At 36.7% G+C, this 58,348-nt stretch overlaps 1 protein-coding gene across 1 annotated transcript; it reads left to right on the top strand.

The window, feature by feature from the left end:
• Nucleotides 1-9,579: 9,579 nt before the first annotated feature.
• On the top strand, nucleotides 9,580-48,037 carry UBE3C (ubiquitin protein ligase E3C). Its single transcript, XM_009874295.1, has 19 exons — nucleotides 9,580-9,624; nucleotides 9,875-9,928; nucleotides 12,418-12,492; nucleotides 13,130-13,276; nucleotides 13,979-14,094; nucleotides 14,967-15,124; nucleotides 17,272-17,425; nucleotides 18,205-18,425; nucleotides 18,687-18,841; nucleotides 22,681-22,868; nucleotides 30,060-30,146; nucleotides 30,836-30,993; nucleotides 31,524-31,756; nucleotides 36,165-36,269; nucleotides 37,393-37,480; nucleotides 41,110-41,207; nucleotides 44,354-44,486; nucleotides 47,417-47,664; nucleotides 47,969-48,037. The coding sequence occupies exons 1-19, from the start codon at nucleotides 9,580-9,582 to the stop codon at nucleotides 48,035-48,037; spliced, it is 2,532 nt and encodes an 843-aa protein (XP_009872597.1).
• Nucleotides 48,038-58,348: the final 10,311 nt, after the last annotated feature.

Below are 58,348 nucleotides of genomic sequence, written 5' to 3'. Positions count from 1 at the left end.
CCGGCGGTATCGTGCTTTGCACTGCTGGGCCTTCAGAAATGGGAGCTGCTATGACTAAGGTTTAGTAGAGGGTAAAAATCCCCCCCTCCTGGTGATGTGTTTATCTCTGATCTCCTTGGCTCTGTGTTTTTCTTTCTATTTTTTTTTTTTTTTAAAATCAGGCCACACACCCCTCCCAGGCTTGTGGTGTAGTAAGAATTGTGGGAAGCGAGGAAATGTCTCCTGAGCTCGTCCCCCCGGCGAGCGATCTGGGGGCAGCTCCCCGAGCAGTTGGGCTCTGGGGGAGGGAGACCTCTTGGCATTTCCCTCCGAAGGGAAAGTCTTGCGAGAGCCCTCCCCGCTGCAGGTTTTTGTGTTGGTTTTTTTTTTTGGTGGGGGGGAACAGCCTTAACACAACTGGAGATCAGTGCAAATCGCTGGGGGAGGCTTCATCCACGTGAGCGAGGGTTGCCGGGTCACAGGTTTAGCTTTTCAGTCAATTTGTCGTGTGCAGGCTAAGTAGCAGTTAATTGTCTGCTGTACTAGACTATTGAATCTCCTTGTACTTACGGATGGGAAGGAAGCGAAATGGTTTATTTAGATCTTGCTGATTGGACAGGGTAGTCAAATGTTTAGTCAAGCACTGAAGGGCATAGAACTACCGAAGAACAAGAGAAAGGACAGAGTGTTTCTAAAAGCAGTCCAATTTCGAAGGGTCACTTAAATCACTGCTAAAATATTGCTTCACCGTGTTGTCTTTGGACAGGATTGTGTGGGAGGCTAACGAGTGTTTTCATTAGTATTTTTAAATAGAGGTAAACATAAGCCTTAAGTTTTTGTTATTGTGCACTGTAAGCAAGTCTGCTTCTCTGAAACTCTTTAGGTTTGACAGTACAGTTAGGAAACTAGAGTTAAAATACCACACTGTGTGATACTAAGTTTGCATTTTGGTGTATTGTCTTATATAATATTTAAAGTGCATCTGTAACAGATCTGTATTTTCATTGTGCATCTTTCCATCTGTACCATCTTCTGTTTATCTTAAGACAATTCTGTTCATTAGACTACATACAGTGGCATTACGTGAGTTCAAAACACCATAAATATTCACCAGCTGAAGTAGGAATTGGCAGAACATGCCCTGGTCCTCAGCTGTACACTTTGCAACTTTTGACACTGACTGGCTAATAGTGTTACTTGCAAAACCTGTTTCCTTCTACAAATGTAAAAAACTGTTATATCTTCTTGTACACCTATTGATTTCTTCATGAAAATTCAGCAGAATTCTAGTGGATTTAATGATACGGGACAAATTATTAATGTCCTACAGGTGAAAATTTCCAAGAGCAAATATTAAAAGGAGAAGGAAGTGGAAATTCAAATTGATGCGTAACATTCGCTCTGTCCTGTTCAGAGGTTGTATTTCATGATCAAGTTGATGCTGACTGGTGCACATATTCCATGATTTCACATCGGTACACTGAAGTGCTTGTGCTGCATCACTGCGAATCAGTTGCAGCTTTGGACATCACATGTAGAATGTCCTTGAAATAGCTGCTTGTATTCAGACACTATGTGCAGTACTAAGAAAGGATTTATTTAAATAGTACTAAGAATTACTTCTAAAAATGCAGTTTCTCTGAACTTTTAAGTAAACATACTATGACAGAGATTGGTGTGGCAAGTGTTTACATGGGTTCAATGAGTGTCTTATTGTCTTGCGCCACAGGCCTCTTGTGATTGTGTTTCTCATGCCTACAGGCTTCAGTTTTACAGGAAGCTGAATTGTAAAAGTGTTTCCTTTCAGCTTTTTGTGCACATGGTAGAATAAATACTGTTCTGTGGCAAACTGCCTCCCAAATGTGTATAATTTTAGGAAGATACAGTTCCACCTCTGTGATGCCCTGTTGGCAGGATGCTTAGTACTGCCTGTTTGGATTCCTTTGGTGGAATAAAGCACGACGCAGAAATACTGGCTGCTTAATGCTAAGAATAACTTTCTACCATTGGGGATGTTTCCCAAGTTTTGCATCTGTACAGCTACATTACTAAAACCTTCCCAGTACAAAAACATGGACTCCAGTCTGAGGCGATGATCAGTGCTAAAGATACCAGCAGAGTCTTCCTGATGTGGGTACAACTACACCAAAATAAATAATCAGCAAAACTGACTGTTAAAAGTATGGTTTCGCTCATGCAACTGCAGCTGCAGACAGTGGTTGTGTTGGTCACGGGCCATGCGTGCTGGTGCCCTGTCTGACGGCGTCACGTGTGCCTCCAGTGCTTCCTTAGGGCTTGGCTTCGGTAGGTCCTGCCAGCACAGGCATAATGGTAGAAATATAGTTGGGGGCTTTTGACACTGAGACAGTTAAGAGAGGTACTGAATCTAGCATGCTTTCTCACCACTAACTTTGATGGCATTTTTGGATCGTAAAGCAGGGAGCGTCAGTTTGGTTTTACACTGTCTGCATCCTGTTTTCACGTGTGTTATGATGGTCGGAACTGTGGATGCTGTAGAGAGGCGCTTCAACCAACCTCTTGCCAAAGAAGTAGTCTGTAAATGTCACTTATTTTTGTTAAAGTCCTGGGCTGCAAAAATTAGTGTTCTCAAAATGATTATACCTGTGACTGATCCTTTCAGAATATTATTGTAGTATTTTAATATTGCATTGTACATAAGTGTAAAATTATTGTCAGTGTTATGACTCTTCCCTCCATATCTACTTCCAAAAATCTGCTGATTCATTTTTACTATTTGCATGAGTTGTATGTGTGTTTGAGCATGTAGGGAATGTGCTTTATTTACAGTGTGATAAATTACTTTTTGTAATAAATTTTTTTTGTGGGGTTTTTATGTTTTGAATTTTTGGGGTTGCTTATTGTAACCCTGAAAACATGATCCCCTGCTTTATGATGCTCTTCAAAAGATATTTTCAGATTTAGTTTTTTAACTGTAGATAGAAAAACATATATTTTATTTTTTTTTTTACTTTTGAGGTAAAATTAGCCTCCAGAAATGAATGCTGTTGTTGGAGTTCAATATAGAAACATCTTGAATTACTTGTGGGCTTTTTGTATAGGACAGTACTTGTTGTCTAAAAGGCTGTCAGCAAAATTTCTGTGGCGTTTCAGGCAGGAAAAAAGAGGTGTGCTTGAAGAGTAGGTTCGATTCAAATTGAACTAACCCAGCTGAACTGTGGAGTGGACTGAAACAGATGGTCCTTCAGTGGGTGGTTCCCACTCCATCTTTTGTGTCCCGTGTAGTGAACATATTTCTTCAAGGTGGAGTGTCACCGTGCCTTCTGCTGGCAGCTGGCAGGTTTCACGAATTTTTGTCATGAAGTTTTGACTCTTAGTGGCATAGTGTGGAACCTGTTTAACCACCTCAGGTTGGTTTGGTGCAGCCAGGCCTAGTGTTGCTTTATTAATTTTATCAGTGCTAACAAGAATACGAGGTGCCAGTCGTTTAGTACAAGGGGATCCCCATGCCTGTGCTGAGGTATACAAGGGGCTCTGTAACTCTGCATTATTTGTTTAGTCTGTGAAATGTATTAATGGCATCTTGTAAGCCTTTAACAGGAAAAATAGTTAAAAAGACATTAAGTCACATTTTCAGTATCACCTGAGATATCTGAAAAGTGCTTCTATAAATCCCAAGACTGTTTAAAATAGAGTATTTTAAAATTCTAATACAGTATGAGTTTTTTTTTTAAAAAATCTTCCTTTTCAGGAATTTGTAATATAAATGAGTTTACACTGTTATGAAAGTGAAACCAGCTTCATTGAGCTTGTGGGTGGTTTTTTTGTGGCAGACATGGAAAATGATTAATGAACAAAAAGGGATGACTATATTTAAGAAGTGCCTGTAATTTCTTTTGGTAGGGATAGTTTCAATAATCAAAGATCTTAAATTTACAAAGTTTGTTTATATTTTTAGTAGCTGCTGGTACGCTTTCTTAATAGCATTACATTAAGTATTAGATCCGTGTATATTTTTTGCCACACTGTCAGCTGAAGAACTCCAGAAGCATCTTGTTTACTCTCTGTTGTCTGTATTCTATGCATGAAGTAACTTCTGGTGCAATAAAATTGATGTAAGATTGCTGGTTTTATGGAGAGATCTACACAGGTTTAGATTGCTTATGGGGATAGATGTCTACAGGATTTAAGCAACAATGAGACAGATTTAAAAAATAGTTTTGTTTTTGTCTTATTGATCGAGTTACTAATAATTTCAGGAAGGAAGAATTACTGCTTTATTTTAACTTACTTGAACCTACATCAAGTCACATTGGAAAATGAATGATGCTAGGGATATATAGTACAGGATTTCTAGATTACATTACAAATTTGCAATTCATTTTTGAATAGTGGGAAAGAATTGTGCTGCTTTGCTCCATAAGACTTTTGTTCCATGAGACACATGGCATAGATCCTTATGCAAGTACATACCTGGTTCTGAGTCAGAACATTGAAATGTCAAAGCTTAAGTCTTGAAATATTCTTTGAATTTCAGATCTGTCGTGTGGAAATATTACGAGACCATCATCTTGTTAAATAATGACTGTCTATCAGTAGGAAACTATATAATTAGTGCATACTAGATTCTTGTGGATTTTTTTCCTCTGGATGACATTTAAAATTCTCCTGATTTGAAAGGAGGCTACAAATGATGGAGTTGTAGATAGCTGTCAGCAGTGATTACACTGTTATTTTCAGTTATGTGCTATTTTCTCAAATTCAAAACGAAAATTTCTACTTTTATAGATTTTTTTTTTTCCTGCTTATTTCTGGGAAAATGACAAGTCACTCAACTGCAGTGATGCATACAATATATGTCTTAAAAATCATAATAGAAACAAACTGAGAATAGACTTAAAAGTAGCTTGTTTGCATTTTGTTTGGCCTCTAGAGCCACCAGTCAAGTCCTGGTTCCACTCTGCTTTGTAACTACTGTGATAAAAGTGGTTCCAGATACCTACATCCTACAGGAAAAACTGAGCTAAAATAATGGGATGTTTTTTATCAGGCACTGTGACATTGATTTCAGTGAGGCCATTTTTTTTTTTTTTCTGAGCAAATGCTTCTTGCTGGACATATTTTAAGTACTTTAAAATACGTGCTTCTGGAAGATGGTCTTCTCTACATGTAAACTTAATCATGATGTAAATAGTCAGAGATATGAAGAGTTGCAAACTGGTTTAAAGCAGAATTTTTCAAGCTGCTGAACATGTTTTACTCGGGCTGGCTGAGCTGTGGGTCCAATGGAAAATAAATTGTTGAGATTCAGTTCAAGACATAATGAGCCTTTAAAAAAAGCTAATATCTTTTAATATTCAGAAAAAAACAGCTGGAGTTTATTTTGTTTAAAATAATGTTGGGAATTAGAAACATTATTGAGAGCCATTTTGGAGGGGTCTCCCAATGTCCACCATTGTTATCTACAAGTAAATGCTACAAAATCTGCCATTTATTTGTTGGACTTATTAAATACTTGTGTTGAAAATAATTTTATTCTATAAATTGCTTAGGCAGCTTAATTTGCCTTGTGAGTGGTTACTGATTTTTGTGTGATTCAGGCTAAATTCAGCTGAAAAGTCATATTCCTCATTTCAATGAAAGAAAAAAGGTGCAAGTTCCTGGATTTTGTAGATAAAAACCATACAAGATTTTGTAATTGTCCCCAAAGGTTAAAAGGTCAAGTGTCTATTTGTTTTTCCATGAAAATTTCCAAAATGTCATGCCTTTGCATGATCTATTGTAATGTTAAATAGAATAGCATTGTCAACTGAAGAAAGAAAATAAACCCCTGTGATTTACAAATAAATCTCAAACAATTATTAATAATAGTTAGATTTTTGGTGAATGTTTTTTTGTTATTTTTTGAAAAAATGTGCTCAGTGTTTAGACAGTACCTGAGAATAATTACTTGGTTTCACTTCTGCATCTAAGCATTTTTAGGTTTTAAATTCACTTGCATAGAGTTAAGATAGCTCGATTAACATGGCTGTACAGCAGAGTTCAATTTCAGATTTTAAATAAGTCAAATACTAGAAATATTAAAAAAAATATGTGTACTTTTTCTTTTTTTCCCCTCGAACCTGAAGTTTGAGCCCAGAGGGCTGAAAGTTTATCACTGTCAATGCAAAGTGTTAAAATACACAAATTATAATTATTATTGTCCTGTATTTGTTTATGCTGTTCAGCCTTTGTCTAGTATATATAAAGGCTAGGAGTTACATAAACATACTTTTACAGCAAAGTAGTGTATTTCGGCACAATGAGGACAAGAAAGCAGTTTTAATTAATTTTTTAAAAAACGTTTTTATCTACTGGTGTTTTGCAGCACTGGCACTGACACTGCTGCACTGTCAGATGCCTCATTCGCATCAGCTGTTACTGGTCTGTTACAGCAATGGTGCGAGTTTGAACTTTGCAGTGGTGAATGATACAAGACATAGTTAACATTTCAAATATTACTTAACATTTCTTTGATGCCAGTCACAAGCTTTCCTTTCTGTATACTGCCCTCTGTTTCCTTTCACCTCTTTCCCCCTTCTGTCTTTGAGTCATCATCCATGATGTTACATTGTTTTTTGCTGTAACATACTGTTTCTTTGCTTGCTTGCTTCTTTGTGTTACATCTCACATATCTGGTGAAGAAGAGTTCTCACATTGGGCATCTCATGTCTTGCAACTTGGTGCTAGAGCCTGAGGTTCGTTGTCTTTACCAGTATCTTCTGCTGGAGGTAGGAGGGGGGAGGAATGGGACTGCTAATGATACAGTAAACATTGCATGAAATGCACGGACAGCGCATTCCCTGTTCTACGCTTTGGAGATCAAGCCTCTGAAGAAAGAAGACTACATCATAGGAAGTGTCACGAATTTGATTCAGTAAATGGCTTTTTGCTCCTTTTGACTTTTGGTTGAAAGAATCAAAATAAATTAATTCTTCATTCCCCCTAAAATGTCTGACTTCCTACTTTAATAGGTGGACTTGATACTTGTCGCCTGCCTGTCTGACAGGTGAAGAAAGAAGAGAGGTGTGACCATCACAGAAGTGAGACAAGGAAGATGGGGTGTAAGAATGAGTTAGGTGTGATCTTTGGAAGTTCCTGTCAGACCGTGTGGTGCTGTGAGTAGCTCTGGTTGTAGGTAGGCAGGAGGAGGCAGTGGAACAGCGGCCGTGGCTGCCAGCAGTCGTGTGGCCACAGAGATGGGAGTTGTCACATGTACATCACTTCTAATGTTCTTGTCACTCACAGCCGGGCACAGAGCAACAGCTGCTGAGTTTAGCTTTTTTCACTGTGCTGTGAGAGGCAAGGTGCGGAGGATTGCAGAGATGACTGCACAGTTAGCTGCCTTTAAGAAATAATTTTATTAGAATGCCCTTTGTAGGTAAAGAAGATTATTTTATAGTCGTTTTTTTAAATCTCTTTCCCACAGCAGGTTTATTTTCTATTGCATATTTGCTGTTTATTTTTAATTTCCGAAGAGGCAGTGTATTCCAGTTGAGTTGAATAACTCTGGAGGAGATATATTTTTCTTGCATTTAATTTTAAGTATATTATTTAGTCGTATTTATGATTCTGATCTATGTGTGTTTTGTTTGACCCATAATATTTTTTTAAAAAGTTAGGATGTACTTACTTGAATATTTTCTTTGTCTTAAGACAGTTTCTCAGTTCTGTTTAATAAGTTGGTGGTTTTCCTTACAAATATTCAAAGCAAGTGTGTGATGCTGACTCAAAAAGTTCTGTTGTTTTTTTAAAAGTGGACTGGTTTAAGAAGAGACTTGATTCCTGACCAATGCAAAGCTGGTGATAGACTGAGCATACACTGCCTTCTTAAATCTCCCCTGCTCTCCAAATACTTCAAGTTATTTGATTCTGATAAGACTTCTGGCGGCTTATTTTCCTTATCTATTAATCCCTTGCGTTTACTGTGTTTGTATTTTTTTTTTTATGATGCTTTTCTCTGCCCACATGTGGCAATTTTTCTTCCCTTTTCTGTGTGTCCTTTTGCTTTTTCTTTCAATTCACTCTGAAATGTAGGGACAAATTCAGCAACATTGCTTCTAAGTAGAAATGCTCTCTACAGGGTGCTACCTGCTGAATGAAACTCTCCAAGCACATTGAGGAGATGTTACTGATGACTTCTAAATAGGAACATTTTACTAACTTCTGTAATACATTTCGTTTCAGCTGTCGAAAAGAAGTAATATATTAAAAAAAAGTCGTGAAATTTTAAGCCATCTGTTGGTTATTTCTTGATTTTGTACATTATTTTGTCTTTTTTTTTTTTTCTGTGTATGAGTTCAGAATCTCTTACCTCACATTACCAAGCAGACCTGAGCCTTTCCTATTGCTTGAGTGGAGGTACATCATGTTATGTATGAATTTTGGTATGATTTGTTTATACTGTGTTTAACATGTGAAAAAAAAAACCACACTGTCTTTAGAGGGCAATAGCTGTAGTTAGTGGTGTCTTTGGGCATAAATACTGTCTTTAGAGGAAAAGATGGTTAACCTTCTGTGGTTTTTTTTTTTTCTTTATGCTTTCTCCAGTAAATGCTCTGAAATACAACCCCAAATTTAAATTCCTTTTTTACATCTATGCTTTTTTTCATTCTCTCTCGGTGGTCTCCATTAGAGTATTTTCTACTCTAAAGAAACAAGGGAATTATGACCTTGCTTCTGTTGTATTGCCAAAAAAGAAATGCAGAAGAGTTTTGCCCTCTTTTTTTTTAATCTGTGTCTAGACATTGAAAATATTCCAGAATGGTCATTTTAGATGTGGTTAAATATTTTATAAACGTTTGTTTGCCAACTTCAAATTTCTTTTTATGTATTCAGATATAATAAATTTTCAACCTGAGTGTCTTTTATTTTGTAACTTCTCTAGACTGATCAGGACATAGGGACAGAAAGGTAGTAGTTACATGTATCATAAAGGCAGGAAAAGAAAACAGTTTCCTTAAATCTGTTGTCTGTTTGAGACTGGATTTGGAATGATACCAGGGTACTTTCAACTCTCTAAAAAGGAATTATCTGTGTATTTCCTTGGAAACTACAGAGAACCATCCAGTGAGAGTTTCTTACATGTAAGGCTTTGGTCGTGTTTTATAATTTGTGTGTACTGATTGCAGATTGTAGTTTAAAAGATAATGCACAGGTTTCCTGTTGTAATGGTATTGTTCTGCAGAGGCCTCATGAATACTTAAGTGTTCTTTTCTTTTTCTCTATTGAAGAGATCCCTGTCCTTAAAGTTTCAGTTTGTAGCCTTAATTTGGGTGAAGAGTTCTAAATTTTAAAATATAACATAAAGGGAAGGAATTTTTTATGTCTGTTTTGACATCTTCTCCAGACAAGATTTTGAGGAGAAGGGTAAATAAATAGAGAGATTTATGCTTTTTTTTTCCAAGTTAGACAAAAGCACAGGGCTTTGGATCAGTACGTAGTTAACTTGAACATGCAAAAACTTGCTGTACACACCTGGCCCAAGGACTTATGAATGCTCCAAGCAAGGAAAACACTTGATAAACATTTGGTACTACTGGTAGGATTGGAACTCTTACGTTTCAGCTCTGCTGTTCGTAAATGGCTGTTGTTTGCCCGGACTGTCGGGATGCTGGACAAGGACCAGTACAGTTTGCTGCTGTTTGTCTGTGCCTTGTAGTTTTATATAGCTTCCCTCCCTCACTATATTTTTCAAAGGGCTATTACACAGGTATTTGTAAGGGTGGAAAATTATCAACACTTAGTTTTCTCCAATGTTTTACATATTACATGTTGTGAACAATCCCCAAGTGAAGTCTAGATTAGATATCATAGACACAAGCCTTCAATAGTGTTTGAATGGAAATACAATAGTATCTTTATTTGTGCTTTATAGGAAGAAAAGGCTTCTCTCCTGCATCGTACTCAGGAAGAAAGAAGAAAACGAGAGGTAAAGTAGACTGTAAGCGTTTTCGTGCATGTCGGGTTTTTCTTTGATGTAGTAACATTAGAATGCTTCTCCTTCAGTCGTACTAAGTTGAGGAATGTTTTGTTTAAGTTTGCAATTTCTATATACTTTTCCGGTATACTAGAATTGACAACTGACTGCTTTTAAGATGCTTCCCAGAATGATTTTCATCTCAAAACAAGGTAGTTAAGCATGCACTGGATGCAAAGTGAATTTTTATTTTGGTGTTCATTGGATCAAGTCTTTGTTTGAGAAACGGTAGGTATTTGACTAGTAAATTGCATTTTTTACCTTATCTGTAATCTGTTACTGTGGATTGGCCTCAGCAAACTGTCTTCTGTTCCTGCTTTTGCTGTGATTTCTTAGATAACCTTCAATAATTCAATAGTTTAATGAAATTAAAGTGAGTATATTCACTTTGTCATTCTTTTTTCCCTCCCTTCTGAATTGAAAAAATAATTTGATCTTAAAAATTACTAAAAAAGTATAACTTTGCAGGTTTCACGCTAATCAAGACAACAGAGCTGTTTGACTCTTGAAGATGCGTGTGTCCATTCCTGGATTAAATAGAGGTTCTACATTGGCTCCTCTTTGTCAGCACAGTTACTGCTTTTTGTTGTTTCCAACCTAGATGGTTAATTATGGACCAACTTTTAAGTATGAAGTTACTAGGATTTCAGCAGTTAGTTCAGAATGCTGTGTTATGAATCAATTTTATGGTCATTGAGTCCTTACCAACATATGCAAGAAGTCTTCTGTGCTTCATAAACTTTTTGCTATATATTGAAATAACCCATTTGGTTGCTTATTTGTCTGCTGCAAAGCTGGTGCTGAGTCACAGACTCATGTCTGTATATGTGTGTGCATACACACAATGATTTTCTGTGGCACATGCTAGATTCTCACAAAATTAATGAATCCTCTGAGAATAAAATCAGTTATGGCTTTTAAAAAGTTGCCTGTAACAGAATCCTAGCAGTGACCTCAGACTTAAAATCTTTGCAATTATGGGTCGCTAATTGACAATTATGTATTCTAGAATAAAACCGGTACTTAGATAAAAGGAGAACATAGCTACTTTTTAGTCACGCATGACTTTATGATTATGAAGAGACAGTGCCTTTCTGTAATTGAAACTCTATCCCACTTGCCCCTGCATTTGCACTTTTACTGTTACTTTGGAGAGAAAAATATCCTTTGGCCTATCAAAATCTTGATTTTTGGTCCACGCTCAAGAGGTAATTAGTCTTTCAAGTATATGCTTATTCAGAGAAAATGCTTTAGGAACTGGGTTTTCCAAGAAAACTAGACTAGGCTATCCAATAAAATTGGATAGCAATTTCATCTGGTGCTTCTCAGGTCAGTTCAGGTCAGTTACGTTCATAAGTTGGATGTGTCTTCTTGGGACAATAAATTAGAAATCAAGTTTTTGTGAGGAAGTTTATGTGAACTTTCCGAATGTATTTTAATGAAATTAAGTTTTGGTTTGCTTGATGGCCCTCAGAATTATGGCTCATTATAGTTCAAGGATTGATTAGGTTAAAACATTTCTCCTTGAAGCAGGTTTCTCTGCTTTTTGTACTTTCTTGATCTTTGTACTTTCCCTTCCTTAACCACTGCTTTATAGCTCTAAGTTCACGAGCAAGTATTTTATTTACTACCCTCTCTCATCCCTTTAAAACTATATGGACATTGCTAGAAAACTAATAATTGTAGCCAGTTCTCTTAGGGATATGCTGAGTGTTGTGAGGAGGCACCCGAGTGCTCTTTCCGTACTACCTTAAACAAACTGGCTTTCAGTTCCTCAGAAAGTGAGCCCTTGTGAAGGGATGATTTTATCTGCTCTTTCCAGCTACTGAGGAAGACCCCGTAAACCAGCTCACTTTATATGTCTTTTTTGAAGGAGAGAGGAAGAATTTTTATTAAATTCTATGTTGTGCTCCTGGGATAAAAGCATTAAGCCTCATTTTCTCTTTGACATCAGTATTGTCTCCAAATAGCTGATTTTTTTTTTGCATGAGGGTTGTTTTTTTTTTTTCCCCCTCCACATCTTAATGCTTCAGCCTTGTAATACTGATCTGTTATTTGAATGGAAACAAGTGGGTCTTCAGCATTAGCTGATCTGTGCAGAAAGAGGAATGGTGTAATTGAATTTGGTGAATTCTTCAACATTTTAGATTGAGACTTTGTATAATAAAATACAGTTGTGTTTGTTTTCTCTAGTATTATGTATATACAGAGTATTAAAAATTCTTTTGCAATATCTTAGTGATATATTTACACTTAACATAAAAAGCTTTCTTCCTAATATATATGTATTGGATGCTAACTTCAAATGTTTTATTTTGCTGATGATTAATTTTTAATTTCATAATAAAAAATCCTTTTGAATACAGAATATTTGATAAAATGTTAAAAATTTAGAGTCAATTCCACAGTGTTGATTTCAATTTTCTTGCTTTGTTTTACAGGAGGAAAGGCGGAGGCTGAAAAATGCAATAATAATCCAGTCATTTGTAAGAGGGTACAGAGACAGAAAACATCAAGTAAGTATTTATTTATTTGTAAAATTGTAAATGGTTTTGCTGAAAAATTAGCCTTTCTAGTAATAACTAATTCCACTGAAAAATCTTTACCTTTCTGAGCATAGTGTGTGCCCACAAAGCAGAAGTTCTTTTTTGCTCTTGACGTTTTCTTTTGAATGTCAGCATAGGCGGGTGTTTGTTCTGCAGAGCATGTCTGTGACAGTGGGCTTCAACAGGGTGACACAGGGGTTTTTTGAGCTGACAAAGCAAATGACAAGTTAGGGATTAGCAGCTTTCATGCAGCAGTGGGGCTTTTTTTCTTTCACCAGTATTGCTAAGGTGGTACTTTGAGTCAAAAAGATGTTCTCTCTAAGCTATATTTATTGAGTAAGCTGGACAAAAATGATTAGTGTGATACTCTTCACTTGAAAAGCAACGTATTTTTTGCAGCGTGTACTTTCTGAATTACAGGAAGCAGTTATGGCTTTAACTGTGATACTGTGTATATGTTGTGATCTCTTAGCAAATATATGCTGTATCCATTTTATTACTTTGCAGCTACTTTGGATGGGAAGCCAAAGTGAAATTTTTAAAATTTTGCATCTCTGTTTTAAATTGTAACTGTTACTGATATATTGATGCATGTCTTTTTTTGAAGTACTCTATCCAAAGAAGTGAATTTGATCGCTGTGCTGATTTGGCCCAATCTGGAGGAACCTTTTCCACTGCTAACCGAGCTAATTTGACTCTTTTAGTTCGTCAGTTACTCTTTTTCTATAGGCAGAATGAGGATTCTAAGCGTTTGGTGAGTACTATTATTTACTTTGATCTGTAGTGCTTTTATTTCCTGCACTTTTAAAGTACTCTTGAAGGAATGCAGAAAAGGCTTTGACCACTTAACAAAATTAAGAATTCTGGCATTTGCTGGCCTGCCTTCTGCTTTTTCTCATTTGAACAGAATAATAAAATTAGATTTTTTATGTGCATGCACACAAAAAATGTGTGCAATGAAGCCTTGAAAAATCCTGTGTGTGTTATTCCCAGTAATTTATTAAAAATAATACATTAGAATCTGATTTTAAAACAATATTTTCCACTTAGCCCTCGGTCATTTGTAAGGTGTTTGGGTTTGTTTGTTTTTTTTTCCCCCCTCACTGATCAGTAATGCAGTGATATCAGTTGCAAAGCCACTACAAATATACCAGATGTATGAGTAACTGTGATTGATAGTGGATATTAATAATGGACGTTAAAGAACTATGGCTGTTTAAAAACAAACAAAAAATAAATTTGTTGCAAGAGCAAAGTTATTTGTAAGCATAATTGAGGCTTAACTTTCAAAGTTTAGTACTAGAAGTCATATAGTTTTATGTTGTGTAAATTTCTCAGCTGAAAATTATTGTCCTATAAAGGTGTTCAAAAGAGGATTGAAATATTACTGCCTGTGTTGCAGTAAATAATACGACTTGTTGTTAGAAACATTAAAGTTGTGTATATCTTTTCCCAGGTGTGGATGTGTCAGAATTTAATTAAACAGAGTTCTCAGTTTGTTAAGCAATTGGATGGTCCAGACAGACTTACTTGCTTATTCCAAATAAAAAGACTGTTGGGGCTATGTTGCAGGTAAGTTCTTTTTCCTATGTGCTACTGTCTAAAAAGTGTTCAGAAATTACGTCAGGCACTTGTTTGATTTTGCCGCACGTGAAGCATAAAATTGAAATTTGTTTTATGGGGAGGACTATTTATGTTAAGTATGTGTAATATTGTGGCAAAAAAATGTTAGTTTGATTGCAGCTACATCTGCAAAAATGGTCTTGTCAGAGTTTTTTTCTGTTTAGTTAATGCCTTAGCTGTAGTGTTAAAATACTTTTTGCTGATATGTCCCATCTTTCAGAATGCCTGGGGAAGAAAGCAAAGTAGTAGGACAGCTACACCTGTATACATCTTTTACTATCACATCCTTTTAATTCTAAACAGACTCTTAATCTTTACCATGTCTGTGGTTACTGATAGTCATAAGCAACTTGCTAAACAGGTAGGGATATTTCAGTCTGTAACCAGATGTCTCATTTTATTTATACGTATGACTTTCCCCAGCATTTGTTCCCAGCTCCTATTGCTGTGGGGCTTTCACGGCTGCGTTTTTAATCTGAGCAGTAATACATGTGGGAAAAACATGTATTATTCTTTGCTTCTCTTTCAGATCATGCAATAGACCTCCAAACTTTCAAGTCATGCAAAGCAAGATTTAGTAGGATTTATAGAGTGCCATATTAGGCACTCTGAGATCAGGAATAATTATTATTTTTCTAAAGGTGTGAACAAAAAGATGCAGCTAAGCTACTGAGAACACTTGAAAACCGAGTAGAAATAAGTTATTTTAAGGTGAATGTGAAAGGTTTTTTGTAGTTTTAGTTTTAAATCAGTGTGCATATGTCTGTGGTGAAGTAAGAGAAATTTCCTGTTAAATAGTTTTGATTTCATTTCATTTATAGGCTTTTGCAAAATTGCAATGATGACAGTCTGAATGTTGCACTTCCTATGAGAATGCTTGAGGTATTTTCATCTGAGAATACATATTTGCCTGTTTTACAAGATGTCAGCTATGTGACATCATTAGTTGAACAAATTTTGCACTACATGATTCAAAAAGGTGAGTAGCTAGGAACTAGAGATTCTGGGAAATTCTCAAAAACTGTGCAGAATGTGTAATACCTGAAGAGCATTTTCTTTAATTGCATTTTTTCCTTTAACTTGCGTTGTACAGACACGATGAATTAAGTGCTGCTCACACTAAGCTGTACATTAGATGGATATCTTGCTCATAGTGAAATCACTGCTTGGGAACTTACTGTTTGCTTTCCTTGGAAATTCTGTTTATAAATTGAATATTGTACCATACTCTACCAAGAATTTTACCACTGATTTTGGGAGTAGGTGGATATTACCTAACAAGTTTTATTCCTGTGGCTGCTTATGCATCCATACGCACATGTGCACATGCACACACTGTGGCAGATCTAAACTTGAGTCGTCTAAGAGTTGAGCCTTGTGTTGCACCGTTCTCCCTGACTGCTAATGTTCGTTATTACTGTCAGTTGTCATTACCTGTTCATCCTGTTAACACTAGAGACACTTTAGCAAGGAGATGGTGCCCTGGCTTTTATTTCCCTTGTACCATCATGGGCAGTTTGTTTGCTAAACTGCAATCACTTACACCTGTGCAAACATTCTGAAAGTTAATGAATTGTGTAGCTGTCACTAAAAATATGTTTTGTCTGGGAGAAACTTTATTACTCTGGGAAAACATGAAAAAATTAATTTGGCTTTCTAATACTGTAGCTTGAGTTTACAAGACTTGTGGATGGGAAGAAAAGACAAAACCATTAGGAAATAAACATCTGGGATCCAGTTTCACTAGTAAAAAATGCAAAAAGAGCACCTTTCAGTTTGTTGGTTAGTTAGTTGTTAGAACAATTCTATGTAAATTTACAATTCTATGTAAATTTACATTCAGTGGACTAGGCTATCTTAACCTCTTACTGAGGGTTCTGTTTTAATTACTACATGTTGGAGTCACTATGAGAAAAAATTACTCTAACTGGAGCACATTTTACTTGCCTAGGCATAGATAAAACTATAGAAGTATTTGTATTTGTCTCATTGCTTACTACATAATAAGTATGTCTTCCAAAATACTTATATTTGTTCTTCTAGTATACTAGTCAGTCCTTGCAACTCATCATGGCTGGGCTTCGCGAACGAAGATATAGGAAGGGCTCTACCCACACTTGCTACAAGCGTTAGATGTTAGATCATAAATTTTAGTGAAAAATATTCAGCATTCTGATCACTTACAGGGAGAAGAAAAAGCAAGGTTATGTGCATCTACAAGTGTTATGTCTCCTAATTGTTCATGATGGTTAGTTTGTAAAGAATCTGTAATCAGCTTTTATTAGTGTATGGTTTTGCATGTAATTACTCTTCTGTGTACATCTTGTCAGCATTGCTAAATTACTCATTTATGGTGGCTTCTGCTTGTTGCATTGTGTCCCCCCCACAGAGGGTCTTAGACTGGACCCCTTGATTGTACGATGCTATTATGCATTTACAGTTGTTCATCTGGTCTTCTGGCTTAGTTTAGGAGTTCACTGAGCAGGAGGACGTTGGTTTAAGAAGAATGAAATCACGTGATTCCATTTGTACTTGAGTGAGATAAAAATAGCTTCCCCTCTACACGCGTCTTTCTGGCTTAGATGGCGATGCGTTTTATTACTGCCTGAGAGCTCCCTGTTGCAGAAACAGTAATTGTGTTCAGACTGCAAAGGGAAATGTTTGTAGAAGTGAGACATTCTGCCAAGAGGACTCTTACCTGTATGATGCTGTCATGCTTTGGAGCAGAGGGGAAAACTCTTCATTTCTGAAAGGATGGAATGGCAGCTGTCATAAACGTGACAAGAGTCACTCAGAGAAGAAGAGAACATCTTTTTTCATAGGTCACTATTTAAAAAAAAATCTAATTGTTTATCAGCAGAAGTGATCAGTGTTTGAAAATCAAACTGACTCTGAACAGAATTATCTATCTATATTTTTAAAGCAATGTTTCCAAAGAGATTCCTGGTATAACTGGTGAGTTATGCGAGTATGACTTGGACCACTATAAAATGTCTTAATTCATCATGCAATGAGTTGTAAAGTGTTTTTGTAAAGTGTTTTTCAAGTTAAGTATATCAGTTGTCTTATGTGGAAAAGAGGAAAAATAATAAACTGCATTTTAAAAGTGTTATTTCTTATCTGCAGGCTACTACAAGTCGCTTTATTTGTTAATTAACAATAAGCTTCCCTCGAGTATTGAGTATTCTGATGTTTCTCGAGTCCCTATTGCAAAAATACTTCTGGAGAATGTTCTGAAGCCATTGCACTTTACGTATAGCTCCTGTCCAGAAGGTGCAAGGTAAATAGAGATAATATTAGATGTTTGTATTCTCGCTTGCTTTTGTCAGAGGTGCGAAGTTTGTTGTCAAGTATCTGGCTATTCTTTCAGTGCACAATTTGTTGATTTATTTGCAGTAGTAATGATTTTTTTGGTAATGCTGTAAAATAATGAAACAATGTAGTTTCAGGTGTGTTTAAGAAAAAGGCAATAAAATGCTGAAGACTGTAATAAACAGAGCACAGGGAATAGCAGATGTCACAGTATGTTGGAACATAGGTGTGCAAAACCTTATATGAGAACAGATGCAGCTAAGGGCAGATCAAGAATTTTAGAATTAAGAACTTTGTGACAGGCGCTGAGGTTTATGGATAGAAGTAACTAAGTTATAGCTTACAAGCAGGAAGAGTCATGTAGAAAGATGGAACAAAAACTCTGGTTATATCACATATGATAGTGTTTTTGTATTAAAGTAGTATTTTGGAGGAAAACGACTTCTTTTTAAGTTTATTGTTTAAAGATTATAAACAATAAATTTAACTTCAGAATCATTCTCTGTGAGTTCATGAAACATTTAAAGAATAAAATTACATGGGTGATCATCAGGAAAAGGATGTAGTATAAGTTAATTTTTGAGAATTCTGAGGAATTTGGTTTATTAAGCACAGGATTAATGGAGTGAATCTTACAGTTTTCTTGCTGAATGTGTTCAAACTTGCAAATTGATCTGTTGTTCCCTGGATATAGTTGTGGGAAATTTTGCCTGTATTCTCTGTAAAGACAGTTCTTTTTCATTTCAGGCAGCAGATTTTTGCAGCCTTCACAGAGGAGTTTCTGGCAGCACCTTTTACAGATCAGATATTCCATTTCATCATTCCAGCGCTTGCTGATGTGCAGACCGTTTTCCCCTATGAACTCTTTCTGAATGCACTATTATTAGCAGAAAGTGGATGTTCAAGAAGAACTGATCAAGCTCCATGGCTTTTCTACTTTGTGTTAACAGTTGGAGAAACGTATTTGGGTGAGAAAGCTGAATGGCTAATTAATTGGTTTTTCATATTTGAGCTAATATGTTTTGTATTTCCATAATATGGTTCATTGCCAAACAAAAAGGACAGCTTGTGCATAAAAGGATTGATCTAGTTTTTTAGCTATTCTTACTGTTTTCAGTAAAAAACACACGTCATTTGGGAAGATCTGTTTTGGTTAGGTATTTCTAGTAGAGTATATTTTTTAGTACAGTGTGATCTAACAATCTTTTATTTCAATGTATGTGCTGTAGGATCCCTTTCAGAGGAAGGTCTTCTTGTATATTTGAGGGTACTTCAAACTTTTCTGTCTCAGCTGCCTGTGTCTGCTGCGGGTACAAATTGTCAAGATGCAAACAGTGATTCTGAAGATGAGGATGAAGAGATCAGTAAAATGACAACTACACCAGTAAGCAGTACAGAATTTTTTTGTGTAAATTTGTATTATAGCAGCAAATATAGGCAAACCCATGATCTGGTATTTTTCTAGCTACATATTCAAGGGAGCATGTTTACTTCTTAAAAGTAGATGGCTCCTCACTTAAAAGAACATTGAACTGGTTGCTTACATTAAAAGCAAACACCACATTACAGTAAGAGATCTTAAAGCACAGGTAGTGTGTCTGCTGAAGGACACATATTTAACAAAAAAAAGTTTAAACTTTTCTTTAAATTGGTATTTTATAGAGACTCTGTTACTCTCTGTATTCTTTAAGTCTGATGATGTTATCATGAAACATACTGATCTGATCTTCCTACTTAGTATTTTATTTTTTTTTCTCATGGAAATATTAGAAGTTCAGCTATGCTCTTTACCCTATAGAATTAGCACTGATTTAAATATATCCACTACTTTGAAAGCCCTCGAAGGGGAAACACCTATTTATAATACAGTTTCTATGCATTATTATAAAAAAACTACAGAAACAGATTAGAGGGTCGTTAGGAGCAGTCAGGATAATTTTACTAAGGGGAGGTCGTGTTTGACCAACCTGATAACCTGGGGACTCGAGGAAAGCAAATGTCACTCCAGTCTTCAAAAGGGGCAGGAAGGAGGACCCAGGTATCTACAGACTGGTCAGCCTCACCTCCACCCCTGGAAAGCTGATGGAACAACTTATCCTCAGTGCTGTCTCTAGGCATATCAAGGATAAGAGGGTTGTTAGGAGCAGTCAGCATTGTTTTTCCAAAGGGAAGTCATGTTTGACCAGCCTGATAGCCATTTATGAGGACATAACCAGGTGGATAGATGATGGCAGTGCAGTGGATGTGATTTACCTGAATTTCAGTAAAGCATTTGACACCATCTCCCACAGCATCCTCGTAGCTAAACAGAGGCAGTGTGGTCTGGATGATCGGGTAGTGAGGTGGGTTGTGAACTGGTTGAATGGAAGAAGTCAGAGTTGTGGTCAATGGGACAGAGTGTAGTTGGAGGCCTGTGTCTAGTGGAGTCCCTCAGGGGTCGGTACTGGGACCAGTTCTTTTTAATATATTCGTCAGTGACCTGGATGAGGGAACAGAGTGCACCGTCAGCAAGTTTGCTGATGACACAAAACTGGGAGGAGCAGTTGACACCCTAGAAGGCTGTGCTGCCATTCAGCGAGACCTAGACAGGCTGGAGAGTTGGACAGGGAGAAATTTTAGGAAATACAACAAGGACAAGTCTTGCACCTGGGAAAGAAGAACCTCAAGTACCAGTACAGGCTGGGGACTGATCTGTTGGAGAGCAGCCTGGGGGAAAGGGACCCGGGAGTTCTAGTGGACAGCAGGATGGCCATGAGCCAGCAATGTGCCCTCGTGGCCAAGAAGGCCAATGGCATCCTGGGGCAGTATTAGAAGGGGTGTGGCTAGCAGGTCGAGAGAGGTCCTTCCCCCCTCTACTCCGTGCTGCTGAGGCCACATCTGGAATATTGTGTCCAGTTCTGGGCCCCTCAGCTCAAGAGAGACAGGGAACTGCTGGAGAGAGTCCAGCGCAGAGCCACAGAGATGCTGAAGGGAGTGGAACATCTCACTTATGGGGAAAGGCTGAAGGAGCTGGGTCTCTTTAGCTTGGAGGAGAAGAGGAGGCTGAGGGGTGACATCATGAATGTTTATAAATATCTCAAGGGTGAATGTCAGGAGGATGGAGCACGCTGGAGCATAGTAGGTTCCACAAAAACATGAGGAAAAGCTTTTTCACTGTGAGGGTGACAGAGCCCTGGCACAGGCTGCCCAGGGAGGTTGTGGAGTCTCCTTCTATGGAGACATTCAAAACCCGCCTGGACACATTCCTGTGTGACCTACTCCAGGTAATCCTGCTCTGGCAGGGGGGCTGGACTAGATGATCTTCCAAACCCTAACGTTCTGTGATTCTGTGAATCCTTACTAGCTTTAACCTAACACTATGATCAAGACTTAGAACAAAGTTGGAGAGGCATAAATTCAACAGTTTCTTACTGGCCTTTGTATAGTCTCTTTAAAGACTCTACTATTCAGAGTACTTATGCAGTGTGCAGTCTTTCCTCGTGGAATGTGTGAAATTTTGCCATATTTAGGGTTCATTAAAAAATGTCTCAAAAATTAATTGCATCCTCACACTGGGCTATGAATTATGGATTTCTGTGTCTCTCAGGCATTCTAAGCCTTTGTGGCATTTTCTTGATTAAGTGGTGAAGGCGAAAGTGTACCAGCTCTTCCAAGAGACACTGTTTCTATAATGCCTACTTAAATTTTGTGTCAGGTTGTGGAGAAGCATGCACGAGCTCTGAGATGGTGGAAAATGAAATTCGCTTTATTGCAGGCAGACACAAGTATTTATACTTATTAGCAAGAAGCACTATTTGTGGGTTACAAACAAGAGACCAGACTATGCGGCCAGGGCTGTTATTAGCTCATACACTCCTTCCATCACTCTCTTGTCACAGAGGGAGAACAGACTTTCCCAGGTCTGTTTTGGTCATCTCTCCCATTCACTCCCATGCACATCTTTTGTACGAGAAGCCTCTTATCTGTCCATTCTCACAGACAAACTCCCAACATGAGCTGTACTCAGTTGGTCAGGGTCTCTTTTCATTATTAGCAAGCAAGAGTTAGGTACTTGTTTAGGAAAGAGCTCAAGGATGAAAGTCTTTCTGCAATGCAGTGCTGCCAACACAGCTAACTGTAAAATGTAGGGTATCCACATCAGGTGATGTGAACAAGGCAGCATTTTTAAGACCTCGCTATTGAGAGTAACCTCTTATGAAGAGCCATACTGCTGGGGAGTACATGCAACCTTTTACTTCTGCCTTTTTAGATGCACTATTTTACTGTTATCAGAAAATCTTTCCTGAGATAGTGTGAATAAAATACTTAATTTGCCAGACATGCACACACTGTATGTGATGTAAAATATTGGCAGATTCTAGTAGTGGCGTAGAGAAGCTGGTAATGTTTTAAGAGATGATAAGGTAAAAACAAAGCATAAATTTCTGTTAATAGGTAACTTAGAGTAATTTATAAATTAGGGAAAATCTCTGAGGAGGCTTCAATACATAATGCTGTGTATTGCAGACTGCTTTGTGTGTGTTTCTCCTCCGAGATGATGTTTTCCATATTTTCATACATGCCTGTCTTACAAACAACAGCAACAATAAAAGGTGAATGGGGAACCCCTCCGTATTAAAAATTCCCAATTGGATAACTCGTGTCCTTCAGTGAGCCAGAGTGCTCACCTCTGTTGAGGGCAAGATCAAGAGATGAAATAAGGAAAAGAAGAGATTCTATGCCAAGAGAAAACATTCTTCTTCATACGCTTCTGGTACTATGCAAGCATGTATAAGCCACCCTCAAATTTTTTGTTGTTTAACCCATGGTTGATGAATGTGGAAGTACTGTCTGTAAAGGAACTTAAGAATAGACATGAATTTTTGGATTTTGTATCCATTTCTGACTGATGTCAGTGGGGAAGAGAGAACTATTCGCTTATGCCACCAAATGATCTTTCCTTGTTTTATCCAAGTGTTGTGGAACTTGTCAACATTAAAGGGAGACTTTCCTGCTGGCCTAAGTGAAAAAATCCACAGCCCAGCAGTTGCCTACCTAGGGACTTAAGTTGGCTCTTGGGTGTTACACTTTTAAGAATGCTACTGGGATATACATACGTGCTTATGTGTTAGTTATTGTGCAAGAAAACTTTTTGTTCTAGTAAAATTTTGAAATATTTTTTAAAAAGGGGATGCTTGATCATTAAAAAGACTTAAAGCAGGTTTTTTTTATATGTGTTTGTAGGGCGATGGGAGAATATCGGTTCAGTATGTAACTGAGGAGTGTCTGAAGAAGCTGGATACAAAGCAGCAGACAAACACTCTACTGAATATGGTTTGGAGAGATTCAGCTAGCGAAGAGGTCTTTACCTTGATGGCATCAATCTGCCACACACTAATGGTACAACACCGAATGATGGTGCCAAAAGTCAGGCAAGTATAAATGACAGTGATGTGGAACTGTAGTACCTCTAAAACTGGGTTTATTGGGTAGACTTGTTTTAAATAATGTGTGGGGGATCTTCTGTGTTTTATGATCAGCTGAAATAAATTTAAGCATTTCAGAAATTAAATAATAATTCTAGGCAAACCAAAGAGTGAATTCCTTCTTTTTCTTCGTTTTCTTCTTATTCATTGTGCTCTCTGAAGTAATCACTGAATCCAAAAGTGTAAGCTCTTGGTTTGTTTAGTGAGTTGCAAATAAATTAGTATTCTACCACCACACTGAGGACTATGGAGGAGGTAGTGTTTGTCATGAGAAAATTGCACACAGAGAGGGATTGCAAAGATTGTTGAAAGGGCTTTATCCGTCCCCTTGCTCAGAGACAGTGTAAGTGTTGTTCTAGCAGAAGTTAGCCTAGCTTGTTTTTAAGTGGTATGGATTCCACAGTCTCTTTAGCTGGCTGAGCAGTGGAACCAGCTTGTTCTCTACCCTCTTTAATATATAGCCAGACTCTCTCTTGCTACAATTAAAATGATTCCTAACTGTTAAAAATCACTGTTTTGGGGAAGGGCATTTGACACCTGAGATGGAGATAAAAGATGTTCTCCTTTGGACAGCATTCTTTTACAAAGACTGCAAACCACAAATGTCAGTAACAATGGAAGAAGATTTTTGACCTTTTTATTATCGGACTAAGACCCATAAGTATTAACACTGCTCTGGTGCAAATAGTTTTGAATAAGTATGTAGTTGCTGGTAGTAAAGTAAGTATTTAGGGAATGTTGTAAACATAATCAATTCAAACTGCATTGTAAACAGTGATACAGAAAACTAATTAGGTGCTATCTTTGCCCAGTGGTGTTTACAGCTGTTGGAGGAAGTAAGATGTCAGTGAAACTGTGATTGCTCGATTAGGGTAATTAGTTCTTTGTAGAGTAATTGCATTAGAGCAGGATGTGAGACCTGAAGATCATAGCAGCAGTTGAATGAGTATGCCCGCTTTATTGTTGGAAGTAGTACATTGCCTTGGATAGTAATTACTGAGTTTAAATGCATCATTGCTTTGACTTGAGGTTTGCTGGTGAACTGTGTGAAAAAGGGTGTTTAGTGAATAAAGAAGTCACACAGAACTTTAATTGTACGGGTACAGCATCTATTTCCTCTGAGCAGCCGTATTGGGTCTTTGCAATTATTCGTGCTAACAAGCTAGTTAATGTATTGGTTAAATTCAGGAGTTATGAAAGCTCTAGTGAACGTCTTGCAACGGAAAATATTTTACAAATTTTACGTTTTGAATAGCTCCAAAACAGCTGAATGTACCAATTTTAGAAATAAGTAGTAGAGATACTAAGATTCGTGTCAGTAATACCAATGCAATTACTTTCATGGTCAACATGAGTTTAATTCATACAGATATTTGGTAAATTAAAGTAGACATTTAATTACTAGTTCTGACTTCCAAGTCAATCATAAGCGTTGGGTTTGCCAGGCATCATCACGTCAGGAGGTGACAATCTTCTGTTCCCAGTACGTTTTAGACCGAGCTTAAGTTACCAAGCAGCTATTCTAAATATTATTTTTGAGTGCTTTTCAAAAGACATTTGCTGCTTGCTTTCAAGGTAGTAAACATTGTGCCATTTTGAAAGACAAATTATTTTTTGTCATTAAATTCCAAACTTCTTTTAATTGCCTGTTGATTTTTTTTAATGCCCAAATTATTTTTGTCAATTTTAATTACAGTCTTTTGAAAGATGCTTCACTTGTTTTGAAACTAGCTTTTAAATTACTCAGCAAAATGTATCTAATTAAACCATGTAGAAACATTTAAGCAGAAATAATAATTTTTTTAAAACTATTTTTAATATATTCTGAGAGCTCAAAATTTTCTTATTTTCTCTTTGGAGACATACTGGGTCAAATTGATTAAAAGATAGGAAAGGTTGCTGCAAAGACTTTACCTCTTTGACAGCTTTTACAACTGTAATAGAAAATAATGACAACATAAAGGCTGCAAATCTTCAAAGTGGGATGCTAAATAGAGTAATAGCTGAAAATAACTTTTCAATAACTTTAAAGAAAATTAAGCCGAAGTTAACACAGGCTTTGGCATGGAGGAAATGACAGATATCTCTGGATTATTTTAATAGTTCCGAGTCTTTTTTCTGTCTTGAAAAAAAGATGAGGAACTCATAGTATAGACTTATGTCACTCCGTGAAAGCTGTGTGCTTTTTCTTCTTGGGGCTTCATTTGACTGATGATGATGCTGTGTGGTGTTAGGAGCATTGCTGTTGCTACGTTAGCTCGGTAGGTTGTTTGGTTTTTCAGCGGAGACCACGACTAAACAGAACAAGATACCCAAAAGTACAGTGTAGTTTTGAACTGAAGGAACAAGCCCCTGAAGTTCCTTTCTGATTCTCTACAGACAGTGATGGGATCCAGAGATGGATTACTGGAGAAGCACATTGGTTTGGATTAGTTGTGAGGACTTTTGTTAAATTCTGAGTAAGTTCTGGAAAGATGCAGTCAAGCTTTATTAAAGAAAAAAGCCACAAGTGTTCAGTAAGCCAGATGGGAGATGTAGGCTAAAGTCCTAATTATAATGAAATCCTTGGGAATTATACTTATTTTCAATGGGGCAGGGCTTTCATCTTTTCCCTATAAAGTTGGTATGTGTTATTGAATATAGTTATTAAAAAACAAAAGAAAACGTGAATCTCGAAGCATGGTTTCATTATGAAGAGATTAGGAAAATTTTGTTAATCAAAGCTATACTTTAAATAAGTAGTAAATTCTGTTCCTGTAAAATATTTAGGAGTGTAATGTAATGCCATAGACTTAGGTCATCACTGTGGCTTAATAGTGATGAAAACTGCTTGTCTGGGAAATTCAGTCACTGTCACCTCTCTTATCAGTGCCTCAGGGTGCTTGCTGATCTTGGTTTAACAGTTTCATAGTGACTGTACATCACTGCTGTTCGATTAATGTAACATTGCTAATCTGAACCTGTGGTTGAGAGAAACTTGACATTCTGGCGTAATGTAAGCAGCCTGTCTTGACATGAGGGTATTTTAGTAATAATTTAGGGTGTGTTCTTACACTTGTGCTTTTTCTTATAACCAAAGTCATAGTGTGTGAGATTTTTACTTTTTTTTTTAAGCTTTGCTTTACAGTCTTGGACCCATACAAATAGAGGCAGAAGCATAAAGCAGCCTAGAGAGCCGTACAGCTCCTTTATCGCTGGCTCTGCGCGCTGTCTGCTACCTGCGACACCCGGCAGTTCGGAGGTGTCAAAATCTGCTGCCCCGGCAGCAGTGACCTTTCGCAGGCTGTGTGAGCTCCTCTCATTCTAGTGTGTTCTCTTCATTAACTTAAATGGTCTCAGTGGGAAGCTGGGCCCAATTTATGACCTAGACTGAAAATCTTGCCTTTAACTAATTAACTTGTAGTGGTGCCTCAGCTAAATTAAGCTTAATGGGTCATTTAATCTGTCCCATTGCGCAGGAGGAATTTAACACTTTTTTTTAAAGCAGAGGTGCCCAAAATACTGTTTTGGCAAGTACTCATAAATCATATGGCCTTTGTGGACAATTAGATGCCTACGGAGAGAAACAAGGTTCTAAATAAATGATCGTTATGTACTTACCTTTGGGAGCAGATAATTTAATTTGGTATGATTAAAACTGGTGCTTAACAGAAGTCACAGGAGTGAATTTAATGCCATCATAGCCTGTGGCTGAGGCAGTGTGCATTTTTTTGCTGGAGAGGAGCTTATTCTTTCTTGTAGAAAAAAAAAAAAAAGGTTCTTCTCCAAAAACTACAGTGCTAAATTCAAATATTGAAGTTTACAGAAAATCTACTAATGAATCCATTACATAAAACCTTGTATAGTGATGTCCTTATAAAAGAAGTTGATAGTAGGCAGTGGGATTTTCAAGAAAATGCAGAACCACCAGATAGAAGGGGTGAAAACCCAGGATTTAAAGTTTAGCCACATGGTTTATTTTTAGAATAGTACAAATACTGAAAATTAAACCCCTGATTTAGGTTATAAAAATTTACATAAGAAGAAATAATGTCTGCTCTTTCCAATTTCTAATGTTAGTGTGCGGAGGGGTTTTTTTATTACGATTGAAAGGAAAAAGTGATCAAGATGGCATGAACACTCAAGCCTTAAATTAACTGATCTTTAAACTTTGTGGGTTGATAATACTTTGTCTTCAGGGTGTGTAAACTGTCCCTTTAATGTTCTAGAGTTTATCAGGAATTACTGTCTTGCACTGTGTCATTTTAATGTAGTTCTATCTGGAAATGCTGGTTTTTATCAGATGCTCATCTTTTCTCTGCCAAAGAAAAAGACCAAATGAGGTAGATTTGGACCTATTTTAATTCTCAAAGTTGGGGGTTTTTAAAATAGTTTTAATTTTTTTTGGCTTTTTCATGTTTGTTTTTCAACGTAAAGCCAAAAATTTTGTAAATTTTTTAGTACAACCAATTTCTTGAACTTCTGCAGAGATAGGACTTTTTGAGGCCATCCTTGCATTGTGGTTTGTTCTTTTTTTACAATTGTTATCTTCTATTTTGAAAGCCAGTTTCTATAGTTGGAGTGGGAGGGATAGCAGGTTTCTGCTGTCAATCATTTTGCAATGATTTATATTTCAGATGAATCTAGTGACATAAAATTTTTGTAACACAGGGCCTAATCCAACCTTCTGTCTTTAGTTTCATGTCTGTTTTTTGGTAACAGTATGGAAACTTCAGAATTGATTAATTCATCTGGTTCATATTTCATAGGTATTTCATTCTGACAAAATAGGCTGTATCGTAATATCTTCTATCAAATTTGCATTTTTATATTTAATCAGGTTTTCAGGGAAGGGAAATGTGAAAGTTGAATACATTCAGCATTTCTGGAATCGGGCCATGAAATATAGCATTTGCTGCAATTGACTGCCTGAATCACGGATATGGAATAAAAATGGCTAAAACTTAGACAAAGGTTATTATTATAAGCTCTTAAGGTTTGTCCTTTTTTTCCCTTCGTTATTGCTGAATATTGCTATAATCAAAAAACGAATTACATTATGATAGGTTCAATGGCCATAATGTTTGTTCATTTCTGCTAAAACTATTACATGATTTCCAGGGATGATTGTAAAATTAACAAGTTTTTACTTGGAAGCCCTGTGAGACCTAATGGCACTGTGCCAAATTACTTTTCGTTTCAAATATAAGGCTGAAAACTGAAGGTCACTGAGGAAATTTCTCATTTCAGAAACCAAGACGCCAGAGCTATCATTCAGATATTTAAACATTAAAATACAAATCCTTATTCTAAATTAGCTAAGATATAATATGCCCTTCCTTACATGATAATGCATAATTTCCACCCAAATATCAAAATAATGTGAGTTTCACAGAAGTAAAATTCCCATATATCAAATTCATTTAAAAAAAATTAAAATCCTCTTATTTAAAGTAGAACTTAATTTTACAGTGAAAATTATCTTAAACTGGCATTAGCCTGCAGGTACTTGAAATTTGACTAAAACTTAGTAATGATCACCAACATGCCACTTCTCTGGAATATGTGAAGCTCTCAACTCTTTTTAAAGGTACTGTTGTATGTATCAAAAATTAAAAGTTTTTGAAGTAAGAGGTGTGATATTTTGGCAAAGAGGCTCTGGAAACCAGAGGCTACTTGTATTTAATTTTCCCTTCTTCTGCGTGCTCTCAGCCTATTTCCAGAACTCCCTGCTGCTGTGAAACTCTGACTCGGTCTGTTTGGTGAAGAGTTCTGCCCTTCCTCGCGCTACTTTACCCTTGCACAGCTTCTTGTCCATGTAGCCGGGTTTTGGTGAGGGTGTGTGGGTTGGGAGCCTGCTGAAGGGCCTCAAGGACACAGAGGCGTATGATACATTGTTTGACAGTGGGCATCTAGGTTGTCTTGCCTGTTAGTTTTTTTTTTTTTAATATCTTTAAATGAATTACTGCTTAAACGATTCTCAACTGTGGGGTTTTTTTACGGATATTTACTTTATTCCCTAATGAATCATGTGCTTCCTTACCTTTTGCCATTTGGCAAATTTTAATCTATCCACAGAGCCCGTAATAAATATTGGTTTTCCATGCAGCAGCTGGAATACCCTCCCTGCTCCCATTTCCCAGCCTTCTACTTGTATGCATGATCACAGGGAATTTTAACATTATGAGGCCGCTGACCTCTGAGAGATGTGGACCTGAGTATCTGTCTTACCTTATTTATCCCAAGAATAATTAGGACACCTCAGAAACTAGCATTTAGCATAAGTAACTATGTAGTTCTTCAATATCTGAAAACTGGCAGTTCAGTCAGTCAAATCCTGTTTGACTTTGTAGAAGACATTAATTGTTTCAAATGATGTTTGTCACACGTTTCTTCCTGTCGGGGTAAAAGTACGTCGCAGAAGACATTTTCATTCCAGGAAGCATTTTGTTTGTCATTTCTATAAAAAGTTTATCATGCTATCATCATTTCTGTAATAGTATGGGTTAAAGTCAGTCCTCTGTATAACTGACTTGGGAACATACCCATTAATTTTTAGAGGAGCATAAAATATTTTGGCATATGTATATAGGTAGCATATGTACATGTGTACATGTTAGCATATGTATATAGGTAGCTGCCCTGGCAGACGTTGCTCATTGGAGTTGTATTTATAGCTGTCATGCAGAATATACCAATAAATTTGTATATAATTTTAAGTCAATAGTTGCTTCTAGCACATATGAAGTTCAAGGCATTTTAATCTACTTTTTTTCAAAAATGGTTACATTTATCAATGTCGGAACACAGAAGTGACTTGTTAACTGGTCGGTGTGATTTTTCTAGATTAGAATTGAAAAAAAAACCTAGTTAAATAACTGTATGCTATTTTTATTAGTGTATATTTGATTCTGTGGAATACTGCAAACTTGCATTTATATTGTGTATTTTGTTGCCGAGTTAATGAAAACTGTGTATTTTAGGTATAATGATTTATAAGCTTTTGGGACTTTCACCAGATTTTGTTAGAATAAGCACCTCTTATCTTGAAAAAATAAATGGTTGAGAAATGCTTGACAGAAAAGTTCTGTAAAAAGCATTGTGTTTTGTGAATACAGTGTTTTGGGAGACACAATTTATTTGAACTTCCTCTTGCAGGCTTCTTTATAGTTTAGCCTTTAATGCCAGATTCCTGAGGCATCTTTGGTATTTGATATCTTCAATGACTACACGAATGATTACAGGGTATGTACGATACCATTTCTGAAACCGAGCCTTTGTTAAAATAGAGCATATCTAGCAAAAAGAGAAGGAGACAATTAGTGGTATAACAGCACTCATGGAAGATGGTTAAACCCCAAACTGTAATGGTTATTTAGCTCCTAGGATTTCGTAAAACTGATCCAAATCTTGGAAATTGGACAATTGTAAATAATTACAGGCAAATAAATAAAATCTTTATTTAAAATAAGAGGGATATTCTGTAGTTTTTGTAGTGCTTGCTAGCATCACTGTAACAAATGCTGCAGCCCCAAGTACTTAATTCCAAGTATGCGAGTTGTATCTTGTATACTTTGATTAGCCCAGACATTGATGGTGGCAGAAACGTGTTCCCAGGAATGGAGGCACTGGACCTACCTGTTCTGTGCTGACATGCAGTTTAGTTACTGTCTGGGCTTTGTGTCTCAGTTCTAAACCAGAAAGTATCCTGTAATAGTTAATGCCAAACTACATATAGACTGAGATGTCATAGTGACAAGAACTTACAAAGAGTACTCTTATTTTGCAAGAATGGGGGATAGTAGTTATTTAATTGAGTGCTGCCATTATTTTGCTGCAGGAACTGCTGCTAAGTAGTTTTAGTAGAATACTGAAGTTAATACTTTAGAGTATTTAATTAACCATGTCTTTAATTTTGCATTTTATATTTTAAGGTCTATGGTGCCACTCCTTCAAGTGATTTCAAGAGGCTCTCCAATGTCTTTAGAAGACTCCAGTCGAATTATCCCTCTCTTCTACCTTTTTAGTTCTTTGTTTAGTCATTCACTTATTTCTATTCATGATAATGAGTTCTTTGGTGACCCAATAGAAGGTGAGTTTCAAGCATACTAGTAGCAGTGCTTTGCAAATATATTTTTGGGAAAGGTTACAGAGATCCCTGGGCAGGATTTGCTGCCATCTGTGGGGAAGGCTCTTCCTGGCTGGCTTGCTGCTAGTCCCTTGAGCACTTGGCTGTCAGCTGGCTCTTTCATGGTGATTGCATTTAGAAAAAAAGAGAAAAAAATTATGGTCTGAACCTTGGGAACCCTAGCCTTACAGGGTCTGTTAATCATGATAGTTTTTAATGAGTTAGTGAAGAGAGTGAAGTTCTTCTGAGATGAACATGCAATCTAATGTAGAAATTTAATATAGCAGGAATCACAAAAGAGAATAAGAGAATATTGTAATTAAAACTATTGTGACTGCAAACTATTACGAGCCTTTATAAATATATGCTCTATCTCTTTTGGGGTGTTATTTCTTTTCTCTACCTTTAAATTTTTGTGTGTGAATATTAAAATTGCAATGACATAGCAAAATGATGAAGTCATTTAAGGAAAATTAAACTTGTGTTTTATGTAGTTGTAGGTCAAAGACAATCATCAATGATGCCTTTTACACTAGAAGAACTTGTAATATTATCACGCTGCCTTCGAGACGCATGTTTAGGAATCATAAAGTTGGCTTACCCAGAAACAAAACCAGAAGTTCGTGAGGAATATATTGCAGCGTTTAGAAGTGTTGGAGTAACAAAAAACACAGAAATGCAGCAATGTATACAGACAGAGCAAAAGAGATGGATTCAGTTATTCAAGGTAAATTGTGTCCATTTTCAGAACCTATTTAAATTGATTTTTCACACTTCTGCTGAAGATATGGGATTAGTGGTTTTTGTTTTCCCCTTTACTTTTAAGACAACTGTTGCAAGGAACATGGATTTGAGGAGGTTGGTTTTTGATGTATGTACTAAACTGAGTAATAAAATTCTGGTAACTTAGAACTGTTTTTGCTTCTGGCAACTCTTTTTTTCTTTTTTTTTTTCTTATCCTGTTTATAAAGAAGCTACCGTATAGAATTTAGGATTTAACTTGAACTCCCATTGAGCAAGGTACTTAAGCGTGTCGTTAGCACTCTATGTAGGTGTAAAATTCCGTCCCCCTCTAATATTTTTGTATTAGAGGCTTCACTGAACTGGTATTGTGCTGTGGGTGTTCTACAAAATTCGTTGGTGCTACTCATTTTGAGTTTGCTGGAATAGTGATGGGGTGGCGAATCTGAGTTAGCAAATGTAAACTGGATGTATGTTCTTTCTGGATATCTAGCAATGTATTTCTGCTAGTTTTATCCGTGACATCCTACTGAAGACATGAGTTAAGAGAAGCTGAAAACGTTGGCAGGAAAAAACCTAATATAACTGTTGCCGAAGAAAAGGAGTGCTTGACTTGTCATGAAAATTCTGCAGCAAACACATCTAGTCAGCTAAAATCGCTCATTAAAGAAGTGGGAGCAGAAGAAATGCATTTTCCAAATTGAATGCTAGATTTACAGTCTGTTTAATACTGGCGACCTCTCGCACACTAATGTTCAGTTGGAGTCATCAGCTGTCCCTTCGGGTCTTTTTATCACTGCTTTTGTCAAGCTATCTATTTAATTGAAAGAAGTTAATTGAATGAAAATGATCAACTAAGCTTGTATTAATATTGCTAATGGAACTTTCTTCTTGGCCATGTTTGGAGAAAGATGTCATGCTAGACTTTAGGAAAGGCCCATTAAGGCTTGCACTTAACCTGATGGGCTAATTAAGGAATGCTTATTCATTCTACAAGTCTAAGATAGCCTCTATCCAGCCTATTCTGCCTGATTTTACAACACATTTCACTTATGAGCATAAGCATTAATAGCGGTGAGAGTAACTGATAATGTTTTGATTGCATTGAATACAGTCCTAATGCACCACTGAATTTGTAATTTGCACACTTTGATCCAATATATGTTTGCACAATTTAATTTAATCACTTGTCTTTAAATTGCCAAATAAACTTTTCATGTAAAGGTCACAAGTGAAAACACCAATATGTCTTATTTTTCTAAGTAGGATGGCATGCTAGGGGTATTTTTATATGTGCAGCTTATATCATGGCATCTTCTATGTCTTCTCTTTAGTTTGTCATATTTAATCAATCTTCTTATAAGCTGCGTACATTTCAGATGAATTTGATCGCATTTTGCTGTCATTCAGAAAGTTGTAAAATCTCAAGTTACTCTGCTATACTTGGGTGGTCAAGAATTAAACTCTTGGTGGAAACTATCTGAATTCGGTGTACTTCTATTTTCAGGACTGAGGTTGTCAGCCATTAGCTGGATTACAAATGTAAATCTTGAGGGTTCATCTCGAAGGTTTGGGTTCTACCCAAAAAAAGAGCTGATAACAAGGCTTCCGTTGTTTATTCCTTCAGAAACATATTGCTACAAATAAAAATTCAGCACAGCTAAAGTTCATCTCATCAAGGATACTACTGTAGACAGCAAGGAGTCTTTCCTGAGGGCAGCTTCAAAATAGCTTCTTGCCAGTAAGCAGGCAGCAGTATCTTCTTCCAGATCGTTAAAACACAGCTAAAGTAGTTCATCATAAATTTAAGCAGAAAATACTTTTCTGTCTTTTACTCTATATTGAATTTATGAGAGATTTATCTTTGCTAAAGCTTTTGCAAGCTGCCTGCAGGGAAAAAGGCACATTCTTCCCGATCACCAATTCTTTTAATTTCTTTGCTCTTTTTTTTCCCCTTCTAATTTCTCACACATATTTTCTATGCTGCTTGTATCTGATGACATAGATCTGCATATATATGCACAAATACAGACTTTACTTCCACAAGGTAATAGTAAATCTGAAAATACTGAGACTGCTGACAATGATGTGTAGATTTGCTAATAGATTGGAGGTCCTTGGAGAGATTTATATGTGAAAACATCTTTATTCAGCAGAATCCCCCTTTTTTGGCTTGGTATAATGTTGAACAGTGTAGCCAGGTGTTGCCATAGAAGAACTTAAGTTATGAGTGCATGAAAATGGATTTTGTCAAATAAAAGAATTATTCCACTACCTGGAGTTAATCCTATGAAATTAAGTCGCTATTTTACTGAATTTTAGTTTTGAATGTTACTTGCACTTGGCAAGTTCTTGGAAAGAAATGCCCATTGTAATATTATTTATTGAAGTGAGTATTTCCTTGTAAAAAATTTTACAAAGGATTCCTGAGTTTTGATTGCTGGTATTCTTAGTACCCATTTATTATGTAAAAGGAACTTCAGTCTTGCCTAATTTGATTCAGCTTCTTTTAAAGATTCTTTAACTGCTTGTAAAATATTTTATTAGCATGGACTTCATGTGGATAATTTTTTTCTGATTTTTTCCCCTCTTTTTTTTTTTTTTTCTTTAATATTTCTCTTAACATATAGTGATAATGGGTGCACAGAGCTGCAGTGACTTATCTAACCTGCACGGAATTTTATAAGGGCAAGGTGATGAAAATTCCTGTGTAATCAGACAGTTCCATTAATAGCATTCTTTGTACAGTCTTTATTTAAGACCTTACTTTACAAACTGGATCTTAAAAGGTCTTTTGTGTAGTATCTAGACACAGAATCCTTTAGAAGGCCCATTAAACTCTTTGTTACTCTTGACACTTGCCCATTAAGACCGTCTTTTAGCAAGATTGCTTCAGAAGAGCTTTGTGTACGTTTTTTCCTATTAATTTTTCAAGTGCTGTAGTTGTAACTTGCAAAACAGATGGCTGTTCGTTGTAGCACTGATAATGTCTTTTGAGGCTGGTGATTTGTATCCTCTTGATTCCACTTGATTATGTTATATGTAGTGTTGAGCTTATTTGGTTCTGCTTTGGAGGGAAAGCGTGCAACCAAGTATCACAATTGTGCTTGAGATGGAGTGGATGGTAGTGGATGGATTTTACTTTCTAAATCTGGTGTGTTGGATCCTTTAACAATCTTGTGATAGGACTTACCTATCTGAGCTATTCACAGTATAATCTGTTTTAGTAGACAAGAACTTTTGAGGGTAGAGTTCATTTGATAAATTGTTAGCTACTTCTGGATATGATATTTGTTTTTTGCTAGACAGCTTGGAAAACATTAAAAAAATATTCATTTACAAGAAAAGGAGCCTGTAGTATCTTTTCAGATGTAGATCTTTACTGTGAAAAATACTGGCATTTGTTTTTTTCACATGGATAGTCACTTCAGTTCCTGGTGAGGTGGTATCATAAGCAGATACTTATGATTCCTCTGAGGCCACTTTGGCTGGAAATGCTGTGATTTGTTAATGCAGCAGCCAGAAGTAGTCAGTCTTTTGTGTACTTTAGAGATGTAACTTTTGCTGTTATGTTTTGCTGCTAATTTTTCTGCCCTCTCCTCCATTTTCTGAAGTTGATGCCGGCCTTTGTACGATTTAGCTATTGGGAAGCACATCACACAATGCTCTGCTGCCTAGTTAGTGAACTTTATTGGCAGAAATACCCACTGTTCTGGAGCTGATCCCTCTGATTTGCCTGGAATGGAGTGGTATGGGTGACCTTTGTCTTTTGACAGCAAGCAGAAGTTCCTTTCTTCTGCGGAACATTTTTCTTGAAGAACAGTGAACAGAAATTTAAGAATCTTCCTCCTTCTAGACAAAGAAACCTATAAATGAGCCAGATGGTTCAGAATCTCAGTTTTGGTATGAGAGGTAGTGAAGAATATATATACCTAGAGAAGAGAGAGCTATATAGCTTTCTTCCAACATGTGCATCTGTTCACGTGTTTAATTTCTTCAAAGATATGCAAGAAAAAAAAAATCTACATAGAAGACTATTGTATAAATTACCTGTTTAGGTGTTACTTTCTTTAAAATGAGTAACTTAATGCTGATAATGTTTAGGCTTCCCCTTACTGACACATTATTTTTTAGGTGTGTATGGTGTAGTCCTAGTTCTTAAGTTTTTGGAATGAGACTTCAATAAATCAATTTTTTTTATGACTTAAAAGTAAACCATCATTACTTACTTATATTCTAAGATATTTAAGTACAAGAGCAAATTTTTGGAAGTGGAAAATAAATAACAATGTCATACATTACTGAAAGATTTTATTAGAGCTTTTTCCTGTGGATTATATAATTTCATTCACAGTGCTAAATATATACTGAAGGTGTGTACTTCTGACACCTAGGTCATCACAAACTTGGTGAAAATGTTGAAATCTAGAGATACAAGGAGGAATTTCTGCCCACCAAATCACTGGCTCTCAGAACAAGAAAACATTAAAGCGGATAAGGTAAGAGTAACATCCCTGCTCTATGTAGCCTTACAGGTGCCGAAGTTTCAATGGTAAGGTGTTTGATTCCTGATAGTATCAGTGAAGTTCATGTTGCATAGATTTAGCATGATTTAAAACTTGGACTAATGTTGCTTTTCTCTAATGTAGAATTCTTGGATCTGTTTAGAAACTTTTCTGTTAAATCACATTTCCAATCCACAAAGGAGAACTTGCTCTACAGTGCGACAGTGTTATAGCAGAGGAGAATTGAAAACTAGCTTTTTATTGAATTTTATTTTCTAGTTAATTTGAGTATTTGCAATGAAAATACTCAGTAAAATAATCGCTCTACAGTGGGGAAGAAGCCCTTAAAATTCTCCTCCAAAGTAGAATAAAATTCAGTAGCATTTTCTGTACTTACTTCACAAAAACTACCTATTTTTTAAGAGCTTTTGAAAAAATAATGGTATTGAGCTTAAAACTATGTTATGTGAATGCAGAAGAGAACACTAATATGAATGTGCAGATACATGTTTTGAATAATTGACAATATGGATCTTAAGAAGCAAGTTAAACCTCATCTAGACTTCCTTGCTCTGTTAGATGTCTTTACAGTTGGAAATTTGGCATGAAATCGTTAACAGTGAATTCTTGTTTATTTCTGATGGTTGCACATTTGCTTGCCCTATGTTCAAGATTTTTGTTTCTCTGTGTGACAGTTCTTTCTAATTCTTAGGAAATAGTGCCTACGCACCTTAGAGAAAGTAGTAGTAGTCTTAAACTGTGATGCTAAACTGATTCTCAATACAAAGTAAAGAGAATTTATTTGAAATCTTAGAATTCAAAACTCGGCTTCTCTAGCGTGTTAAATACCAGAATTTAATGTAACATTGCATGGCATTTTTAAAATAATACATGGACTGTATATTACTGTATATTACATTGTTGTTACTGTATATTATATGGTTGTTAATTTTGCGGTTTAACACAAAGGCTTGAGTATTAGGAGGAATGATTAGAAATGAAGACATTTAGGCATTCAGATTCTTGGACGTGACAATTTTATGTATTTACTATGTAATATTAAATTGTAGTGTGTGATTAGATAATGTTTAACTGTAAAATACTGTTAATTTATTAGGTTACACAGCTGTATGTGCCATCTGCTAGACATGTCTGGAGAGTCAGAAGAATGGGAAGAATAGGACCATTGCAGTCTACTTTGGATGGTGAGACATTGTCTATGCAATTTGTGCTTTACTAAGTCAAAATAACAGTTTGCCTTGTGCAGAGAAAATCCACTTTTTACAGAATTCAGCTGAATATTTTGCATAAAAGCCTTAATGATAGCCAAAAGCAAGGCAGACTTTCATAGTTTTGTTTCAGATATTTTAAAAATGTATATTTGTGTATACACGTGTGTGAATGTCTTCAGAATATTTAATATGTAACGGCACTCCCCAAGCTGCTGGCATGGATAAAGGGAAATGATGAGGTGGACAAACAATATGTGTTAAAGAAGTACTTATTAATATGTGTAAAAGGCAGTTGCATAAGATACAAAATAAATTTGCAGAAGATTTAAAGCACTGAGGTTTTACTTTTACTGTATACTGTAAAGAAACTATTATATGTTAAACTGTAACAAACAAGCTTTTGGTACCATAATAAGCATTAATGACTGTTTATAAATACTATCTCTAATTAGAAAAGGCAGAAACTTAACTCCTTGAATTTCTTATGGAATGTCCACAGAAAGACAAGAGAATTGGACCAACTTAGCAATGGGGGTAAATTCACACTGGTTTAGTTGTGCCGATACACCTTCTCATGCAGACAGTCTGCTTCTTTCAACTTCTCATACCTGTGTAGCTTCACTATTCTAGAACTTTACCTTGCTATACTCAAGTAAAATAATCACAAAATCTTCACGAGTGTTAGTAATTTAATAATATATTTAAAAATGGGGGCCTTTAAGCAGCAAAATAATTCATCTATCAGAGTCCGTACTCCCTTTCAAGATGATGTAATCTGCTCGAGTATCTTAGCCAGATGCAGTAGATTATTTAGCAAAGACCATGGCCTTTGAATGCTGCCATAAAGTTGTGCAGAATTAAGGGCTTTGTCCAAGGTTGAAACCTAAGACTTCTTAAACCAATATTGTTTTTTAATAGTTACTATGGTATAAGTAAATTAAAATTTTGAATCAAATTTTTTTTTCAGCTTAGTTTCTCTTTCTGGAAATTGTCCATTCTAAGTGATTGATAATACGAAATCTTAAAAGCAAGTGTTTTAGCAAAACTTTCCAGGCTTCATCCAGCATATATCCCGTATACATTATGGACTTTACATCAGTAATCCCCATTTCTTCCATTGACTTGTGTGACTCCTGACAGCTATACTGCCTTGATGTTCCCAAGTGTCAGACCCGTACCATATTTATTACTTCCAGATTCTCTCTCAGGCTACTAGTCTCCTTCGCCTCATATAGACAGTATCGTGAGCTCTCTCTTGTCTTTCCTCCCATAATAGCACCAGTTCCCTCTGGTTTGTTAGTTGTTTGGTCTGGGCAGCTGGTGGATCAGAGATTCACGTGCTGTGGTTTGTGTGGAGCAGCTACGTGCCCTCAGGTTGCCGACTGGCTGTCAGATCAGCTGACACACTGAACGGAGCAAATAGCTCTCTTTGCTGCTTCTGTAATCAGGTCGCTAAAGGAATTTCTCCTCTCTGTCCAGTAGAAAGTTTTCACAAACCTTACTGTTTTTTTGAATCTCCTGTTCTCTGTCAAAATTAAAATTAAACTTAGCTTGAAAGGTGTACTGGGCAGCAAGCTGGTGAAGAAACATGGCACAGCGTGTTCATGTAAACCTTGTTTTCGTGTGAAGTCAGCCTAAAAAAGTGCAGTCAACATGAATGTGTGAAAACAAGCAGGTAACAACGGGCACATGACTTGCTCTTGACTCCATATGGATTAAAGCCAATTAGCATGAAAGTAGTGCTGAATCACATATGGTCATGTTTATTTGTGCTTTTTCATTTACTTAAATGGCAGACTCGCGAGTTCTAAATGACCCCTGTATTGATGGCTCCCTCCCATATTTCTCTTTAAAGAAAGAAGCTGTTATGGAGAAATGCAGATAAAATTGACTAATTGACTGGAATAATTGAACTGTCAAAGTCGTGTAGTAGTTTACCTTTGCTGTACATGCACTTTTTATTTAAAATGCTTTTAACTGTTAGCTTAATAGGCTGCATACATTGACTTTAATTAAAAATGTTTACTAAGTAAACTAGGGGTAATCACAGATAAGCATTTTATCAGAAATTCCAAAGGCTTGCAATGTCAAAACCTTCCCCAAATGAATATAGAATCATAGAATGATTTGGGTTGGAAGGGACTTCAAAGATCATCTAGTTCCAACCCCCCTGCCATGGCAGGGACGTCTCCCACTAGATCAGGGCCTGGCCTTGAACACTTCCAGGGATGGAGCATCCACAGCCTCCCTGGGCAACCTGTTCCAAGTGCCTCACCACTGTCAAGATAAAGAACTTCTTTCTTATATCTAGTCTAAACCTAAGCTCTTCCAGCTTCCACCCATCACCCTTTGTCCTATCACTAAAGGCCTTTGTAAAAAGTTCCCCAGCCTTCGTGTAGGCCCCCTTCAGGTACTGCAAGGCCACTGTGTATATACATGAAGTATATATACGTGAAGTATAGTGATGTTTTAGGTCATGTCATGTTACGTTGGTGCTTGAAGTATCCCCACCTAAAATGCAAAGAATTCTGAATCCATGTCCAGTTGTGGAAGTGCAGCAAGTAGGAACCAGAAACTGTCATCATAAAGTTCCAGACAGGGTAGTAACACAAAATATTTACTTTAGTTTGGTAATATGGCCTATGAAGAGTCTAGACTCTGGAATATTTTTTTTTTTAATAAGGTAGTTATTAAACATGAAAATAAAACTCACAGCTCCTCAGTTGTTTCATTTCCTCGTTAGACTGAAGCTAGAACAATATAATTTTTTTTTTTGGCGTTAATTAATTTACATTCAGATGTGTGCTCAGCAACTGCGTTTCTTCCCATGTAGTTAGAGCAGCGTTGTCATTTCTACTGTGCATCTCCCAAAGTTGAGTTGTTTCCTAAAAACAACCTATGTGGTGGGTATAAGAAGATTCAAAGAAACTGCATGGTGGCTTGGGAGCTGCATGCGACTGAGTCACTCTGTAGCTGTGGCTTCTTGAGTTTTTCTAATATTTTTTTCTTGAGCACATTATACAATTTCTTTATATTCTTTTCACTCTTTCTGAAGTGACTAGGATTTGGTGTGATCACTGTGACCTTGCTGTTGGGAGAGACAACCTTTTGAAATAGATGTTGTCTTTGTATTGGTTTCGTTAGATTTGGTGTGGTATTTAGTTTTTCTGCCTAAAATGGTGTGATTGAAAGGAGATATTGTAGTTGAAAGCACAGTACCTTTATAAACTATTTTGATCATTGGGATGGGAATATTGTGTATTCCTGCAATGAAAATTCTAATTACTTACAGCTTCTTAATTGTAATTTATCATCTATTTTTTCTTAATTGAAAAATTAAAATCAAAGTAAGAAAATACTTTTTTTTTTTCTTCTGAATTAAATGAAAAATACAGGATTACTTATTTTTATACACGTTTTGTCTTCAGTGTGTTTTCACTTACTTATACTTCAGTTTGCCTGTAGCAAGGTAAGGCTTTGTGTGTAAATAAGCTATTTTAATGTATGTATTTTTATATAAGGTAAATTGAGTCGCTTGATACAAAATAGACTGTTTAAAAATGCAATTTCAAAATTTTTAAAAATTGTTATTTCTATTTCAGTGGGTTTGGAACCAGCACCGCTTTCTGTATCTGAAGAACGACAACTTGCAATTCTGACAGAGCTACCTTTTGTAGTTCCTTTTGAAGAAAGAGTAAAGGTACATAATTTCTAATTTAATGTGCAATTGGTTTCTTAGCTTTTTACTTTCACCGAGTGTGAAAAGAGCACTTAGCTAGGTAGAAGCAAGATTGTTTTCTTAAAGAACGATATGATGAGCTGTGCAGTTTTTCTTCAGCACCCGTATGGCAACTGAACATTTGAAGTTAATTACTTTTCTCTTACTAGTTCTCTTACCCTTTATAATAATTACATTAAAATTAAAACTACAGTCCTGATTCACTGATTGATCTACGGGACTGCACCCTCTTCTGGTAAGCAGAGCACTAACTAGTTGCGTATCTGTAATAAACAGATTGCAAGGTCAAGACTGGAGACTTGTGCAGTGGGTGGATTTACTCAGCAGGCGGTGATGGATGTCCATTTTGGGAAAGATAACACCTAGAGATTAAATTTCTGCATTCATAGCTGAGTAGCCGAGCTTTAATAGAGTAGATAGTTTAAAACTCGCAAGACTCTTGTTGTACTGTATTTACTTTTGAATGTTTTCTAGATTTGAAATGTGAAATTGTTAGTTCTGTTACCAATTTCAACTTGCCTCGTACAAATTGTTAAAGCTATTATTCTATTATGCACAATTTTTTTTTCTGAACTGCTTTTGTTGTCAACAGTATCAATTAGTTAAAAACCGCTCCCTGGATTGTCATTAAGCTGCAAGACACCATCAAGGGAAGGAAGAATAGTTCCACAGGGAAAATAAATCAGTATTGTCAAAAACGATAGTGACAGCCTTGGTAGAAGAGGAGTGTTTTTTCCAGGCTTCTACAGAACAGCTGTTCCAACAAAACCTCGTAATACGCTGTATGGCAGTATTGCATTAGGATTACAGGGAAACAGTTGGACGTGACCTCAAGCAGGGATCTCTGTGTCACAATTTAGTCACTGTCTACAGCCTCTGGACTCCTTAGAGCTCTGTTGAGATGCATATGTGGAATTCAGAAAACCTGGTTTGATTTTATCACAAAAAATGAAATAATAATTGGCTGAGAGCTTGGAGAGAAGGAACTTTTATAATTCAGAGAGGAGATCCTCATACACTGCTTTTTGGGCCAGGCACGGTTCTTTTTTTTGGTAATAGTGGGAGTCAGCACGCTTTTGTAGTCTCTCACTGCCCCTGGAAAACAGCTTACAATAAGGGAAGAAGATAACTTATCAAGGTTTTGTGGGGTTTTTGTTGTTGTTTTTTGTTTGTTTGTTTGTTTTTTGTTTCTTTTGACCAGTTGCCACATTCATAGAACAATAGAATGGTTTGGGTTGGAAGGGACCTTAATGAACATCTGGTTTCAACCCCCCCGCCATAGGCAGGGACACCTCCCACTCCACCAGGTTGCTCAAAGCCCCGTCCAGTTTCACAGTAGGCTCTGCAGCCTTCTGACCCTCACTGTGTTACCCTCTTTAGCCTTAAGGCACATTTTTGAGCATCTTTCAATCTGATATTTCCCTGTGGGAGGTAACGAATCCAATTTGTGTCAAGTGCCCTGGTTGTCACTTAGTTAAGCTGTATTGTTGTCAGCTTGCCTGTGGTGATGCTACTTTCCATGGTGTGTGTGTGCTTACCTTTTCATGCATTAGTCTGAAGTTGTAAGTGCTTCAGTTACGCGTTAAGGTTCTTATTTTCGGGACTATCATATGCACGAACATTGGATTATGTAGGAGGCCAGAGGCCATATCAAGAATTTTGCTGTGAGGTGCACCTCTAAGTGATTCTTGCCATCTGGTGTTGTGTAGCTGATAAACTGTATCCAGCCTGCTTGGGGAGAGAGGATGATGGTGAGCATGTTCTCATGCCCTGTCTGTGGCTGTGTGTTGTGATTCAGAATTGTAGAAGAATTTAGGTTAGGAGGGACCTCTGGAGGTATTCTACTTCACATCCTTCCTCATACAGGAATAGGGTGAGAGTTGGATCAGGATGCACAAGGACTTGTCCAGATGAGTTTTGACTATCTCTAAGGATGGAGATTTCACAAACTCTTTGAGTAACCTCTTCTGGTACTTAAATCACTCTCAATATGATTCTTCTTTCTTTATGTCCATTCAGCATTTATCTTTCCACAGCTTATGACTATTTTCATTTATCTTCCTCCTGTGTATTTCAGAGAAGAATCTGGTGTTGTCTCCACTGTAATCTTCCCGGCTGGAGAGCATCTTCTCCACTAGCCACAGTTGTCCATAAAAACAGTACATTTGAGATCTTACTCCAACTTTGTCTGCTGTTGTCAGATTTTCCACTCTATGGTAGATTTGTTGGTTTTAAACATCCCTGGAGACTCTTACTTAATCTTCTTTGTTAAGAAAGCATTCTGTGATACTACTGGGAGATCACATCCCTTGGAAAATGGATTGGTCTCTTTACTGAAAATGGGAAAGATGCAAGAGAGGACACAGTGAACAGACACTCTCTGGATTGAGGGTACAGTGAGCATTTTGGTACATTAGGCAGACCCCTCCCATGCTGCATGTTGGCATAGAAACACCGTGAGCTACAGTTACTCTTCAGGTGAACTGTAACAGGTTCCTGTTGTAAAGACTTGGAAAGAGACAAGTGAAGTTCAATTTGTGCTTCAGCTGGCATTATTTTTTTTGAATTTGTATGATGCCTTGGTTCATTGCTTAATATAGCATTGCTGTCCGCTGTTTTGCTTTGAATTATTTGTTCACTGCTCATGAGAACTGATACCTAATTTCTTGTTACTGGGAATGTTCCTAAGCATTACAAAAAGTGACAGAAAGTATTTACTAGTACTGAGGATAGTCTCTGTGTGTGCAGAACACTCACGTGACCTTGTCCCTTTACTTTTGAATACTTTGCATTTCAGAACTCTGAAAGTTAGGGAATGCAGACAAATCACTGACAGAATGTCTGTAAATGTGCTTCGCTATGTAGAAAGAACCGAGGATGTTATCTTAGCACAAACAAGTTTTTTGCATGTCTGTCTCCTCTTCTTGCCTCCCCTGGGACATGGCTCTGTATTATGTTTCTGCAGCTCAATGAGAGAGAAGACAAATCACTTGAAAGTGAGTGCCTAGAAGCAACTCCAAGGACAGTGAGAGTAGTGAATAACCATCTCTCCTTGAATATTTAGATCTGCATAATGACATGATTTCTCTTTTCACTCAATTTAACAGATTTTTCAAAGGCTGATTTATGCTGATAAACAAGAAGTTCAAGGAGATGGACCGTTTTTGGATGGAATTAATGTCACTATCAGAAGAAATTACATTTATGAAGATGCTTATGATAAACTTTCTCCTGAAAATGGTAGGATTAAAAATATGTTATCAGCTTGCTTATAACATTCTATGATTCTGTGACTTAACCGTTCTTACCATGTAGTTACATATTTGCTTACTTGAGTAGGATGCTAAATGTATATCAGTTCTGAGGTGTGAAATTTCTTATAAATTTTGGTTTTACATAAAGCCTTATCTACATTCTTTCCAATTATTGTAGTCTCATTCTCTTTAACACACCCTTCCTTAGTTGAAGCCTACTTCTATGGGGCTTTTCTTCCTATTTACTTGTCTAGATAACTGTATTTTGTTTATTTATCTGCTTTGGTAATCCATGTCAGGAAATCTCTCTAGACTGTGCAGGATTTGCTGGGTATGGTGTGGCTGATGATAATGCAGTGCACTTTGTAGTGAAGGTATGTAGTAGTATACATTTTACCACATTGATTTAAATCATACCTTAGTGTGAATTCATGTGAGAGCAGCCGCTCTAGAAGCCAAGATTCCAATGTAGGTAATGCCTGCCAAAATAAAGGTTTTGAATAATGCAGTGTCAAGTAACAGGCAATTCAACCTATTTGTTTAAGAGGAAGATAATGTTTAAATGAGAAGATAAAGTTTAAATGAGAAACATATTTTCTGTGAAGACTACAAAGTACGACAACAATTTTAGAATGCGTGTTTCCTAAACTGAATCTAGAGCCTGACAGTTTGGGCTGTGGGATGTGTTCCACCACTAGTGAGGTCGCAGGCAGTATGAAATGGGGGGGAGTAGTCATCAGGTGGCTGCTCAGATGGCCCCTGACAGACTGAAGGGCTTAGAGAAGCCTTACGAGAAGCTAAATCCTCTACCTGGGCTGTAATAACCAACACCCTGTGGCAGTACAGACTGAGCACTGACCAGCTGGAAGGCTGTTCTCAGTATAGGATCCCAAGGTTCCTGGTGGACAGCAAATTCACAGACTCACAGAATGTTAGGGGTTGGAAGGGACCTCAGACAAATAGAGTTCCCCTTGATGAGATGGAAGCTCACTGGGCTGCATACCGGGCTGTGTTAGCAAGGAGATAGCTCGCAGTTTCAGCACTGATGAACTGTGGCTGACTTTCGGCTTCCCAGTACAGAAGAAGACACTAAGGTCCAAGAACGTGTCCTGGACAAGGCCACCACAGAGATAGAGGGAACTGAGGGACGTGGCATATGAGAAGAAGCTGTAACTTCACTGCAACCAGGAGGTTACAGAAGCCAGTTTGATAAGATGCAGTGGTGATGTGTAGGAGCAAGGGAAATTTTTACTGGACATTTCACAGTGAGACTTGCTAAGCACTGAAATGGGCTGTCCAGAGGGGCTGTGAAATCTACTGTCATTGGAGAATGTAACTAGACACAGGCACTGAACAGCCTGACCTATCTTGGAAATTGGCCTTGCTTTCAGTGGGGGAATTTGAATTGTGGGTGGTCTCCTCTGACCTGAGCTGTTCTGTGATTCTGTCAAGCCTTCTGTTCAACAAAAGTGTTTGTATATTAATATAAAATTTATCTGCATATACATGTATATAATTCCAGATCATGTTTTCAGCCTTTCCTTAGGAAGAAAATTACTCATAAAACAGTAACAAGGGAGAACCCACTAAGTTTGTGGTGAGGGATTTGGATCTCTAGCTGGAGATTTCTGTCTTGTTTACAGAGAAGCCCATGGGGGTGGTTGGCCACTGAAGGCTGAAAATCTGATTTTCTGCGTGTGTGGGTGACACACTGTGTATGCACACACGTGCACACACAGACATATATGTACAGTGCTATTTAGTATTGTACTAGTGCCACCACGAGTGCTATTTAGAATCAGTAAAGACGAAATTAGGTTAGACTTTTTTTTTTTTAAAAAAAAGAAGCTAGTGTTCTGAGACAATACAGTTTTAAAAAATAATACTAGGTCTGGAGTAGGTCAGGCACTATGTGGGAGAACAGAAGAAGTTCCTGAAAGTTGCAGGAGACACAATTTCAAGACTAGACTGAATTGATTATAATCAGTCTGGGAGATTGAACGAGTGATTGAGGAGCTCCTAGAATTGATCAGGAGAGAGCAGAGAACATTGATTTGGAAAAGGGAACCAGTTTGTCTACTGGCCTTTGGAAGATAGTTGTTCAAAGTTAATGTTCCCATAATACCTTAACAGATATAATTAAGAAAACAAGCTTGGAAACATACTAGGCTGGTTCTTGTATTTTTACGTGGTTGTCATGTTTAATAATACGCAAGCGTTTCTCTGTGGTTCTTTTGTTTTCTTTTATTTTTTCCCCTGTGACTAGAGTTTTCAGCATATTCCATAATACCCTCCAATGGACTCCAGTAACAATTTAGTTACATTCAAACTGTAAAAGTTATAAAATTGAACTCCTCTTTTCAGAGGTTGCACTGACCGGGCTCCACCTCTGCCTGGTCACCTGTTGTGACATTGTACTAAGACCATTTTTCCCTGCTTGCTATAAATCTGGTTGTCAGTACATAAGAAGACACAAAGAACTGCTTTTCTTCATAAGATCTCCAAAGCCACTAAACCAACATTTTCCATATATAAAAGCTTTAACATTAATGCTCAATGTCTCGGGAGTCTCCAGGCAGAGTTGTGTTTGTTGAACTTTGCATTCACAATATGTTTTATATAAGTAGAATTTTCAAATTATTCTTGGGCTTCTTTAACATATTTTTTAGGATTTTCTTTCTTACCCTGCCTAGTGTCTTTCCACTTCACCTTTTGGTGAATCTTAAAGCAAGACCCTTTGTACTAAGTGAGTTTCACATACTGAATATTCCATATGCAAGCCAACAATAGGTTTTGCTCTTTTTTTAATATAAGGTTTGTGTAGATAGGTTTGTATGTGTAATTTTATGTGTTTTTATTCAAACAAAATTCAAGCAGGTAGTTGTATTTGAGTTTGCCTTTCTCTTCTCTCTGCAGAACCTGACCTAAAAAAACGCATTCGTGTTCACTTACTTAATGCACATGGTCTTGATGAAGCTGGTATTGATGGTGGTGGAATTTTCAGAGAATTTCTGAATGAACTACTTAAATCAGGATTTAACCCTAACCAGGGATTTTTTAAGACCACCAATGAGGGACTTCTTTACCCGAACCCTGCTGCACAGATGCTTGTAGGAGATTCTTATGCCCGACATTACTACTTCCTTGGAAGAATGCTTGGAAAGGTAAAAAGTGTTGTATAATATAAAGCTACTGCAGTACTGAAATTATTCAGGTTTTTTTTTTTTTTCTTTTTAAATGGGAGTGGATGGGGAAAAATGAAGAATTTTCTAGACTCGAGGAAGAATAACATTCGGATGTTGGATCCTGAATGTTATTTACACATATTAACCAAATTTCTGGCTCATTTTAACAAGTTTAATTTTAATAAGTTACATGATAGAGGAGTACAGAGAATTTAAGATACTCTGACTGCCATTTGAGCAAAGTGTGCATATGTCTGCGTCTGTGTTTATTCTCCTGCTTAAGGTTGAGTTGAGTGAAGCCACTCTGCTTACGGTGATTTTTAACCTGGAGCTTCCTGGAATTCGACTGTAGTTACATTTTCATCATTTGGAATATATGAAATTAGTATTTTCAGAAACAAACAGTTTGTAGTTGTATGAGGTGTACAATTCTTGCTAGCGTTTAAAATTTGCCATCAGCATTTACCAGACTCAAGAGCCGTGTGCAAATCAACTTTCACTTATTCCAGTTGCTTTTTCGTATGTTTTGCATCTTGGTTGAGTTTTAGTGTTTGATATTTCGATATTGTGAATGTTTAGAGACTTAATACACACTTGTTGAGCTAAATGAAAAATGGAGGAGGCATAAAAAGAAAAGTGAGAAACCATTACAGGCATCCATTACATGCAGTTCTCTTTTATGGGCAGGTTTAGTACTGAGGCTATTTCCTTCTAAGCCTTTGAAATAATTTTTGTAAAGTTAATAATTATGAAACAAAGCTTGGAATAAATTTGTTGATTGCTACCTAGTTATCTGAAACTGGAGGCATTTAACATGTAGAAGTCCCATTTAACTGCCTGAATTACTTTGGAGGCTGACATCCTGCTGACTTGCAGTGAGATTTAACATATGTTAAATCCTTTTAGTGCACGTGGAAGTGGTTTAAGAGGATGTTGTTGGCAAACTTGAGTTGTTGAAACAAAGTGCTGTGCTTTAGAGTTGCCAGTCAGCTGATGTAGATTAAAATCCCACTTTGAAGGCAAATTCTCTGTTAATGCACCTTAGCTATTGCAATATCCACACTTCTTAGATAATGAAAATTTCACATGAGCCATTTCAGTAAAATAATCTTTCAAGTATATTCCTGCTTTTAATGGGAGATGGATTCGGTCTAATGCAGTGGTTTGTAATTATGACCTATGTCACACATCCGAGGCTTCATTTTCTTTCTGCTTCTATAGATGTTTGGAGCAGGGAGGTGAATGCTGTTGTGTTATCATCAGGAAGTTACTTTGCTCCAAAATTATTTAGTATTTCTTTAGGAATAAGGCAGGGCTCAGTTGTCAAGGGGAAGTTTGAAGCATTATTTTTTTCAAAAAATGTATAGTTTTCAATCTTCAGTAATTTTTTCTGTCAGAACAACATGTTGCCCTCCGTAATTGAATTTCAAATATTAGCATAAAGGTGGAAGTTGCAAAATGATTCTTATCTCCCAGAAAGTGCTACAAGTACAGTTTTGGTTTTGTCTTTTTAAAAACAGAGGATCTATTATTGAACATTTTGAAAGCATAAATTGTTTTTGTATTTGCAGTATGTTTACATAAGGTAAGTATTGACAGTGTTACTTAATAATTACCCCTACCCAGGTGTGCAGACACCTTTCCAGTAGTGTATTTAGAGACCTGATGAATTAAACAGAAAGATAAGGCACGACCATGCTATTCAAAACCTGCCAGTATTGTGATCTTGGTTCAGTTACTGAGTACTCACTCACCCGTTTTCAAAAATGTGTCCATTTTATGCTTTGCACAGGGTTGTTTGAGAGCAATAGTGGATTATTAAAAGCCCCTTTGTAAACAAAACAGATATAATGCGAAGGAAGCAATCAGGCATCCGCAGCAATTTCTTATTTGTGGAAACCAGTATGTAAAGAGCACTGCCACCAAAAACTCTCATGCAAGAAGTTTCAATGTTATCAGAAAACAAATACATTAAAATATAATAATTTATAGAAACTCTCTGTCTCTTGGTAACCATTTCATACTAATATCCAAATGCATTCTACTTTCAGTACGTAGTTCAGGTGTTCTTCTCACTGGAAAGTTTCTAGGAGCTTGATGTCCTCTGTGTTAATTGGTCAGTACAGAAGTAGAAACATCTGAAAATTTAAAACTTACCTTTAAAAACTTAAATTATTTTAACCCTAGCTAAATTTTTATTTGGGGTGTATTTTTGTGAAGAAATGGAAATCTGTCTTCATGGCTGTCCATGCAACTTCTCCTGATCTCTGAATGAGCAAAAGGTCTTGTAGAAATAATACCCTGTGACCATGCATATGCTGTCTGAAATAATTCTTGGGGGTGGGGGAAGAAAGGCAGAAATGACTTTGCTTAAACAACAGCTACTCAAACACTTCCAAAGTTTACATTTCTCAACTTTTAGTGACTTGACTCTGCAATGTAAATATTATTTTAACATTGGTGCCTTTTAAGCATTTTCCTTTCGCTTCCTTAAAAGTGAAAACTCAGCTGACCATGCACACACTCCTCAGGTACCAGCCTCCCACCTCCCGCCAGGTTTGAAACTTGAACCCTTCAGTTTGGCCCTGGGGAAGCCCAGCGGTGACTTTGAGACCTCACCTTTGTTTGAGAGCTGAGGGTGTCCTGGGCTATCGAGGATGTTCAGAGCGAGGCATTCTAGCCCCAGATTCTCTTCATCATCATGTCTGGAAAGAAAAGTCGTCATGTCCCATGTGGTGTCCCACGAGTATGGATGGGACCTTGTAATCCTTTTGCTCTCTTGGTAGGTAGGATTGAGCCGTAGGGGAGGCACTTGGTTTGGTTTAACTCCCTTTCCACTTGCAGTACTTTTTCTGGCAGCACTAAACATCTTTCAGAATGAAGGCTTTCCTGCTGCCGCTTTGGCAGTGTTGTTGGCTCGGCGCGGGAGAGCGCAGAAGTTGCTGTTTTGACATGCTGCCAAAACTTCAAGCAACTTAGCCAGAGAAGGGAAGTTTGAAAGCAACACCTGAGAATCTTAAATGAGGATTTTCTCTCTGCTGATTCTTGAATGATCTGCTGCAGACCTGGAAAGAGGGAAACAGTGGTTAACCATTTCAGCAGTATCAGTTACAGATTCAGAGTTAAAATTTGACCTTCACCATGTCCAGACCTCAACTCAGTCTTCCATATACCATATTTTCTTTCTTCAGTTTCCCCGTTACATTTGGATTTATTCAGTGATGTTAATGTGATAGATATTGTAGAAAAGGACATTCTTTGCATTTGGAATTATTTGACATCAAGCAGATAATTCTTATACTTAATTTTCATGAAGTGCCGGCATTAGTTTAAGAATATGGCAGGAAGCCCACGGGAAAATTGGAATGAGAATTTTTATGGTTTCCTCTTCTTCCTTTTTGACATAAACCTGCTAATTTGTGGGTGTATTATGTTTTGCAGTGATTTTGCAGACATTTGTCTATCTTTGCACCTTTACCAAATCGTTTCTTTCTGACACCGGAGATGTTTTATTAAACAAAAATCTTTGTTTATATTGAATTCTACCATCTCCATTTCTCTTCCATTATTCCAGCATATTGAAGAGCACTAGTGAGTCAGGCATTTTTATTGCTGAAGAACATACGCACTGTCTCTGAAATAGAATATTGTCTTTTTTTCTATGCAATAAAATCTGCAGTCCCTAGAAGACACTGGAACTTCCTAAAAAGATTTAGATTTGTTTTGCCAAGACTTATTTTTTGTCTTTTGGTTGGGAAGGCAGTATAAAAACCAAAATGTGTTTTGAATTATTGTTTTGAACCGAGTCCTTTCCTTTGTGGATCCAATAAAGAACTTTAGAAGAAGGAACAAGGACTGAGCAAAATTATTGTGTAATAATTATTATTGGGTAATAGTTGATCAGATACTAATCTTATTACCCTAACAGTAAGTGTGCAACCATTCATTATTGATGAGATTTTTTTTCTATATCTTAGTGTGCCTTGTGGTTGCTGTTTGTAGCTTTCAGTAGAGCTGTGGTAGATGGTTTGTTGTCTGACATATTATTATTTCTTTCTGGAAGGTACGGGTGTGAGAACTGTGGTGTCTACAGTATCCGTTTTGCCAGAAGACTAAAGTAGTTCTTAATCATGCTTGGCCTGTACCTAAAATCAGTGAAGGTTGAATCAGTGGGAGACTTTTCATAGCAAGATCTGAATCAGATCCTAAACTCCTAAATTGTTAATAAGCTGCACATATGGAGTTAAAACCTTCCAAAACCTGTTTCTAGTAACGCATTTATGTGCCCGTTTTGTGCCAAAAGCTTGTAGAGAGAAAACGGAAGAAAGAAAACTCTATAATGAGAAGAACCAGGTTTCATATACTTCAGTATTTGGTACAGCGGTGCATCCAGGCATTGTGCTTCTACGCTTCCTCTGTTTTGCTGACTGCTGAAGGGTGTTTTCTTTTTTTCTTCTTCTGATTTTTGAGGCTACCCTTTCCTTTTGATTTTTGAGGCTACCCTTTCCTTTTGCTTACTGCCCATTTAACTAAGATCTGGCGTATATCAGTACACTCTTAACAGGTTTGTGCAGCAGCCACAATTGTTCCTATTAGTACCTAGAAAGGTGAGTATGGAATTGGTGATACTGATACAAAGAAGAGGTAATTTGTGTAAACTTTTTCTTTTATTAATTTCAGTTACCCTGCAAATTATTTTGTAGACTCAGCATTTTGCTTAAAAGCAAGTTAGCTTATGATCATTTGTCTGTCGGAATCCTGAATCATCTGAAATGGAATCAAACCAGGAGTTTACCATGTCGAGTGGCTTGCTCCTTTATTGCATCTACAGTGCAGGAACACAGTCGTAAGAGAGAGAAATTGATACCTCGTGGAAGCTATTTCATGATTTATGATTGTAGATGTAAACTAATGTGAATCTGGTTTTTGACATGGTTACTCAGCTTGACAATTCCTTTGTGTACAGGTTCATTTAACATAACCAATTATCTTTTGATTACAAATAGCTATGCTAGTACTAACCTTGTAAATATACGTCTGGCACTAAAAGACTTCTGAAATGTGGTATTTTAACTCTAAATCTTTAGGAAAGAAAAGTGTGTATTGATGGATTGTGATATTTATTGGGTCATAATGTATTTAAATTTTCTTTAATGCATATGTTAGTGATTGTTTACCGTGATAAAGTGCATAGAGGTCTCTGCAAGGAGTTCTGCATGGAAAGAATTACCTCATGTCAGTGGTCACTCCTCAATTAAAAGTTCCATTAGCAGATGATTCCTGCTTCTGTTTTGTGTACTGATTGCATTTTATTGCCTCTAAATCAGATTCCTAGACAGGGAATAAATAAACAGTTAGAGTGTGTGGTAATGGTATCCTGATCTTTTTCACAGCTGGGAACACCTACATCCATTTCAATCACTTAGGTTTGGATTACTTACTGAAATTCTTCATTCTATTTGAACTGTCTTCAGAAATGACTAGTTTCACTGCTTTTAAAATACAGATTTATCTTAGAAGCATACCCAGAGGTTATAGAACAGTAAATGTTTCAGTTTTTCGGAAGATTAGAATCTAAAATAGGGAGGAGATGCCTTCCTTTTATTGCTAGTTCTTAGTGAATTATGTTTAAGACAGGAAAAATCTATTAAGCCTTTACTGGAACTTCAGTAGTGAATGATAACTATCAGTTATCCAGTGAATCCACAGGAACCTCTGGTCCTTCCCTTTCTTGTCCCTCCAGCCTCCCAAATGACATCGCTAGCAAGTATAAGTTACTGAGGTAACTGTTCTATTAAAATAGAAAATACCAAGCTGATGACAAGGTGGTTTTCTACAAGTACCAACATTTCTGAAGCCCTCTATCTTGGGAATGGAAATTCCTGTAGGAAAATCAAATCTATCCCCCATTCTTAGAATAAAAATACCAGCATGTTTCTGCTATTTACACTGCAGCAAATTTGACAGACAGGCCCTTTGCACCCGTCTAAGTCTTTCCACCCCAGAGTTGTGGAACTTCATGTTCTTCCTGACCTTCAAATTCCCAGTGAGTGGGAAGTCACAAGTAAAACCAATGTACAGAAGGCTTTCTTTTCTCTGAAAATACAAAAAGGAACGTTAATAACATTCTCTTGGAAGCTTAATTAGAAGCAACTAGCTGTGGAATTTTGGATTCCCACTTTTTTAAAAGATAGAAAAGACATCCATTATTTGAACAAAAAACACACTATGAATTTTAAGTCATACAGGGAAGATAATGTACCAGATTTTCCATTACTACGATGATAGGAATGTATCTAGATGGCTTTGCGACTGTAGGGCTCAGAGAACCGAGAAAGAGTGACTTAAAGCTGCCCGGTAGGAGATATACCGAGTAGTGACACCTGTCTGGTAGAATGAGTTTTATCTTATCATATTTGTGTTAGCAAAAAAATCAGTTTGGTTTTGCTCACCTGAAAGCATATTATTAAGTATATCTCTAAGAAATTATTTTATCTTAAAATTACTATACACTGGCTTTAGAAATGCTTCAAAAATGCAAGAACACATTAGTTTTAACGTAACTTATTTTTAGCTTTATCTTTTTCATTAGGGTAGAAAAGGCTATGCTGGCCCCAAAGGCTTTGTGAATGTGATGAGGTATTTCTAGGATATAAATAATAAGGTAGAAGGAAGTTCTAATGGTTTTGCTATTTTTCTATCAATTTTATTAATGGTTCTGTACAGTTTTGAAGATCTATTGCACTCTGTAAGTGCTAAGTATTATTTAATAGTAACTTTTTAAAATGACTGAAGTATAAAGGGTTATGGTCTTGGGGGCTAATTAGGGAAATAACTGATTTTAAGCCCAGTCATTTACTGCCTCCACCCTTACGCTGTGTGTCTTTCTAGGGGTATGACTTTAGCATTGTTTAGGTTTTAAAATACAATTCTGGGTTTTAAAAGTTTAGTAAAAAGTAGGAGCAATGACGGATTAATTATTTTTTTTAAAAGAAAGATTTTTGTTGAAATAATAAATGAGAGAATTTATTGTAGAACTGAAAGTGTAAGTAAAGGCACTAAAGCGGCCTCACAGGCAGGGAGCTTTAGTTAGTTCATCTGTGCATTTGTTTACATGATTTGAACCTCACTCAGCATGTTGTGAGGTCTATGTAACCTCTGTGATATATAGCTAATTTGTCTGAAATAACTAGACTAGTTTAAATTTTGTCATTTTCTAAAACATGACACCAAGTCTTCTCTTTCTGAAGAGCTGTTTCCTAAATCTTGGGGTCATACCTGAGAAATGCGTGTGACCATCTAGTGCTTAAATAATATTGTGATAGTTACCATGTATGGTCTCAGTCAGATATTATATTGAAAAGAGGGGAAAAAAAATCCTCCTTTCTCAGAGTACTGTGTCATTTTTTTTTTTACTTTATGTACTGTACACAGCTCTCATTCTGGCTGAGATCTTTCTTCCATAATATATTAAAGCTGCTAATTGCTTGCCTGTGTTCTGAAAATTGCTTCCCTTAAAGAACCATTCCTTGTTCCCACACATCATAAGAGTTTAATGAATGCATTCAGTATATTCTAAAGTATCTGAACGTAACATTTTTCACTTTAGATGACCAAGTTGTGATCTGTGTTGCTGAATTAAGGTTTTTGTAGCTGTCATGTTGTAGTCAATTATAGTTGCTCTGTACTGTAATTGCAACTAACTAATATTATTTTAAACAATAGACTTCAGACTGCATGCTCTGTGTGTGAGGTCAAAACCTATTTAACCACAGTAGACTTCCTGTTATTTTGCTTGTTTTTATTATTCCAGTGTGTTCTACAGGCATTCACACACAGATGGGAAGGGAGGTGTATGAAGCTCATTTTATTGAACACTATGCACTTCCATAATGAAATAATTGCCCTTGGCCTTTTAATTAGAAAAAATCCTTTTTTTAAAAAAAAAACCACAAAAAACCACAAAAAACTAGCAGGGCACTTTGACGTAATTGGGAAAACTCTGGGATGAAGATTACCAAAAATAATTTTTTACCAAAACCTGGATTTGTTTATTTGTTCTATTCTGTTTAGTTGTTTCAGAAGCTTCTGAGTTACTTTAATGGTTATCTAGAGATGTCATAACTTTGCCTAAAGAGCATCTCTAACCTACATGAGCTTGAAATAGTCTGGGGAAATCTAGGTTAGCCCTTTCAGCAGATGTAGTGCTTGAGCTACTGCAAATGCATCACCCTACGGTGCTTGTGTGGTTGCTCTTGATGTAGACGTCCCTGTCTCTCCAGACTTGCCTTTTGCCCCAAGTTTACATCTGCAAATTAAACTTTGGTGAAAACAGAATGCTAATACTCCTGACTTTTTGGGGAGGCAGAGGTATATAAGGTCTGTTAAGGTGTTTGGGTTTTCGTTTCTCCTATGGGCAAGTGGTGGCTCTAAGTGGTCTCACTGTCCCTTGCTTGGTTTCAGTCGTAGCTGTGAGCTGGATCAGATCCTCATTTGAAGGAAAACTTAACTTCATACAGTGTCTGGGCTCTGTCCACCCCCGGAAACCCAGACCCGAAACAATGCACAGCGCAAATAATCTCCAAACTTTGAACCTTGTTCAATGTATTGTAATGCTTCTGTAGCCTCTGCTACACAACTACTCTACGTGCAAAGAAACCCAGTTGAATCTTCAAGCTGATTTGTTCCATCGCTCAGGCAGGGATGGGTGTAATCACATCTCTTGGCAGAACCAGGTAGTTTGATCACTTTATGCTGGCTGAGAAACAAGGAAGTTAGGTGGAAACTGAAAAATCAAGTTTCAATTTATTTAGTCATATTCAATTGTACAAAGCATTCCTCATCATCTCCGCACAATGCTGGACCTGCAGTGGTGTAATTTACCTCTTTGAAACAAAAAAGAAATTTATAATGATTTTATTTACCAGCGTTTTAATGCATTTTGTGTTAAACTTTATTAGGATAGCTTGACTTCCAAACTAATTAAATCACTTTGTCTTGTTTCCAAAAATACATTGTTTTTAATATTTCAATCACTTAGCTAAATGAAGGAGTAGTAATTAAGGTTATTCTCAAGTTGGACAATTTAGTTTATTTAAAAATGCTTTATATAGTTTTTAGATGAAGTTATAAATGTTCACTTTGGAACTACCTGAAGATTAATAGTGATGCATTTGAAATGCATTATTTTTTTATTGATTCTTAATGTAGTAAATTACTGAAGTTATTTGGCAGCAAACAGAAATAGCCAGTGATGTTGTTCACATTTATTTTCCTGATAGCGTCACAATTTGCATTAATTGCATTGCAGCTGCACTCACTTATATTAAAAAGCTTCTACTATAATTAATCCTTTTTATTTCAGATCATTTTGGCACAATTTCTAGCAATAAACACTCATAAAAGACAGACACTTGAAAAATAACATACAAGTTTTTTCAATATACCTATTGCTGTTTTTTCCCTGACGGGATTATTGATAGGCTTCTAAGATCAAGTGTTGCAAGTGGTGAAGACTTAAGACTAGTTTGAAAAATGCTAAGTGGATTGTTTTGCATAAAAAATAGACAGGTTTTGAATTTGTGTAATTAACCTGTGTTTAGAAAATACCTTGATTTATGTCTACATTTGTATTTCAGTTGCATACATTATGGAAATTTAATTTATAATCCATTTAGCTGATGTGATCATAGTTTTTAGTGCTATCATTTATTAGTCCTTGTATATTAAATGCTCTAAAGGCTTAAACCTGCCTTGTGTAAAAAATTACACCTCTGCATTTACATTTTATGAGTCATAGATGGAATTCTATTTTAAATTCGGATAGCTTTGATATATTTAAGGAATTACAATGGCTTTATTGTTACTAATGCAGGAACAGCAAACACTGACCTTACACATTGCAAATTAATGATTTATCCCTCTAGTTTGCTTTTAAAGTCAACTATACAAATGAGGATTTCGACTTCTACACCTTGAATAAATCATATAGCTCTAAATATAATGCACCCTTTGGCTTTGAACTCGTTATTCTCAATTCTTTTTGCAAGGTCTAACTTGCCTCGTAGAAATGTTCTTTCAGAAGTTTAGGGAATTGTGTATATTTTTCTCAACAGCTTTGTTGGAATATCATTGAGTGATGGTAGCTACGGTTATTCTTTTTCCCTTTTTTTTCCCCTGTTGTGCTTCCTCTTCTAAGTTTGCAGCAGATTATGGAGGAATTAGGTAATGACAAAACACTGCTCTTGAGTAAAAAGAGAGCAAACAGTGACGCTATGTTGGTGATGCCCCTTCTGATCACCCTGGCAGTGATGTTAGTGATACGGTAAAGATCTGGTTGTCGTTAGAAATGCTGGTATGGCAGACACACTGGATGACAGGAAAGGCTGTTGGAGAGGATGCTTCAGCAATGTTTTTTAAAGACATTTTTCGTTTATTCACGTAGGCTTTCTCTAAGTGATGTCATGCATTTCTTTCTAGCTCTGAAGTTTCCTCTGGAGAGCTAACATAAGTACTTTTTTCTTCAGCTTGTTAGTGTATGAAAAATATGTGAAGTTGCTTTGCATTACATGGAAATGTGAACCTACAGTAGATCAACGGAGCCTGGTATTGCTGGAGTTTTGTGAAGTATTGAATCACAGAATTATTGAGACTGGAAAAGATC

Source organism: Apaloderma vittatum, unplaced genomic scaffold (assembly GCF_000703405.1).
Source record: "Apaloderma vittatum isolate BGI_N311 unplaced genomic scaffold, ASM70340v1 scaffold8738, whole genome shotgun sequence".
NCBI classification, from domain to species: Eukaryota; Metazoa; Chordata; class Aves; order Trogoniformes; family Trogonidae; genus Apaloderma; species Apaloderma vittatum.
Note: the sequence above shows the minus strand (reverse complement) of the source record. Positions and strands in the feature narration are given on the sequence as shown.

Bases quoted from the DNA above. Each gene is read 5' to 3' on its own strand.
- UBE3C (XM_009874295.1), top strand. From the start codon at position 9,580: ATGGCTGTTGTTTGCCCGGACTGTCGGGATGCTGGACAAGGACCA. The intron at 9,929-12,417 runs GTAAAGTAGACT...TTTGTTTTACAG, and splicing joins AAGAAAGAAGAAAACGAGAG to GAGGAAAGGCGGAGGCTGAA. The intron at 18,842-22,680 runs GTAAGCAGTACA...ATGTGTTTGTAG, and splicing joins GTAAAATGACAACTACACCA to GGCGATGGGAGAATATCGGT.